The sequence below is a fragment of the Gobius niger genome (genome assembly GCF_951799975.1).
Source record: "Gobius niger genome assembly, chromosome: 6".
NCBI lineage: Eukaryota > Metazoa > Chordata > Actinopteri > Gobiiformes > Gobiidae > Gobius > Gobius niger.
This window is the reverse complement of record NC_136857.1, coordinates 8,103,278-8,173,338: the sequence shown is the minus strand read 5'-3', so window position 1 is coordinate 8,173,338 and position 70,061 is coordinate 8,103,278. Positions and strand designations below refer to the sequence as shown.

Below are 70,061 nucleotides of genomic sequence, written 5' to 3'. Positions count from 1 at the left end.
TTAGAGGCTAAATGTAATGTATGGAGACATCTGTCTTCACGTCTATTCAGGCTCATTGCACCGCGCAGGTCACCGCCATAAAGGCTGAAGATGCTACGTCCTTGTTTTGTTTGGCCTTGTGTTAAATGATTAGAAAATTATGGCCACCTCTATCACACACACCGCATCTCACACAAAAGCAAGCCCTAATATTTGAGTTTTTAACAATTTTTCTTCTAACGTGAAAGCATTGATCATGTTTTGTCAACTTATATGACTCCGTTTTATCCTGCAGCCTTGTGTGCTGCTGGTCGGGGATCATGCTGCTGTGTGCGGTGCGGGGAGAGTGGAGAAAAGCTGGGATTCACTGTCTGCCCGTTTGCAGCTTCCAGCGACCCATGCCACACACAAGATAAAGCAGGAGATATATTTTATTTGTGGATGGATAATGACAGCCGGAGGTGTAAAATCCTCTGAATATGTGTGGCGGCATCAGATTTTTCATCTCAAGGGGCTTTGCATTGATAAATTGTCACTGAAAATGTAAGTATCCCCATTAAAAACCTGGAGTCTCATTTGCACGTTTCAGATAGTACTGCGTAGGCCTATTTTGTCCATTTTTCTTCTGCACTCGAAATGCTGTTTTTGAGATATAGGGCTGTGGCAATTTACGGGTAATAACTAAACATAATATAAACCACATTCTGTAGTTTCATGATGCACACTGAAAAGCGAGTGAGTGTGTCTTAGTGTGTGTCTTAATCTTCTATACTTCTGCCATAAAAACTTGAGGGCGAGGGTTAGTTTTGAAGTGCGGCTGCAAATAGTATCAAAGGCGGAGGTTAACAGCGTGGGTCAGAGCACGGCAGAAGATCTCAAAATGGAAACTGTCACTGGTTTAAAACAAAGGAATAAAAGCCGTAACAGGAGACAAGTGATGTGCTTGAGGTTACTGACCCCGGTGAGTCGTAGGGCTGGGGAAACGATGAAAATGAGAGGAAATAACATTGAGTTGTGTAGTTGCTTATGTGATTCCTGCACAAAGCCACTGTAAGGAGACGCCTCGATATAAATGCCTGGCCCTCAAAGCCAACGTGGTGTAATTGCCTGCTAACGTAAAACGCTAGTGACTGACTACTCCTTGGGCTTATTTTGGAGTATTATTTATCAGATCTCTGGGACTTGGCGGGCATCCACTCGCAAACAACTTATGTCAGTGAAACTTTAGCCCTTTGTCGCCCTCCAGGTAAACTTTTTTGGTACATACGGCTTCCCCCAGGTGGTTTTGTTCGAGTCCTTGGGATCCATTCATTGCAAAGAGCCGTTCAAAAGACTCTCGCTCTTTTTAATATGAAATTTTAGTAACTCCAGCCAGATTAATCACAGAAACAGAGTGGCGTTAGGAAGGTTTTATTGTACATGAGTCGTAATTGAGGTTCAGACCCTGGCGGGAAGATTGCAATGATGACATGAAATACGTGGCGATGATAGAATGATAGTCTTCCTCCGGGGGCCTGGACACTGGTGGTGATCGAGGTTGAGACCCGGGGTGGGGGCGGAGGGGCGGAGGAGGGTCGTAGCACAGCTGGGAAAAGGCAGAGTGGTGGACGAGGGAGCTTACGAAGGGGATGCTGGGTGATGAATGGCTTGAGCAGCTGCGTGATTGGCTGTCGCGGAGGCGCGGCTTGAGATGGGACTGTGATTGGATGATTGGTAAGGAGGGCACGCTGGTGGGACTATGTCTCCGAGCTAGCCTGGTGTCGCCTCGGGGTCCCCCCAGAACAGCTGGAGGAGGTGTGCGTGGATCGGGAAGTTTGGGCATCTCTGCTGAGACTACTGAGACTGCTGAGACTACTGAGACTGCTGAGACTGCTGAGACTGCTGCCCCTGCGACCCGGCCCCAGATAAAGCGGAAGAAAATGGATGGATGGATGGATGGATGGATGGATGTTACCTTGAACGCTTCAGGTAGGTCTCCCAGGTTATATATGCGCTGAAGCTTTATGACACAATCGATAAAAGGCACTTTTTTCATTTCAATTATCTAACATTACAATGTTGATGATATTTACGCTTTGAAAAACGCTTTTATAATAAAATCTTTCGCCGCAACTAATAAAAAGAGGCTGCAACTGTCTGACAAATCATTTTTAGTGCATTTCGGTTTGACTAGTGCAAAAAGCTTTCACTTGTGTCGCCTGCTCCATCATTGGGCTGATTCTTGTGTTCATTCGGGAGAGTTCTGGGTAAAATTGATTGAAAAACGATCCAGCTCTTTTCAAAATTGAGATCCGGTTCGAACCGTTCACCTTAAAGCTGTTCAAAAGAGCCGCTCGGTCATGAACGTCTCATCACAACGCCATTGCCAACTGTCTGTCATCGATCCTTGTCTAATGAGACACAGTTTGTGTATGAATCACTGAGCAAAGGTGTGGTTTAATACTTTTTATTTAACTTCTAAACCCCCTCCTTAACCAAGGGCATTTTCTCCAGTTCAGCTTTACCCAAATCTAAAAGCTTACAGCCTATAGACCAGAGTAATGCCTCATTTGAATAATACAAAACCCATCTACCCATCTTTTTCCTTGCGATATTGTCACGTGGTCGTCACTTTTTTGACATTCCTTTTCATTTTCATCACTTTTTTGTTACTCTTTTGTCATGTTTTTGTTGCTCTTTTGTCATGTTTTTGTTGTTCTTTTGTCATGTTTTTGTTACTCTTTTGTCATGTTTTTGTTGCTCTTTTGCTGCATTTTTGTCACTTTTCTGTTGCTTTAGAAAAATGTTCTATGTTTCTAAATGTTTCTATTTCATTTGTGCAGTGTTTTTGTCACTTTTTTTGGAACACTATTTGTAAAAACATCAACACGGTGTCCAGATGCTTTTAAGAGAATGACGACTCCAGTATTTTACATTTTAAAATCTCCATTAGTTCAGGATCAGAAATGTTCCAGGTTTTGACAAAACAATCCTAAACCATTTGCTTTGTTGAAAACAGGTTTGATTATTTCATTATGTTTGATCAAAACATAAAAGAACTGTTCAAAAACAATTAGTCAATCTATAGACTAATTGTACACTGCTGATATCAAGCGCACACTACGTGACAACACGAAACAGTCGCACAGTCAACAAAATATAGTCTTCAAGTGTTGACAACTGCTGCAAACATGCTCTGAACCGATTGTGATTGCGTGCTTTGTTTGTGTTGTCTTTATGAACGTTTCAACCTTTTGATCAAGAGCATCACAGAAAAGAAACAAAAAAGGGCTTTTGATTTTCCCTGTTTAATGTTTAATACCAGAGTAAGCGCAGAGGAAAAACAAAGCAACCGAGATGTCAATGTTCTGACTGTACTATCATTCGGGAGCTTGATGCATTCTTTTAATGTTCTGATATTACAGGCATTAATTGCATTTTGATTCAATTCGCGGAGTTTCTCGTGAACAAGACGCATTACCTTGTGGCGGATGGGAGCGAATGCACATTATCTCTATGGCGGAGATTTATCACGTTTTTATTCCATCTTAATGGCAACATCACTTCTGAAATGGCGTCTATTAATATGTGATATTTCAAAGCCGCCTTTGACAAAAGCAGCTATTATCTCTGGGTCTTTTTTTCCATGACTTTTGGTAGATGGGCCGACTCGGTGCGATTCAAAGGGAAAAACAATGAGATGGTGGGCACAGTAGCAGACGCGCCACTTGAATAGACTGAAAAAGTCAAAACTGTCACCTCTGTACCTGTGCGCACCACTCCACTATTCAGAGCTTTAACACTGCAAAATGCCATCTTTCTCCTCTTCTTCCTCTTCTGCAAAGCTTTGTTTAAAGAGGAACGTAGTGTAGCTGTGTCCATTACATAGAGTGTTTCAAGAATGTTTGTGGTGTTCAAAAGAAGACACATAAAAGAAGATACATACACAAATATAATTGTTTCAAATGTTTAAAAAGAACTTTTGAAAAAGAAAAAGTGTAAGTCATTATTTTCAATAATGTTTTATTATGAAAGTGTTGAAATCTTACCTGTTCCCAAAATAGTCCCCGGGAGTCATCCACTCTGTACGGGAGGGGTGTCCGGGTTTTTAGCTTCATTGAATTTAGTATATCTTTAAAGAAGAAGTTCACTGCTAAAGTAATAAAGATATATTTTTTGTAGTGAAAATTGTTGTAATTGTTTTTACAGTTTTATTGTCAAGATAATAATAATAATGCATTGGTTTGATATAGCGCTTTTCTGGACACTCAAAGATGCTTTACATTGCACTATTCCTTCACTCCATACTTGGTGGTGGTAAGCTACTATTGTAGCCACAGCTGCCCTGGGCTAGACTAACGCAAGCGAGGCAACCAGTCTGCGCCATCGGCCCCTCCGACCACCACCACTCACTCACTCACTCACTACATTCGCTCGGTTTCCTGGTGTTCCCAAACGGTCTCCCATCCAAGTCCTGCCAGGCCCTTCCCTGCTTAGCTTCCAAGGTCTGACGGGATTGGGCAGAGCAAAGGCGGTATGGCCATGATAATTGTAAACTTTGTAATTGAAATATACCTGTACTTACCTGTGTTTTGTCATAGTATGTTCCAATACGAGCGATCACTGTTATTGTTGCTTCCGTATTTTCCGGCACATGACTGTTACCTCGTGTTGTTTTGCCGACCGACATATATACCGCCCGGATGTGACGATATCACAGTCGCTCGTATTAAACGTCACAAGGACATGTATCATGCATAATTTAGACTTTGAAACACTATTTAAGGTACCTTTGAAATAATGTTGATAGAAAACAAAATAAAGAGCCAGGCAGGATTCTGAATTGGCCTGGTGCGCCCTCTGCAGGTAGTGGTAGGAATGACACATGATAGACTGAAAGCAAGCTTTACCTTTCATTTTTGGCATTACTTTGAGCTCAGGGTTCCTCATACGGAGGCTGCTGGTGATGGATTATGAGCTCAACACGTGTTTTTTGTGTGCTACAAAAAAATCCCACAAAACACTGATTGGAGCACTTCAGCAGAAGAAGAAATGACTGAACCAAAAAGGAATACTCATAATGGCATGAATGAATCAAAAATACGTCTTTGATGAGGGAACGATGTTATTACATGGGTAGAAATGGGAGAAATTGGATATTGCATGACATGTCTAGTAGATTAAGGGTATGGACACGCCATTTTACATCAATATAGCAATTTCTAATAAACAATTTCACTCACAAGGACCAGACACATGTAAAGATGTTGTGACGACTGCCGTTTTGGGGCTTTCAAAGGAGACGACAAGCTCAAGGGCTTTCATCCCCCTCGACCTAAACGATAGAAGGAATGAAAAGTATGGTGAAATATGGTGGGAGGGAGGGTCACGTAATGGGAACAGTGGGGAGACGAGGTATTTACAGGAAAGAGACCGAAAAGAGGCATACATGAGGTGTGGTCCTTCTCCCGAACTTAAGACAACGCACTTACTATCTTCATGTGTCAGATAGTTTTGTTCTGTCTCTGGGCATACAGCTTCTCAAAGCCCAAGACGGGTCACGCTGCACGAACACATCAAGTATTTCTGACTATTCTGTTGTGAAAACTTAAGGGTAGTCGATGCCGAGCCGCCACCGCAGGCACCAACTCCTCAGTTTAACACCGACCATACAACATCTTGTCACATGCCAGAACAACAATGTCCTACAGTCAAGAGGCCTGGCGCTTAGATCTGTGCCTCTCCACCTAAAATATTCATGCATCACATTGTTGAGGGCGTGAGTTTCCACCGCCACTCATACATAAACCGGCGGAGCGCGAGCGGCATGCATACACCGCCTAAATAAATGTCAAAGGGAGTGTCATATTGAAAGTTTGATGAGAAAAGCCGCGGTGTAAATCACGAGGCTAAAATATTGAATTCGACGAGCCAACCAAACAAGCACTGTGAGGATCTGTGAATCACCATAAAAGCATCAGAATCAGCAAACTGGAGAGGCATAATGGCCGGGTCGCAGGCACTAAAGAGGCTCACAATGGAGCGCTTATGTGAACACAAGTCAAACGGGTCACTTGTACAGAGACGATTGTTTGTACCACTCGGTCGTGCAGCAGCGTGATGCCAATCGCTGCTGTTAATGTCCTTTTATGGACTGAGCGCCGGGCTTTTGATGGCACTTTTTAGTTGATATGTTAGCAGCGCCCCAAATAGAAAGGGATGTCAAGTCCAAAAACGGTTGGAGCTCTCTGGGTCAATAGTCATGATGTGTATCTGGATGCCGTTCTTACTCCCAGATTTGCTTACGTGGCTGTTTTCCATTTTTACAGTGAGAAACAAGAATACCTAATAGTTGCACGCCCATGGTCCACTGCAGCTCAAAAGACACAAATGTAAACCTATTACAGCTGCAATAAAACAATATGAAACAGGATTGGCCTTTAGCGCCAGAGTAAACGCATTTACACAAAGCCAGCAGTGAGCCAGCCCACCGAGTGTTTACCTCTAATAAAAGTAGGAGATAACATATTTTGCTCTTGCCGCGGGGCATTTTTTAAAGCAGCAGATTGTTGTGCGCCATATACAGCATTTGCATCTCCCCTCAGCGGTCTCCCCTTTTTACTCTCGCCTGCCTCCCCGTACGTGAACACAGCTATGAAGGTTCACTGAAGATCACATCTCAAAGGACGAGCCACCAGAGCGTACGCTATCAGCCCGCCCGCTCCACGCGTGCTCCGGGACGTGGCATTTGGGAAGAAAGACGCAAAAAGTGTTAGAAGGAGGAGAATAAATCCTGGCAGAGATGGTGATGGGGGGCAGTGGAGTGACTAAAGTGCGCGGTTTGCATCATGTGTGCCAACAAAGTGCTTACTGCTCTGTGTTTCTGTGCGTGTACGGGCTTAACAAGTCACGTGGGGACTCGATATTCAGATAGTCACTTCAGGGGACTTGTTTTCCTTATGAGAGAGACGAGGCTTAATTTTTAGAGCATCTGCCACAAGAAAACCCCAGACAGGGCCGTTTTGTATGGTAATGTTTTCCCGAGCCAAAGATATTTAGTAAAACTCTAGATAGGACATGGCCGTGGTAGTACGTTGGAAGAAATGGCAATTCTGGCGGCCATCTTGTGACTGGCCCTTCTAACCCATGTACTCAAATGGGAAACACCACTTATTTCCTTGATACTGGTTTTATCTACCACTTTCACTTCGATAGTTGTGACTGACCTTATGTCATATGGCAAGGAAATGATATTTTTGGAGCTTTTCAAATGTTATTTCAGTTACATAGGAGATTTTAACGACATTTGTTCAAAGACAAATAATTCAGTTCTATTTATATTTGTTTCCTACTTCTTTCTGTAGTTTATAACACTACATGACCAGACCAATATTTATTGAACATGGGACAGTGATGCAATGAATGCTAACCACCGGAACATGCTTTTTAAGTGATGACGCCATCGCTCCACTTCCGGGTCCAACGGAGCTTTAGCCTATTCACAATAATGGGATTGAGCTGATTGTTACCTGAGCCGAGGCTCTTTTGAAACATCTGATCGCACAGAAATATTACATTTACTCTAGATTTTCATTCATGTATGCACAATGAAGGCTCACAATATTTTACAGTTCCCTGATACATTGTACTTAACTAAATTTAGTACAATGTAATGAGCTTTGTAACAGTCCGTAATAACTTGTACCTATGGGTTAGACACACAATGGAATAACTTGTATTAGTACTTTGTATGTACATAATGTAATAGGACACCAGACCCTTAGGGTTAGGGCTTACGGTTAGGATTAGAGTTATGTCTTATTACATGATGTACCTACAAACTACAAATACATATTATTCCATTGTGTATCTAACACGTTACTACACATTGTTACAGAGCTCATTACATTGTACTAAATTTAGTTTGGTACAACGAATCAAGGGTAGTGTAACATTTTTTACCTGGAGAAAAGGTGAACTAATTAGGTGTAAAACAGTTTTTGGCCTTTCATCTGTTGTTATTTCAGCAGGACATTTAGGTAAAGTTGTGTTTTTTGCTGTTTGTCAATGGAACTAACCACAGTTTGGATCCAGATGTAGCTTATTACTGTGTGTGTGTGTGATGTCCCACTTAACAAACATATGCTAACCACGAACCCTGGGAATGAATGGAGAAAACAACACTACTAAAAAAACAAGACAAAGAAATTAAATCCTGACTGAGATACAGGGAATCACAAACACTGAGTGCATCTCACATTCTGCCGTTGGATCAATGAAAATCTTCCCCTTGGTTTTGCATTGGTTGCTATAGGAGTTCACCTTGCCGGCGAGTCACAAGATGGCCGCTACATTTGCCACATCAACGAGCCTCATGTCCTATCCAGACTTTTATTAAATACCTTTATTTAGAGGGTAAGGACGTCTCTGAAACAACTATTTAAACTCTTGTGGGACTTTCCTGGATGAAGGAGGTTTAGTTTTTGTTTGGAATCTGAAGGTCTGACATAAGTTCAAATGATGTTTCTCAGCGTGTGTCTTTGAACTCATTGCACCTTTTTTCTTTTTTTCAATATGGATTTGCAATTGTTTGATAAAGCTTAGGCTTAGTCGACTGAAAGTGAATTCTTCACGATGTAGAGTCCTCACACAAAACATAAACTTGACTTCATGTGCGTACGTGCATGGGAGGAGGATGGGGGGTAACCTGTCAGTGAGTACGAGTGGGGGTCTGAATGACTTCACATCACCCTTTCAGCTCCAGCGACTTCCCATTTATATTGTAATGCAAATCTGTGGCCCTGTCTCAGATGGTAGCTTTTCGGCGTCATGGGCGCGCGGAAGTATGATTATTTATCCTGTGCACTCCTCTCCTTGCTCTTTAATGCGCGCTCCCTCCTTCATCCTCCCTCAGTATACTGGTTTCAAAACTGGCCGTGTGCCTCTCCGTTTTCCCAAAAGTCGTCTTCCAAAACAGTGGATTTGTTTTTGCATTTTGACAATGAAAGACCTCGGAGATGCTGGGAAAACAAACCGGCAAAGTGCACAAGTCAGGAGTAAAGAGGTATGAGGAGGAGAGATAGAAAGATTTTTGACTTAAAGGAGTAAGCAGTAATTCTCATGACACGAGTGCAATTTTAATCACCTCTGTCGGGCAAAATATAGCCCAAAAGCTGGCTCTAATGCCTAACATCATCCTCACGAAAGCACACACATTATTTAGCTTGAATACATTTGCTTATGCCTGCCGGTGTGGAGCAAGGAAGCAGCTTTTTTTCTTTTACTACTCTTTAGATAAACCAACTTGCAGAGTTTGTACAATGCCGATGCATTAAAGATTAAAAGCACTGTTATAAAATAAAGTGTATGCCAAGGGAAAATGAATTACAGAAAGCTGCAATATAACAAATTATAAGTCTGTGAAGTATAGTGTAAAGTTTTGGCCTTGAATTAAAGCCAAGCAAAGAACTTTATACCTCTGCCAAGAAGTTATGCTACGGCTGTTGTTTAATGTGAGTAAGATAAGTCAAGAGGTAAACAGCTAATTGTTATTGTCTTGTTAGATTTCCTTGGCCTAGTCAGTACCTGGATGGAAACCGTGAGGGAATATCAGGTGGCTCATGTGTTTGAGTGAATGACTGAGGTGGTCGGAGGGTCCCTTGGCGCAGATGTGTGCAGCCGCTCTTCTGTCGGTCTACCCTCTTTCATCTGAAACTAAAGCGGCAATCCGCGCTGCACGTCACGCCATGTCTGTGTGAATCTGCCCTCTGTTTTATCAACCAAAACAATCATACATGTGTTTCTACTCATGCCAGACGTCATGGCGGGGCATAGAGAACGTACTGCGCAGCGAGAGTGTGGACAAGAATAGCCCTTGTTCAAAATTACAGTGGGACGTTTGAGATAGATTTGCCTCTCTGAAATGTTTCAACGGACATGTGCTCTAAGTCAGCCTCAAAGCTAGACTCACCACTGTACCCTCGGGTGAGTCTGGTCACCGCTGTGTTGATTCCATTTACCACAGCGGTACATACGCAAGCAAACTGGAAGCAGAGTCAACCAATCAGCAAAGGGCGGGCGTCTATCGCTGATGCGGTGTTATTAGCGGGTTTGCGTTAATATTATGGATCACGAAACTCACCTACTGTCGATGTGTTTTTGGTCATTTACAGCTGATTCTCTCGCACACTCCGTTCGTAGATTGTGACGCAAATAAACACATTTGTTGGGGTGTCCAGACTGATCTAGCCTGGTTTTACCATACCCTCTTACTCAGTGCATTTCGTACAAGGGTCTGGACTTTCACAATTGAGCTCCATTATCAGGTGGGAGGGGTGAACTCCTTTGAAACGATTGGATCTGATTTTCGCTAGCATTTGGTTGTGACGTATGTAATGCGCCCGAGTGAGTGAAGCAGCATCATAACTCTGTCATAACTCTGTCATAACTCTGTCATAACTCTGTCATAACTCTTGGGGACATTCCTTGCACATTCCAAGGCTCCAATTTTAATTTCTGGATATTTGGGAGCCGAGCCAGGACGGATTGAAGAACTTCCATTACTTTCGGATCCGCCGCCATTGCCAAACTACAACCCGCAAATCGGCGCAAATGCTTGACGTCTCCTACAAGGTAGGTAGAAAGTCAAGCGATGTAACGCAGCCACTGAGATCAAGCCCAGACGTACATGTAGGGAAATGATAATTGACCGAAGTTTACGGATGGCTAAGACTGATCCCCTTCTGTATAAAAAATATAGAGGGGAATCATTCTGGTCTCACCAGGCGACCTCAAAGCATAAGGAGATGCTGTAAATTCTGCCGCCTTAAAAAGGATATGAGGTTGACGCTAAGTGACACAACACCTGCTCAGAAATGGGATTGTGCTGTCTTTGCAAATACTCACATCGTCAAATGTGCCCTTTTCTTGACGACTTTATTATAAAATATGACAGCACTTTGTGAGCTGCGGTGATGGGATTATGTGACAGTGGGTTTGTGAGACAGTCAACTCCGCAGTACTGCGCTGAGGACAGTAAGACTGTGTAGTACAGTCAGCAGTGGGTACTTAAGTTATTAAAAATCTGTTCTCTGTCTGTCAATAAAACATCTTTAAAACGGCCAAAGGACCTTTTTATTTAACCAGGAACGTCCTAAAGAGATGCAGATTTATGTTCACGTATTGAGGAAGCCCAAAAATCTCAGAATGAACCATAGACTGGACAAACAGCCCATAGCTGTAGTTTCCCAGTGTCCGTGCTGTTGCACCAAAGGTCACGGTAAAAAGATGTTGTTTTTGTTTGTATCTTTTTACCATTGTTTTGTCCAGGGATCTTACTCAGCGTGAGTGAAATAACACTGTCTCCCAAGTGGTCACGGCCGTCCGCTGTGGTGCTCAAATGTTTTTGCTGATGAAATGTCTCCAGTGACCCCTAATACATGGGGAGGTTAGTGCAGTTTTGCTTTCGGCCACAAATCGTTAAATCTAAAGCTCTGCGGCAAATACTCTCGAGAAACAATGTCAGACTCATAGACGCAGTCCCGAAGACATCTCATGTCAAATGTAGAACTGCTTGATGGTCTGGATAGTGAGTGAATCGATGGTCTGAAAAGCCAGCTATGCTAATAGAGCTCGGGATCAGGGGTGAGGCAAGATCAATATAAAATACACATACACATATATACACATATATATACATACAAAACATAATCTTATGTTGCATCAATTTATTTGCAATAATAATGTAAATGTCCTTTGTAGATTTAGCTATACACATGTTTTTTTTTTTTTACAATTCCATTATTATTTATATTTAACATTTTAATCCATCGTGCATGTTCTCCCCGTGTCTGCGATGGTTTCCTCCGGGTACTCGGGTTTCCCCTACCACCAAAAACATGTACAACAGGCTAGGTGTGTCCATTAACATGGAATAGAAAATAGATTAACCCCCAGCTTAACCAAGTGCATTTTCTCCAGTTCAGCTTTACCCAAAACCATAAGGTTACAGCCAATAGGCCAGACTAACGACTCATTTGAAAGCTAAGACCTACAAAACTAATCTAAATTGATCTTTTTCCTTATCGTTGACTCTTTATTTTTAAATCGCTCTTCTTTGTTGGGTTTTCATCACATTTTTGACACATTTTCATTGCATTTTGTCTTCTTTTCTGTTGCTCCTCTTTTTGGCTTTTTTTGTTTTGCCTTGTTGTTTTCATCTCATCTTTAATGATATTTTGACACTTTTTTCAAGGAGCTTTTACCAAACTGAGGGAATATGTGCTCGGTTCAGGTGGGGGCTAACAGTTTCTCTTACAAAGCTGCTGCTGATTCAAACTGAAGTCTCCGCAGACCATGTGGTTCTGTTCAAAGCAGCTTTTAGTCAAATGAGCGTTTTTTTTTTATTTTTTAGAACAAATTGTCTCTCCTGTTCCTCTGAAATCAATACTTAAACTTCAAATCATGTTGATTTGATAGCAATTTTCACAAAGGGCTTCTTATATGCTTTATATAATAAAGTAAAAGCTCCCGCACACTTTCTCACTCTCTTTTTTTGGCATCAGATAATAAAATAATGATATAAATGTAACGTGCCTAATGTATTAAACGTAATTAAATGTAACAAATTGTCGGAGCCAGGACTCGAACCTATGACACTGAAGACAAAACAACCCCAACAAGACTCAACCACAAGACACATGCTTTAAAACATGCTTGAATTAAAATGTTTAAAGGTTCAGCAGATATTCGTAGTTTGTGTAAAGAGACTGAAAGGTACTGGTTCAGCAGCTGTCACGTCTTCGATGAGAGCAGAGTTGCATCTGCACACACTTGGCTTATCTCCATAATACATATGCTTTTAATTTTCCCCCGCTCTCCGAATAGACCTAATTAAAGGCAATTTAACTTTGAGCAAATGTAAATGGTTTAATGGAGCCATCCCCTGTAATTGCGCCACTCATTTAGGCATTTATTAAGTGCCAGGGCTGGTTGGCCATACTCACAACTCTGTATAAATAAACCAAACAGACTGTATGAGAACAACTTCTACTGTGGCGTGCCCATAGTGAACACATTGTACATGCTTTGCAAAGAACACAGAGGCACCTTGTCTGTTGACTTCGTCCTCAGTCCGGCAGATCTAGAAGTGCAGTGGAAAAAGCACGGAGCGATCCGAGACAGCCACTGACACAGGTGCTTGGTGAGATTAAGACACATTTGGCCTCAGACAGTGCTCCACAGGTTCTTAAAATAGTGCTCCCTGAAGATTGTGTGCTTATAAACTCATCAAAAGAATTGGGATGTTTGAAATGCGAGTTTGGACCAAAACTAACAATTTATTTCCGTTGTAAAAAGAATCGGAAATAGTGCTTTTAAATAGTTGTTACCACATCTTAGTCAGACTCTTCGAATGAGTCATACAAGTAAACTTAACACCACTGAGGAGAATGAATAAAGACTAACGGGTCAAGCTTGTGACGTGCAATACCAAGTTATTCATTGCATCATTTAACCCTTTATGGAGCAACTGACCATTTTTGGTAATTTACATATGGCCTCCCTGCTGCACATCAGTAAGGTAAAGAAGCATGTAGTCCTCACTCAGCCAATCAGAAGAGATCACCCGACATCACAGATCCCGCTACTGTGGTATTTGACCAATCAGCAGAGACCGGTCGCGCTCTCAACTTCCTGTTTTCTCTGAAGTCTGAAAAAGACTCAAGTCTGGCTAAGTTCATGGTACATTTCTTTACAAAAATTCAAAACTATCCATGGTAAATTGATGAAACTCACACATTTTATTGGTGAATTGATGAAAGTGATGATATATGTGTTGGTTTTGGAGGACATGGTAAAATTACGGCATGAAAAAGACAGGCACCATATTTGTTCACTTAAAGCTAAAGTTAATTAGTTTTGCCCATGTTTGGACAGGCCCGTTGCACCTATAATTCATGCTTAGAGTATTTTTTTTGACAAAAGGACCAATAAACCTTAGGACTAATGGTTTTATGTTGTCAAAGAATCACATAACAAAAACTCTTGCCTCTGACAGATGTGATCATGCAACTCAATATAAAAATAAACATCACAAAACATAATGTCTCCTGAATACCGGCCCCCCCAAGGAATCAATTAAACTCAAGTCCAAACCCAGACCTAGTTTAATTTAGTCCAAATTCATGACCATTTATAGCTACAAAGCAAACTGCATCTCTTTATCTTTAGCTCTTGTATCTCCTAGTTTGGCATCCTCAATTTGTCCTTGCGTCAGTCTGTGAAAGCCTTGAATTACTGAGAAGATATTTGATTTAAAAGGTTGGGAAAACATTGCTATAACCTAAACTAGTCTAAACAGAGAGGGAAACTCACTCTCCCTTATTCTAAAAGCTTTCCAGGCATATGACAGACTGCAGTACAAATTGCAGAATAAAACACTGGAGAAAGCTGCCACTGCAATCAAAGCCTCTGAAACAATACACATTACTTTGCACAAGGGGCTTGATGAAAACTAACATCTTTATTCCACCAGATATTGTGTCCATGATATCGCCTGGTCACTGCCCCATCACATCTCCAAACAATTTACCTGCTGCCCACTCGTGAGGGAGAGAGCCGCTCTTGGCCATAAGCCTGGGACTGTCCCTGTAGTTTCACGTGGCTTCACCATCTGTGCTCAAAGTGGAAAGCCTCGCTGCAGCCATTACAGAGCAGGCCCGATGAAAAGAGACGAGGCGGCGAGGTGATGGGGAGGTTAATGCTACGGCGACAGTGGACTGGCCGTTCACGTGATGGACGGAGGGATGAAGTCCCAGACCGAGTAAAGGCGATTTGGTAGAACAGTATCTGCAAGGATGGCACAGAAAACTGATTTTGATTTTGATCAGGCAGAACATTTGGTTCAGACTTGTATTATTATTTCCATTATGCCATATTAGCCAAGTGAACATTTTGTCCTCGAAGTTAAACTGTTACAAGATGGGAAATGAGAGTCTGCGCTGGGAAGGTTTCGTAAGAGGCAAATTGCAACAGCTAGACCTTAAATGTTCACCGCTGTGCCACCAGATGGTGCAGTGGTTAGGTCTCAGTGCACATGCAGGGTAATATGCCTTCTTCAGTTGGGCTGGATATTGTTACACTATGTGGTATTGAAAGAAGGTTTACTACTGGTATTGAAAATATGAAAGTATTGAAAGCATGTACAGAAAAAAAATTATAAATCTTTAGATCCAAGTTTTGATGCCTGTTGGGTCCGACGACAGCATTAAAGGAAGTTACGTGATTGTTTCAACAACCTAAATCTAAATTGAAACATTTAAAATCATTTAAATATTTCCGGGGAACATTAATGAGAAGTAAAAGTCATTATGCCAAAATCAAGGCCGTCAAAGTCATTAAAAAGCATTAAATCGGATTCAAACCGGCATTTAAATCAAATTTTCTTCGAAAGTATCATTTTTCCTTCGAGACAGAGCCCACAATAATGGCATTGGTTACTATTTTTTACTGCATATATTCATCAAAAACACAAAACCTATGGTCTAAAACATATTGCGCTGCATTTCTGACTGAAATGTTACACAATGTTTTGCTGAAAAGTTTCCTGTTACTGTGAACATCGGAATTTCCCCTTATTCTGTTTGAATGAATGTTTCTGAAATATTTCTTTGCATTTGTGGCATTAAAACTATAGTATTTAGGCATTAAAAACATGGATTAACTTGCATGTAGAAATGTAGAAAATCCTCTTGAAAGTAATAGTCTTGTATGGAATCAATGAACATTAATGTCCTGTTTTCTGGCTCTAGACGACAAATATTTTAGTAAAAGTATCAAAACACCAATGGTTCGGGTGTCGATATGCATTAAGTACATAACGCTACCCAGCCCTATTCTTCAGTGAGGAGTGCATTTTCTGTTTTTGTTTACTCTTCATTTAAATTTGGTAAAAGAAGCATGTGGAAACGGCGCTTGCTCGAGGAGTAGCAGTATGCTTTTCCAAAAGTGAGAACTGTCAACCTTTGCGTTCTCAGGTGAACTTCTCTTCTCATTTGAGTTACTGCAATCCTGCTTTTGAAAGAAATAGAACATACAAATGAATAAACTTCCAGAGCCATCGGGTTAAACCATTGGGCCATGTGCAGAAAAGGGTTTCCAAATTGTCACCTGTTGGGTTGTTTTAGGCAGAGGATTGATGGACAAAGACATTCTGGTCAGAGGCGAATTGTCCTCATATCAAAAACAACACAGTAATGATTTGAAAAACTGTTCCTCCAATGAAAAGTAATGGAAGTGTGAGCATATTGTTCAATGAAGTACATCAACAGACGAGCTACTGTAAGCCAAAGTGCTGAATAGGTTGCTGCTTGTTCTTGTAGAGGGCTGAGACTGCAATACAATATTAGTCATCGTCTCCTTGCTTGATCCTTGTATGCCGCATAACTACAATGGCACTTGATAGAGGCGCGGGCTCGTCTCCGCAGCTTACAAGTGAAATAATTAAACATCCGCACCAGCTTTTAACAGCACCTCAGTGTTTAAATCTCAAGTCAGGAGCGGGGGGAGAAGAGAAGAGCGCCATCGCCATCTATAGCTCAGAGCGGGAACATCACAGAGAGGGGCCGTAACCACAGATGAAGGAAACACAACCTTGGCAATCAATTACAGGCCAGCCACAGGTAACACAACACGCTATTACGGTTCAATTACCCAGCGGTGTGCAAGGCCGAGCGCATTACAGAGAAAAGTCAGGGCTGAGACAATGGCGGCCGGTTTTAATGTCACCGTAGGGAAGCAGAGAAAGAAAGGGAGATCGAATCTACAGTCGAAAGGTGTAGGGAATAAAATAATAAAAGGCTAAGAAATCGGTCCCGAAATGTAAAAGCATTAGGAGAACGGACCTCTGCCAAGGCACTATAGTCAATCCATCCATTTTCCTCGGCACAGGCATAAACAGGGATTCCCAGACTTCCTTCGCCCCAGACGTTTCTTCCAGCACCTGCAGACTTCAAGGCGTGGCCAGTGTGTCCAGTGTGTTTTAATATTTTCACTCTTCGTATTAAACCCGTGCCCTCTTTTTCCCCACATTGAACATTTCACACATAATCTTTACTGCAAAACGTAACACATAAAGCAATGCATCTTCCAGCCTCCCTTATTGTCCAATGCATTTATTTATGTCTCTATAAAATAAAATAAAATATATATATATAGTGTTTATTGCCGTCGCACCACTGTGGCCCTTTTAAGTGTACTATAAAAAGCAGTACTTTTTGACTGGTACGGTTCGTTTTAGTCATGGCTTCCCTTTGATTACATGAGAGACAGCCTGCAGTGGTGCAAGTCTCTGCCGTCGCTAATTAGGGCACACTTGACACACCTTTTCGCGTCCTTCTCCAGGCAATTATTTCAGCAGACACTTGTGGTATAAACACAAAGTTTACGCTTTCATTTCAGCACTTAAAGGTGTTTTTTTTTTTTTTTTCTTTCTATATGCCACTCTCCGCCTTCTGTCTTGATCCCTCGCGATCCTCCAGATTGCAGCGTTTGCCTGCAGAGCGCGCGGAAAAGACACGGCACTTACTTCAAGTTTCATCACATGGAGTTTAATAAGTAGGTGGCATTAAAATGGTAGGGAATGAAATGAAAAAAATTGTTTCAGGCAATAATCAGGCTCCAAGGACTGTGCACTTGCGGCTATTTTGGACAATGAATGCGTAAAAACTCACAAGGATGGCTTCACTCAGCAAAGAGGATTGTGTTTGTTTACCTGCTTTGTGTGAGAGTCAGTTGGTTCCTTGATTTATTTCGAAAATAATTTCATACAAATTTTTTTGGTATTTTGTCTGTCCACCAGCAAAATTCATTTATTTGAAGGTTTACTGAATTTGTATACAGATGACTTAGACAGAATATGTTTGTTTGGTTGTAACAAGCTTTCAGACTTCAAATTGGCCAAGGACAGAGCCACTAATATCTTGAGCAATGTTTATAGAGTAAAATTGGCCAAAAAATGACTTCAGCAATTCTGCTCGGAGGCAGACGATTTATGTTTTGGTGCAGATACTAATTCAAGCGTCGAAGTTTCAACTAATGGACCAAAACATTATGCTAACAGTTGTAAAGGATTTGAGAATAGAGCATTTACCACTGAAGTAGAAGGTCTAGCTCTACCATTGCAAGACAGAGCCAATGTTTCGATTGAGAGCTTATCTCGCAAAGGTGAACAGCATCTGCATTAAAGCGCTTTGACCGACCAGTGTAGGTGGAAAAGAGACGATTTTCAAAAGAACAGGCCGTTTTTCCATACTGAGATATCTTCTTACCTCAGCTTAGATGAGTTGATGCGTACCTGTCTGGTCTTTACACGTGCCCTCAGTCACGTAAACAGAGCACAGACGGCGTTAGCACTTAGCCTCTCCTCTATAGCCCCAAACAGGAGCTCATGTAACCGTATTTAAATAGGGAAAACGTGGAAGAGCTTGGTCGCTTCTAACTTCACCCCGTTTGGTTCCATGAGGAGAGGCTAAATGCTAACAACATGTTCGGTCTTTTTGCGTGACTGAGCGCACGCGTAAAGACTAGACAGGTACGCATCAACTCATCTAAGCTAAGGTAAGAACATATCTCAGTATGAAAAACAGTGGCCTGTTCCTTTAATGTCTATGTCTATTAAACTCATTAAACTCATTACAGCTACATTGCCATACCTCGCTTTGCTTTACATTGCAGTTACTTGAAATAGCCAAAGCCGCAGAGAGATGGACTTAAGCGCCAACAACAGTAATGATGCGTAATTAGTTCTCATTATGGCTCTTAATGCACTGGTTCTCTTTAATCTCTTCAATGTACTGCCTTCAATCCACATCAACGATGAGTGGAAATAATTGCGCAGAGAAATCATAAACATCTCTAAGTCATGAGCAGCGGATCGGGACGACCAAGTGCTACGCGTCTGATGGATGGGTAACTTTTTCTCCTGCTGTGGATAATTGTTCGCACAGAGTTTAGAGAGACGGGCAGGAGCAAAGGCACTGGCAGAGCTGCTAATAGGTCAAGTTAAAACTAACATTCCTCCAAGCTGTATCTCCAAAAACTTTTCAGAGCCTATATAAAGTCAAGCCTGGTCAGTCTTTCTACACTTTTCAGAAGCATTTCAGAAACAGAAACAGAGGCAGCAGTCTAGACCTTCCCCAAGGCGTCCTTCTATTGCAATTACAAAATTCCGGATAATTGACACTGTGCATTTGACAGGTTTTTGTTATTATTTTCAGCGGACAGCCAGTGCTAAATGTACTAGCAATTTTATGAAAACAAAAGTTGACATTTTGTTCTAAAACAGGGAAAGCAAGGTAATTTTTCAGCAAAGCCAATAGTGTTACATATTTTCTGGTGAAATGCGTAACCTGTGCACTTTAAGATCCACCATGTTAAAGAAGTTACTTAGTTTAACTTGTTAACAAGTCCTTATCGTAGTCCCTCTGGGGGTAATACAAGTGTTAATGGGATGATTGGGGGGTCTTTCATCTCCCCCTGGTGTCTCTGGCTAGAAAACCACAATTGCAACTTTCCTGCACCGGGTCGGAGTCACCAATACACACTAATGGAATCATGAAGATGAAGCTAACAGGCTAATGGGCAAAGCTAACTGCGGGCTAGCACTACTTAAACGGTATTTACAGCCAAGTTTGAGTGAAAATGATCTCCATTGTGTAATTGGATGTACAATATCCCTGTCTCCCTTTGTCTTTTCTGTCAGCGCAGTATTTACTCTCATGGACAATTAATGAGTAAAACAAATGCAACATGTTACGACCCTTGCAGTGGCGCTCATGGCCTCTATAGGCATGAGTTACTTCATTCTGCTAAGTAACTGGATCATTGCAAATGCAAAATACTCAGCTGAGGACTATTTGATTGCCTCTAAGTCCGACCACAAACTTTAAATGTTCCATGTTTCAAAGCTATTACACATATTGAGTAATGCAAATACCTCTTAAGGCTCCGTGCACAACACAAAACTTTTGAATGCCTGCCAGAGTATTTTTGATCTTGGCACTGAATCCCCTTGTGAAAGTACAGCGTGGTCTCACTCACAAAGCGCACACAAAGCAGTCTGTGACAAGAGAAAGTTGGCTGACAAGTAGCAGCTCCCCTGGCGTCTCTTTTAGCACTCCGCCAAGGCGGCCATATGCGTCTCTGAACAAATCGAACGGTTGGCTGCGTGACAAGGCCGGCTCTGTGCTGCACACATTCACCCCGCCAGCAGGGGGCACGCCGCTCTCACTGCCACTGCTGGACCTGCAACTGTGTCATTAGTCATTTGGCGGCTGTGACTTGGATTAAAACGTAAATAAATAAAGAAAATAAAGAACAACAAGCACAACATTGATTACTTGGTGAGGAGTTTTTAAGCTAAATGCGCTCTGTTTTGCAGCTCTTTCCAATTCATTAAGCAGTACTGGGACTATATTCTCAGTAATAGCCCCAAGCCAAGTCTTAAAATGAGAGAAAGTGGCATTAATCTGCAAACAGACACTAGCTGTGGAATTCACTGTTTTGCATCTTTGCTATATGAGCCTATAGCGATTAGAGCAATTACTGCATTCAAAGGCAGGGTTTTAATGATGTTGACCCATTATTAACAGTAAATAATATGAGTGACAAGTGACATATTGCGCTAATAGAAGTAGGCCTACTTTTAGACTATTGAGGGTATGCAGGTGATGTCACAGCATAGCAAAAACATGAAATCAACTAAGGGTCAATTCTTACAACGTGATTATCAGTTTGGACAATCTAGAGCAGTGGTTATCAACCTGGGGGTCGGGAGACACATTTGGGGGGTCGCCAGATCATTTAGATCAGGGGTAGGCAACCGCAGGCCCGGGGGCCAAATCCGGCCCTCCAGCACAGAACCTCTGGCCCCCAAGATGAATTTGCTCACGTACCTCAGGGAAGTGGGGGAAGATGAGCCGCTTTTTGCTTTGGTTGTTATTGTATAAAAACACTATAATATACAGTGGGGAAAAAAAGTATTTGGTCAGTTTCACATAGACATTCTATTGGATTTTGGCCAAATACTTTTTTTCCCCACTGTAAATACAAAATGTTGCTGTTTACATGTTTTTTTACCTCTTAACTCCCACCTGAACTGAGCACATTTTCCCCTGTTTGGCTTTACCCAAATCTAAAATCTTCTTGAAAAGAAAGCATCAAAATGGCATCGAAACACAACAACAAAGTGACGAAAAGGCAACATAAACGCAACAAAAGGGTGACCAAAACAGGCCAGAAAAGTAACAATAAAACAACAACAAAAAGTGACTAAAGAGCGATAAAAAGTGACTAGAAAACAGGGCAAAAATGCTTTTAAAAAACCCACCAAAAAAATCTTCAAAAATGCTTCGAAAAATTGACAAAAGAGCAGCGACAACGCAACAAAAAGTTACAATTAGTTTTGTAGGCCTTAGCTTTCAAATGAGGCACTACACTGTTGCTTGTCCAGGCAAAACATTGGCATTTGCAAAAAATTGTTCTTTACTTTGGGCTTCAGTGGTTCGGCCCTCGGTGATTTGGCGATGATGAAAATCGGCCCTTCACCACACAAACTTGCCTACCCCTGCTTTAGATAAAATATACATATTTTCAGTAGCAAATAATCAAATGTTTTATTGTAGCATGTGTTTGCTATTGTACCAGAGTGCCATTATTTGTTTGTAGTTTCGTGAATTCAGCTATTTTTCTTTGTTTTTGAAGAATTATGTAGGCTAATGTTCCTATTTCTCATGGTGTGACCCAGGCGGGGGGTCACGAACCCCTTTCCCTGTTATAATGGGGGTCGCGGCTCCAAAAGGTTGAGAACCACTGATCTAGAGCATCGCGGGTTCTGTTTAGAATGAAAACAGTGCAAACCCCTCTGTATGTCAAAACGTTGGTGCTCAAACCATTGATCTTCTAATTAAGGGGTAAATGCTCTATCTAGAAAAGGAATGGAAAGGTTTTCCCTAGTTACATGGTATTTTACTCCAGGTTATTCTTTATTCTATCAAAGTCTTTATTTTAGAGGGCCTACATATCATGTTCAGTATTGCCATTTTGAAAGAGCAATTTTATACAAGGCCGTTATTTTAATTTGCTGCATTTACAGACCAACAGCAGGTTGCGTCATCATTGTAGTGTGATATAGACTCGTGCTATGTGATTGGAAAAAGCATAATACCCCCTCTTTGTTTCATGCTGTGAGACAATGATTTGCCATGGCAACGCAAAAGAGGAAAAATAGGCCTACATTTTGTATTATAGCGCACTGGCAAACCAATTAGACAGGAAAACCGGAAGGCCATGCATGTAACTTTGTAATCACTATGATCTGATATGATTCTTCACAAACAGGTTTCTCATTGCATTTCATCGGGACAACCAATCTTCAAAGTTAGATCATTGAACACGGATTTTGTTTCCTTCATTTGAGCTCAATAAACTTACCCCCCGTCCTGCTGACTTGAGCACCATCTGCCACCGTTGCACTTTAATTTTTCATATTCACAACATTGGACTTAAGTCTTTTGTGTCACAAACTATACATTTAAGCTTAAAATCTTTTTCTTTTTAAGAGTTGCTTCCTTTCTGACCCATTTAAGTGCAATAGTTTTTTTATTCTTAAAGGAACAGGCCACCGTTTTTCCATACTGAGATATGTTCTTACCTGAGCTTAGACGAGTTGATGGGTACCTGGTCTTTGTGCGTGCGCTCAGTCACGCAAAAAGATGTTGTTAGCATTTAGCCTCTCCTCTTCTCCTCTATGGGACCAAACGGGGTGAAGTTAGAAGCGAACAAGTCTTATTTAAATACGGTTCTATGAGTAGTTACATGATAAGTATAGTTACACAAAGTCTAGTTACACAAAATTAAACATTAATTTTCTAAGCAGATAAAAAGGGGCACTATACAGGCATCTCTGGAATCACCCGTATATGGTCATGTTTGAAAACAGTTAAGGGGGAAAACAATTTGGAGAAAAATCAAAAAATTCTCTTATTATTATTCAAAAACTACTTGTGTGCAAATGCTGAATTATGAATATAGTTTTATTCACCTTATTCCGGACATTCGCGTGGGCGCCGCCATGAATTGTGCCCGCCCCTTTTCTCCTATGTGTTAACATGGGACTGGAGAAGTCCAGATAAAATCAGTCACTACACGAAAACAAAGCCGTTTTCAGGCCGCACAGAGAAACGCTCCAGTGTCGACATGTTGGTGCAAATGAGCATTTTACACAAATCAATCGACTAAACATCAGATTTGAGCGGAGAATATTTTCCCTCGTTCTCCGTTACAATGAACGGGCTTCGCGCTCGACCGGAAGTGTCTGGATAACGAGGTGCAGAGACAACGCAAAAAGTGGCAAAAGTGGGCGGGGCGGAATAAGGTGAACACTAAATAAAGATACAAAGACATGGATAGGAGCAAAGTGGTTCAACGGCCCATAAATACATAAATAACTGAGAATGCTAACATGCATTAGCATCATGCTAACGCTAGCTGTGACTGCCGTTTTTTTTTGTTTTTTTTTCGCTTCTACTGAACAATCTGCTGTGATTAAACATCCATATGGACCTGATTAAGACTTGACTTTATTTGCATGTGATAAATAAGTTTATGTTTCGCCAGAAAATGGCTAAAATTAGTGAAACATTGTATTTCCCAAAAGATTCATTTTTTCTTCCTCGGTGAGGCCACGCCCCCTTCTGTGATGCGATGCCGTCTGTATCTATTGTCTATTGTAAGTAACCTTAGGAGCACTTCGACGCACGCACAAAGACCAGACAGGTACGCATCAACTCGTCTAAGCACAGGTAAGAACATTATCTCAGCCTGTTCCTTTGAAATAGGGCTAATATAATCTACACTGATTTCCATATATACATTCTACACTATAGATTAGCACGTCATAAAGTTAGAAATGCTTACTTGATAATTGTAGTTGGTTCAGTTTTCATTTACGTCGTAACAAATGTCCCTTTTGTTTTTTGTTTTTTACAACGGTGCAGTAAAAGCAATGTCTCTGTGGCTCTCACCCACACACATATAGCCCATCACATACGTCCCCCATAAGCAGCTTTTGACACTCCATTACCGGCGTCAAAACAATGGGGCACTTTTACAGGCAAAAGAAGAAATGGTGCTAGTGTAAGAGCTATTAAACCTGTCACACCTCCAGTTAGAAGTGGCAGACGGAGAGAAAAAGCACTCCCAAACGGGGCGATAGAAGAATCGATACAAAAAAGGGGGAGAGTGAGAGAGAGAGAGAGAGTACAGGCGGAGTGAGATTAGCCACAGACAGAGCGCTGTGCTTTCAGTGAAATGCAAGCAGGCTAATTGTTCAGGGACCAACACATGCGCTGGGACAGGGCGCAGACCTCAATCGATCCGCTGGTGTTTTGCTGAGGAGCGTGCGAGGGCAGAGGGCCATGGGAAGAGGGCGGCATATGGGGGTCAAAATCAGTGAGGTGTAAAGTCGGTGACGTCAAAATCTCAAATGGAGAGCAGTTTGTTAGTGACTGGCATTGACACACACCTTTTAATACTAGTAAATAAAAAAGTAATTCTTCTTAACAGATTCTACTTTGGAGTTCTACATTCGCGCTGAAAATAAGCATGATACCTCTGGTTTAAATCCTGATTCAATTGGATTTTTATTTATTCATTCCTGCAAACTAGAGCTTTAAAGGTTTAGTAAAAAGAAATCCATATTCTTAGTATACAAAAACTACTGAAAATTTGGATGTGGCTGTTTACAGGTTAGAATTGAGATGATAAATTGGCTCTGTGGTTTATGCTGCAGACCTGTGGCCTAATGTTCAACTTTAGCCCTTGTTCTTGAATTAACTTGATTTTGTCTTCCTGTAAATGCTTGTGCAACCTAAAGCTGCATGTGTTTTGAATTTTCTTCTATGAATGTCCTTTAGTATATTGCAGGACGACAGATGGCGCTGGTAGTAGAGCAGATCGTCTCATGATCGAAAGGTTTGAGCTTCGAATCCTATTCCCTGTTTGTGTCCTTAAGCAAGACACTTCGCCCACCCTGCCTTCAGTGTCTGCCACATTGGTGAAAGATTGAGAGTGTGAATGGGTGACTGGTTCCTTGCTGTAAAGCACTTTGAAGGTATTTACCATTTTACCATTTAATAAAATGAGGTTATTCGAAGTCATATGGTCATAACTCTGGAAAAAGAAAAGTCAATGCATGTTCTCTTGTTGCTTAGTTATCATTTTGAATATCTTTTATCTCATGTTTTTTCCTATTATCCTTGAGTCGACAACACGACCAATAGAAATCACAAATACAACTTTTTAAAATAATATTTCACAATGACAAGGTCATCCATTAATACAACGTACCAGACTAAACAAAAGTGGATCTCATCATTATACTGTGCTTGACATTGACTCTTAGTCAGAAAACTGAGACAACAATCCCAAGTACGGCGCTTATAATGAAAACTTGACTTTCTGCGGCTCCTATAGAAGTAAATGAAGAAAGACAGTGTTCCTGTACATTTGACATTTCCAGGTCTGAATAATGCACTTTAACCAAAGACATGAATACGGCTTTTGATGGGGGAAAACATGTAGAAATGAAGACATAGAAAGTTGTGATATCTGAAAAAGTCTATCCAATGCTGGTGTTATATTAATCATAACAGCAGAAATAAAGCTCAAGAGCTGGAGATAGGGCCCTGCACCTGAAAGGTTTGGCTTAAATGTAACGGACAAGGCAAAGACCTTTAGCCTAATTAACTCCAATAGGTCCGATGTTCTCCAAAAATTCACACCTAGGAAAAAAAGTAAAGAAAAATTATCCCTTTTCCCCATCAGAGTCAATAGAGCTGAATCTGGTTCTAAATTACGGCTAAACCATGACTTAAAGCCCCTCCACATAACATTTTACCCAATGAATACAATACAATACAAGTATGTATTTTACTAGGCATATTTTTAAAAATGAACAAACAAACATTTGTCTTTTGTCTGATAAGACCTGTCTGTAACTTGACTGTACTTTTTTCATCTTTTAACCTTTTAGAGCAAGTCGTGCATGTGTTTATTTCAAGTCATTGGAGACCTCATCCAAATGTACTCTCTCTGCCGAAGACGTGTGAAGACGAGTGTTTTAAGTCTCGTCTTAAAACCCACTTTTATTCTGCATTCTTATTTATTTGATTTTTAATTGTTTTTTAATCTGTTTTATTTGTATTTATTGTTTCATAGTTTTGTTTCTGTTTTAATCAAATTCATTGTTTTATGTTAGTAGCTACATTGTTGTTTTAATGATTTTTTTGTGTGCAGCACTTTGGAAACGTTCTTGTTTAAATGTGCTACATAAATAAAAGGGACTGGATTGGATACTGGGAGCGTGGACGTCTCCGGCTCATCTCCATGGAGATGTTGACTATAATGACAGCCTAATATGAGATTTAAAAAGGTTAGGTCCGTATCCAAATCCATTTTTTGATCAACCACAAGGGGGAAAAAGCATTTGAAGTGTGTAGCTGGTCAACAGGAGCATGTTTCTTATTACAGGCAACAGCACAATCCAAAATGTCACACAGTGTGCCTTTAGTTTTAAACAAAGAGGCACAACATGAAAATTGCTTCTAAATTGAACAAAATCTAGACATGCAGCGAATACCACATGAAGCAGCCTATGCACCTTCGTTTGTGCATCAATTTGAGAACCACTGTCCCGACTGATTGTGGTTGGCTGCTTCAGTCACCACAGGGTGTATTGACAGATGTAGCTGATATTAACATAGTCATACTACATATTCATAGTCAAGGTGGCGACAGGGGATAGGTGGTAAGAATTCTTGAAGCAGTAGCCTATAGGGTGAATTAAATCATGTTTATTAAATCAATATTCCATGTTTTTCTCTTCGAGGGTCCCTCTTTACATTGGGCCTGTTTGAACTGTTTGCACTTCCTTCATACAGCCAAGGATCCGGCTGACAAATAGGCTCCTTTTCTATTTGAACAAAACATACTGTGCTCCAGCTGTAAATGCTTTGGCACTACAAGATTCTTGTATGTTTGGATGTGAGCCATATCGCCATCACACAAGCTGCTACCAGGTATTTTGAAACCAACGCCTTTACACGTCATTAAAGCAATGATATTATCAGTTTTATTGATTATGTGTCGACGTAGAAGAATAAAACAGGAGCCGTCTGTGTCATTTGTAAAACCATGGAGCACCAGACACAAAAACATCATTTACTCTGCCACAATGAGCAATGACTATACGCTGTTAAAGATCCCACTTGTCATTTTGAGCAAGCCAATTCCATTTTACAGCGATGGAGTCAGTGGCAGCACATCCTAATCTGAAACCATTAATGACTTTTCTGTCACAGACAAAACATTAGATTATTTTGACTTCTTTTTGGCCACGATTTATTCGCGCATGCATCAGACCAGGCGTGAGTGTCTAATTGTGATGTTGTTCTAGCCGGGCCGCAGTGTGCTCCGTCAATATTTGCGCTGCAGTGAGCAATGAGCAGTTCCCTACTATATTTCTGTAGGATGAATGTAGCTGCGCAAAAGAAGAGAAGGATCGGTGCTGTTTTACCTCAGGGGATTACGTGGTATTATACTGCCCCCTAGTGGAGGAAATTAAAACTACAGGATAACACAACTATTACTATGTGCTCTTACTGGTTAAAACCACTTACAAGATTTGATAGGGGTGCTGGGATTCTGGCAGGAAGAGTTTCTGTTTGATATATATATACATATCCTTCTGTTTTGGTTGGATAACGAGCACCCAGAAAAACTAATTAACAAACAGGGAAAGAAAAAACAAACGTTTCCATCCTGTAGCTACCTATGCGATTGTTATAAGTCGGTGGAATTTAATTTGAGCACGTTTAGTGCTTTAGTAGTTCAAGTAGGCCTACCACCAAATGAAATATGGTGGTATATGGTTATATGGTTATATGGTTAAAGGGGGGGTATTATGCAAAATCGACTTTTTCAAGCTTTATATCATGTTATTATGTCATTCCCTCATTAAAAACATGCCTGAAGTGTTGCCTTGGCACATTCACGTATTTTTGAGTAATCTGTAAAAACTCTGATGGCAGCCATTTTAGGGATAGGTTTGCCTGAGTCCTCCTAGGAACGCCCCCACCTCCTGGAGACGCCTCCGAGCTTTCGTCACCTGCCGAATAACCACTGCTCCTCAGCAGAACCCCCTCCCCACTGATGCCACAGACAGCGTGTGGAGGGGGCGTGTCGGAAAGGGTCTGAGGTTCTTAAAGAGACAGAGGCCTATTTCAAGACATTCACTACAGCCATTTTGAGAGAGCAATTTTATACAAGGCAGTTATTCTAATTTACTGCATTTACAGACCAACAGAAGGTTTGGTCATCATTGTAGTGTGATATAGACTGGTGCTATGTGATTGAAAAAAGCATAATACCCCCTCTTTAAATTCAAATTATTTGAGTTGAGTACTACCAGTGTTCCCCAATTTGAACACATGTAGGCCTAGATCAGGTGTATGAAATATTAAGAATTTACAGACCCGTTTAACCCAAAAAAAAGACATTAAAATAGAGTGTTGAAAGACAAACGACTCTACACAATTTGTAACTTCTAGAGTACACAGTATATTGAGTCAGAAACAGGCTACTCACCTACGTCAGTAACGAACATTACTATAATGCAAGAGAAACAGGAACATCAGATGGAAGATATTGGCCCACATATTATACTGTAGTTGCCAAATGTGACCTTTTGCCATGATCATACTGCCCTCATGTGGTTAAAAAGTGCAGACGCTACTATTTGTATGTCAAGAATCAGTCCAGTAGAGGGCGCACTTGTGAATAATATACAGTAGTCTAAATGTTAATCGTGTGAAGAATGAGATGGGGTTTATTTGGGGATGACTTGGGCAGATGGCTTTTCATACCCAAGGATCGTTTGTTTTCCGACCCATTAGTTTCATATCTGTGCGTAAAGTGCCTACTTCTCCAGTGGATCAACAGATGGCGCTCAGGGGCAGTTTGTCCAAGATTTTATGGCTTATTTTTTGTCCCAGACAGTGCATTGAATATAACTGGGTTAAAAAGGCAAATGAAACCTAACAGTGCAACATCACAGCAAACATACTGGATCTTAAGAATCATCCTATAGCCTGCAGTGATGCTCATGACTCATCATATGGCCATCATGAATATTAGACATAAAAATGTGCACACTTGAAGCTTTTTTATACACTTTTATTGATACAAATATGACATCAAATACACCACCTCCCTTTTGAAAAAAATGCCACCTCTTCAGCAGTTCTGGAAGTTTCCTGAAAAACCAGCTACATATACTATATTTGCGCTACATCCTAAACATTGTAAGTGATCTCTTTATAATCTCTTGTGCTGTCTTTAAGTCCATTAAGGCATCATACAGTTTAAGGAAAGCAATGACATCTTTAAAGTATGGCATGCCACTTGCAGGTAGTGGCAGCATAGTCAATAGAATCATATAATAGAAGAACTGGAGCTGTTATTAAAAGCACAATACAAAACACATACAGATTTGTAAGAATTCGTAAAAGCTTTTTGCAGTTTCACATGGCACTCATGCTTTTACATTCTGTGCCATACATTCTTAAGAGCATGCACTGCACTTTGGTGTTTACATGCGGGGGAAAACTGTAAAAGCATAAAATTCAAAGTCAAGGCAAAAGATAAAGTCGTCACTCAAGTGCAATTCAATTCCCAATCACGAAAAATGTTTTAGTCTTTGAACATTTATGTTTGCAAACATGCAAAAAAAAACATGCGATGTTTCACTGCTGACATTAAATACCCATTTCTTCAACTGTGCAAAAGCATCTAAGTTAGCAAATTATCAAAAGATATGTCAGTAGCTACTTGGAATTTAATGCCACAAAGTTGCAGCCCTAAAGGATAGTATTTGTTCCATGAAAGAGTCAGACTCTAAAGGCTAAGATGGTATACTGCTTCATTGTTCTGTTGTTAAGATTGGCTGGGAAGGTTTCAGTTTCAGGGAGCAAGTGGATGTTTTCTATTAGTATTATATTCAGTTTAACTGAAGCACAGTGGCACATGTCTCATATGTGACTTTTGTTTTACTATTGGTAAATTATATTCTAATTGAATTCTGTACCAATGCAAATGACTGAATACATTGAAACTGTTATGCAAATGTACCGGTGTCAAAGGAGAAGCAAAAAGGGAAGACACTTTGAATTGGCTGAATGTTACACCACAAATTGGTGTTGCACAAGCAATCAAAACAAAATATCAATTTGAATGGAAAGCAAATCCCAAAGGCCGCTATTATCTAGGCACTGTACAATATAAACTGAAAAGCAACAAAATAGCCCGTCTTCCTCTGGGTCTTGCAAAGTGTAAACCTAGCAAACCCAGTAGATAAGACCTTGAAAAACGTGTTCGAAAATGCATGTGATTCTTGCAATAATTTAGCAGTTCACATCGCAGTCATCTCTCAGATGTTAATACTCATGGACGTGTTTAAAATGTGCTCTAAATCTTAACTTTACCATTACAGAAATTGCAAATCTAAAGGCAACCGCAAAACTTGAATGAACATTTTCAATTAGATTTAAGCTAAAATTGCGTAGCGCTTCCACAAATCCCTTAAGATTCTCAAAGTGATTGAAAGTCGAAGATGAGACACAGCGGCCCCCATGTGGTCTTGTAGTACTAGCAGACAGAGCGCTTTAGTGAGGAAAAATGGTGGAAAGTTATTAGTGTATTTTGAAAAATGCTGTGCACTGTGCAATCCAGTATTACTCCACTGCCTCTGCCTTTTCTTTTTGTACCAATAATAGAACAATTCAGGTGTCTCAAAATAGTGTGAATTCTTATAATTGTTTTCTTTGTGCTGACTACACAGACTTTCTCCTTGAGCGTGGAAAGTCCTGAAAGCTATGCCTGGGTGACAAGTTACTCCCTGGTGAGGAGAAACCAGTGTTGTCTTTGGAATTAGGCAAGCAGCCCTCAATCTTGTAGGACACCGAGTTGTAGTACACAGAATTCAAGTGGCATCCATGGTTTTCGGTCATGAGGGGACTGTCACAAATGCCCAGCCGGTAGCACACACATGAGCAGAGGGAGCTCAGGCTGGACTGCGCCCTCTTGCCCCCAGCGATGTGGAGGTGCAGGCGGGCACAACGTGGGCTGAGCCGCCTCTTCTGGTCCTCCGCTGGGGACGAGATCAGGTTAGTCCGGCTGGTGCCCTCCTCCATTGGAAGAAAGAGAGTACTGTGTCTTCGCCGGTGCACTGTTCTCTGTCTGCGTTCCCCCAGGAAGCGAAGACCCCCGTCAAAAATCCCCCTGTTCCTCTTTAATGACGCCCGCTCCTGTGCGTCTCTCCTCTCATCTTCAGTGTTCATGGTGAGGAATCGAAGGACGACTAAATTCAGAAAAGCCCCGATAACTGTCAGCCCGACAAGAATGTACATAAAACTGAATGCTACATATGGTGTTTTCTCCTGAAGATCTTCTTTCTTCTGCAGTGCCACAAAGTCCCCGAAGCCAATAGTGGTGAGTGTGATGAAGCAGTAGTAGTATGCATGGAAGAAGCTCCATCCTTCGAAGTGGGAGAAGGCTGCAGCGCCCACACACAGCGTGCCGAAACAAGAGAGGAAGCCCACCAACACCATGTTCTCCATGGACACCTCTGGGCGTCTGCAGCCCAAGCATTGCTTCGCCTTGTGGAGGAGATAGCGCACGAACGTGTTCATCCTCTCGCCCAGGCTCTGGAACATGACCAAAGTGAGAGGGATTCCCAGGACAGCGTAGAACATGCAGAAGACCTTCCCTGCATCTGTGCCTGGAGCTGCATGTCCATATCCTTCATGCACACAGAAAGAGATGCATTAATACAACCCATGCACTGAAAAAATATTTCATTCAATGTTGATTTCATTCAACAGTGTCATCCATGAATACATAAAAAGCAAAATAATACATGAACTTACCAATTGTGGTTATAACTGTTATTGCAAAGTAAAAGGAACCGGCAAATTTCCACTGCCTTCCAGCGCGGTGTGGCTCAGCCTGAAGCACCACACGCTCGATCTCACTGTAGTCGTCCTCCGAGAAGCGGTACTTCTTCTTCATCTCGCTGCGCTTCTGCTCCAAGACGCGCCTGCGAGAGCTCTCTGTCTCGGACTCAAGTGCGTCAAACACCGCGGCGCCGACCAGCAGGTACGAGAACATGCACAGAATCAGCGACAGCGTACGCACGTTTTGCTTTTTCATCTTTGGGTTCAGAGGCGCGCGGTCACAGGTGGTTCGTGATCTCCCGCGAGCGCTGTCCACATCTGTGCTGCAGCCTGTTGCGTAAAGCGAAGGGATGGGAGCATGCAGGGGGAAGAAAACCTGGGGCAGGTACGTGGGGAGGAATGCGTGAATGTGCGCTGTGCTGACCAGCGCTCCCCACTCAACGGTATCTGTTTAAGCAGGTGCTTCTGGACTTGGCATGCGCAAAGCAAACTTGCCGCCTATCAATACAAAAAAAAAAAAAAAAAATGAACTTAAATAGCCCTCTGGTCTAGCTGTAGAGTCTTGTTGGCTAAAAGAGCAACAAGTTGAGCCCCATCTCCCCCCGGCAGATACCATCTAAAAGAAAGAGAGGGGGGTCAGCACCAGGGACAGCACCCGGTGTCTGAGCGCAGTGTTCATACTGTATCTCAGGCACAGTTCAGCGGTCAGGTCGGCTATTGGTAACTATATACGGACCTGCTGCAATGTTACATAACTGTCAAGTTTGAAGCACACTCAGAGTCTGACAGAGTAAAAATATTACACATTGTTTATGTGGCACTGGCGCTTTTTTACCCAGACATGGACCATAGTGTTAAGCAGGTCAATGTGTTGTTAAGATTAAAGGTTATTTCCGGGACTGTAGGCAACTAACTCAATAACCGGTGGCCTGCATGTTGTGCCATGTGGTAAAAGTGGTAGCCTAAATAGACTAGTACATAAAACAGCACTAGGACCACAATTTAATTTTAAATCCTCACTGTTTAGGAATGTCAAAAGTGTACAAATTTCACAACTCAGCAGTGCCATTCACGGCAGAAAATTATAAATCATCTGTGAAAAATCTTTTTTTTTTTTTTTTTTTTACTAAAATGAGGTGTAAAACCAAGTGTAGCCTGAGTACCGTGGGTTGCCATGGTTACTATCGACAGATGCCCAGTGTCAGCGAAGATGAAGATAATATTCAGTGATACAGACATTTATGAAAGAGAGCAAGCTACAGATGCACACGGCTAAACCTACAGCGACCGACAGAGATCCTGTATAAAGGGAATAATCCATGAGTGTGGCACAACGGCCACCCACTGCGTCTCACAGGTCGGCATCATAACATTGAAGGATGATAACAGAGAAAATGGGCATTCAGGTACAAATCTGAGCTACACAGACTTAACACTTTGTACAAGTATTAGATATGATTGCCTGGTGGACAAATGATTAAATCCAGGAATTAGAGTCATGTCGGGTTGCACAGGTGAACTAGCCCCTGTGTTTATTCTCCTCAGAGCAGTGACCTCGTCTAAGTGGCCTGTGCTTCTGTTAAGTGGCTAAATCAGCACACTTCCATCCCTGCTGTGAACCAAACCAGCCCTCCATAAATCAATTACATCCCCCCCCACTGATAAGAGCACAACCTGAAGCCAAAAAAAGCCAGCAGCAATCCATACAATTGCCAAATCAGGACAATAATTGGGGGCAATAATCTCTTCAGTTCAAAGAAAGGGCATATTATTATTATTATTAATAGTAGCAGTTGTATTAGTAGTAGCTAGAATTTGTGGAAGTATTATTGTGACAGTTTACTTAGGACAACTTTGCTATGTTAACAGATATACTTGACTGTAAGCATCCATATGTTAGCGTTGAAACAGAAGTCCGTAAGTATGGATAAAGGGCCTCAACTATAGAGTATATTTTGAATCATTTCATTGCAACCAACAAGTTATGATTATCAAACATCAAACACATTTAGTCTTACTCTTTTTAAGCACATCATATGCCTGAAGATGGTTGCAAAAGGGCCCAGTGTGTTATAGTATGTTTTAGAATTATTATTTTTTTCTTTTTACAAATTGCCATTTTTCTGTGGTCCCAAAATATATCCAAATAATATTCCTGTTATGAGTTTATGACAATATAATACTGTGGAACACCATATGTACGAGAGATTGATTGCATCCTTATGTTCAAGAATCCATTTTATGAAGAAGCAGGGGCGATAAATAGCAACACCAAATACTGGATGCCTGCAGAGCCCTCTGGTTTCCACAGTAACTAAGACCAAAAATAGCAACCCACACCAGCGGCCATTCAACACCCAGTCCCCTGTGATAAAGCATGCTACTATTTATATTTTGCAATGGTGAAGACGCTGCCATATAAGTTCACATCACGTCTGTCCACAAATTACTGTCAAGTGATGGACATCAAAGAAGTAATTAGATTGGTGCATCCCTCTGGTTAGTGAATAGAAAGGTGACTGATGATGCCCGGCTATGTAGTCCACCGGAAAACAGTTGTCTTCAAACAGAGTGGTAATAGGTCCTGATGAAATTAAATTTTGATCAAACCAAACCAAATTTTGACAATTTCTTCCCTTATTAGTATTATCTTTATTTTATGGTTTTAGTGCAGGGTATTCGGGTGGTAATGTAATGTCATTAGATGATGTATCTTATGTATAAAAACAGGTCTGTGTTAAGATACGACATGACATTTAAATCATCACGTTTAATATGGTGTGTATCCAGTCAGTCATAACATCTACTCAATATAATTTAGACCATAAAAATGTGTGCTGGAAAAACTCAGATTTTCTGATCTTTGCTCCCCATAGTGCGTGATGGTGAGTGCGCGTGACCAAATATGTAGAATTCAATATGCGTGGATGTAATGACGGAACAATGTTTTAAAAGCCAGTTGCGTGAATTCCCTGGTGCACCTGAAGGCAGCAGCACTGCTGCAGCCACGGCGCGCGCGCTCCTAGTGTCGTTGTCTCCGATGGAAGAACAGGGGAGCTCAGGGCCGTCCAAGTCACCCCTCAGGATGCGAGCTTAAGTCCGTACATGTCATTCATTCGAGCTAAACGCGCCTGCAGGTCTCTTTTTCTTCGTACGTTTGTAAAGACGTTTTCAGTCATGGAGGACGACTGTGTTTGCGAGTACGACTCGACGTGGGACACCGAGAGTGATGGAGAGGACCCGGCTGGAGAGAGCCAGACCCGGCGGTCAAGCCAAGACAAAAACAAGTCATCGTGGACACTGGTTTCTGTACGTGTGTAATGACATCAGGGTTTGATTCCGTGAAACATGCAGCAGTCGGCCTGGACTCTGCCACATTCAACTCAAGGAGGCGTTTTATTCCTCCGACTCCAAAGCTAATGTTAGCCTTGCCAATGCTAGCTTCCCTAGCATACATGTTAGCACACACAGTCTGGTGATCTTTGATCTCTGCCTGTCACTGTTTTCCTTCTGTGTCATAAGACAAACGGATCTTAATCATATTGTATATGCAGAGGTAGAATTATAAAAACAAGGTTAATCTAGCTCAAAACTCCCTTGTCTGATGCTGATGTGGTGGTTTTGTAGCACCATAACAAGTGTGTTAATAATATTCACTTGGGTAGAGTAACAGAAGCAAGGCAGTCAACCTGCACCATCTCAGGACTCATATATTTCTTCTTTTGTGCAGTGGCACCCCACTCCCAGAAACATGAGAGCAGCCAAGGACATGCAAAACTACAGAAGAGGATATCCTGTAAGTCTATCTTTTTATATTTAGTCTTAAATCAAACTGTCTATCAACTATACTGTATAATAAAGATCTATTGTTGCTTATCATCTCACAGAATTTAACAGATGATGAATGCCCTGAGGACAAAATGAGCAACCTGCAATTTTATCTCAATAAATCCCCCTCTTCTCCTGATGGTAAAACTACTATTTTTATAACATCATTTTATCATATTTTAGTGTAAGTGTAATTAATTGTTGCAACTTGCATTTGTTTGTTGCAGATGTCTACATTGATTCATTCCTTAAAGAATGGAAAAATGACTACAAAAGACTGGAAAGGGTCCATTCCTATATTCAATGGTATGACATGGCAATGTCCCAATCTGATTGTTTAAATGCATACAATAAATCAGGAATCATTTATAAATGCACATCATTTTATTTATCAGGCTTTTCCCACTGAGAGAACCAGGAGTCAATTACATGGCCTCAGAGCTGACCAAGAAGGAGATAGAGGTCAGCATAACACAAAGTCTTGGCAAACAAATCAGAGCCTATTTAAGCACCTTAAATAAGGTGCTTAATGGCAACACAAAGCTCTCTGGTTGACCATTGAAATATTTTCTTTTTAAGGCCTTCAAGAAGAGTGAGGATGCCCAGAAGAGGCTTGTAGAATCATATGAGCTTATGCTGGGCTTTTATGGTATCCGCTTGATCAACAAAGATACCGGTGAAGTGAAACGTGCAGAAAATTGGAAGGAGCGCTTTGGAAATCTTGAACGGTAATAAATAATCAAGTGGAAAAATTTGTACCTTTTAAAATGATTAACTGAAATGAATTATGTTCCCTCTTCAGCAATATGCACAACAATCTGCGCATCACCCGCATCCTGAAGAGCCTTGGGGAGCTTGGATTTGAGCACTATCAGGCCCCACTGGTGCGCTTCTTTCTGGAGGAAACTCTAGTGAGGAAGACTCTTAGCAGTGTTAAAAGAAGTGTGCTGGACTACTTCCTGTTTGCCGTGTTGGATAAGCAAAAACGGCAAGAGCTTGTACGCTACGCCTACCTTCACTTTGAGCCAAAGGATAAGTTTGTGTGGTGCCCTAGAAAAATACAGAGACAATTCCGAAAGGCGGAGAAGAGGTCAGAGGTAGTTGGGAATGGTGAAGGGAAAGACGACCTGCGGGCGAAGGCTAAAGATATGGACACAAAAGAAGATGCAGTGGATAATAATAAGTCTCAAAAGGGTGATAAAACAACAAGTAAAGAGAAAAATAAATCTGAAACATCTCCCGAACCAAAAGGTGAGGTTGAGGCTGTTGAGAATGGGAATGCTTCTGCAGAGAACAACAACAATGTAATAAGCAATGGAAGCAATTGTACAGATGATGAGGGAATGGACCATTCGCCCAGCGCAGAAAATATGGAAGCTAAAACTGAGAACTGCACCGAGCAGAAGGACAGCATCCTGGAAGCGGACAGCGTTATGCAAACGGATGGAGGCAGTGAGAATAAAAAAACGCCAAAGAAGAAGAGAGAGGATGACGCAGACTCTGACGGGGAGTTGCAGAAAGAAGGTAAAAACGTTTGCAATAAGTTGACCGGTCAGCAAACCCCACTCAAGACCTCCAAACCCTCTCTTCTGTCGGGAAGAGAGGAAAAAATCCCACGGACTGAATATGATCTAACAACAGAAAAGGATGAAGTAGTAGAGATGTCGCAAGAAAGTGTGCCGTCCGTAAATGGGTCAACGGTAAGCGGCAGCAAAACTACAGAGGAGCAGACAAACGGGAAAGAATCTGAGCCAATGGATACCGATTCAAGCCCCTTGAACGGAGACCGAACATCTTCAAACTTAGAGGTTTATAGTAAGAACGAAGTTGATGGAACAAATAAATCAAAATGAATTGAAAGGACAGATTTTTGAGGGACCTTCTGGCCTTATCTCTTAGATCTTTATACATTTTTTTTTTCTTTTCACTTTAAAGGACTATAAAGCTGAACTCTTTTCCTCAAGGGCCAATCAGATATAAGTTCTCAATAATACTTGATAGTGTTTTTAAATTTGCTACTCAACTTTGCACTTCAAATGAATTTAGATGAGTTTTTTGTTTTGTTTTTTTCTCAATGTGGGGAAATGCATTGTCCGAGGAAATGTGAGAAATGGCATTGTCTGATTTGCATATCTACTACTAGACCTATGTTAAAATGAACTGAAGACTGAATGTGATTTAAGATATATTTAAATAGGTAATTATGTTGCACAATCTGTTTGCTTCACTGCAGATTTGGAAAATATTTGTTAAAACTGTGCCAAAAATGTCAGACTGGTTGATTGTAAAATATTTAAGTAGATATGTCTTCTAAGCAGAACTGAAAAGACTTGGCTGACATTTTTAGCTCTGCTATATAATGAGATGAAAATAGCTAAAGAAATTAATGAAGCCAGGGCACTGTTTAAGGTTTTGAAATTTCTTGATGCATTTTTGTATCCGCACGTATTTCTTTCCATATTGTAAGCTGTAGTATTTAAATGAAAAGTTAAGAGTTTTACAAAATGCTGAATCGTTTATAAAAAGAAACTTTCTGAAGAACAACTGGCTGTTGACCAAGCAGAATAAAAGCTATATTGTTTTGTAAAAATCTTTGTCTCGATCCAGGCTTTTATTTTCCTCTAATAGGCCTCTATCTTGGTCTACTTTAGCTGTAAACTGATGCTAAATGTATTGGTGTGACTCATGCCTAAGCTGTGGAGGGTACGTCCACAGGCTACTGGCTTACTGAAGCCTGGAGAATGTGGAGGAGGAACAGCCTGTAGTGCAGTTTTAGAATAGTTCTTTCACGTTACACTTTCACAGAGATTATGCCACTGTCAGACATTTCAAAAATATTGTGATAAAGGTTTTCGACAAGGCCTTCAGACGTTCAGAAAATGCCTTTCTAATAAACACAGCTTCTTGAGTCTGAGCATCCCCCACTGAAGGCCACATGCCATAACTTTAGCTCTGCCCACTTGTGTCCGCAATGGTTCCCCTCAGCCTTGTGCATCCTTGAGCAGTCCCACTCTGACCCCCCTCGCCCCTGTGTGCGGTCACAGCCCCTTCGACTGGAGACTCGGGCTTATCTGGTACCGAGGAGGACGCCATTCAGGACCCTTTCGCTGCGACGTAAAGGGACTCCGTAACGGGCGCAGGGGGGACTGAGGACTGGGTACCGGGGATTTTACCTTATCTTTATAAATCCGTTTTGTGAGGGCGAGCGGAGAGCCATGGCGAAGTTCTCCGCGCTCTGGGTGCTTCTACTGTGCCAACTTTTGACGTGGTCATCAGCACAGGTAAGCGCAGAAGACAACGTTTGAAATGCCTCCATGTCACCAGGACTATTCCACTGTTTATATACATGGAGACTGTTCATCCACCTGCCATTGTCGGTGGTATCGTAAGACAGAAAATAATATTAACATAATATGGCATTATCATCTGATCTTTTTCGGTCCATTTAGGCTCTGCACATCATAGTTATGTGCAGGTGCTGTGTCCCTCGCACTAGTTCAATAAGACGTTTTTTCTCTCTCTCTGAACCTGTGGAATGCGCGCACTGGAGATCCGTGCGCCAGCGCACAATGCTGCTTCTGTTCATTCACCTCTGGGCCACGCACAGGCTCAGTCTAACTTTAACAAAACAAAACTTTATAAATTATCAACTAGAAACAACGTGGAAGCTATGGGTGGATTTAACACATCAGGCTGATTAGTGTCAGCTTACCTGCAGCGTTTATGCATCACAGTAATTATTCTAAATGTTTTTAAAGTTGCATTAAACTACATTTTTTTCTCAGCAGTTATTGCATATAACGATTGGTGCGGGCTTCTGTGTGCATAATAGATGAATATGCAGGAGTCTATCGCCTATAGCTTGCTTTTTTTCTTTGTCTGTGTGTGGTTTTATGTTGTTCTAGTTATTTTATATTATAGCTTTTGTTTATTTAATTTTTTTACAGAGGCCTGGCCCCAGAGGATCCCCTGGGCAGCCAGGACCCCCAGGACCTGCAGGAAAGGATGGCACAGATGTGAGTTGCACTCTCTGAGGCGCCACACAGTGCGCTGACGGTGGATGTAATACATATATGTAGTTTCATTGTAACATAAAAAAAGACTGGCAAATGTGGTCTTTTATGAATCATATCAATGATTATTTTGTTCATTTGTTTTTTGTGTGCATCTTCCCAAAAATACGTCCGCAAACATATTGCCAGACACTTGGAAACGTCTTTATGTGTTCCAATCAAATCGATCGATCTGGTGAATTGTGTAATTGGATGATCCAAAGAAGCTGTTGACAATATCATGGCTTGAATGAAATTGACCTCTGTGAAGTTGGATTTTTATGTTAGAGGCTCCTCCCATCTGCCCTCCTCTTGGTATAAAACAATAATAGTGTTGTTAGATGGGCAGGGGTTTGTCTGATGAAAGCTGTCCACAGGTAACATCCATTTGAAGTATCAAGACTCAAACTTCATTATCTGGTTTCATTTTACCAAAATAAGGTTAAATTAAATAACATTTTATGGTAAATCCAAACATTTTGTAAGACAAAGGATCTACTTTCACCCTCTGAGATCACGGAGGTGGATTTGTAAAAACAAGTTGTTGTTTTTTAAGGAAAATCTCAATTTGGCGACACACAGAAGTCCATTTATTATTTTGATTTGATTTGTTGTGCATTACCAAAATAAAACTCACATTAACTCTGAATATTTTGTTATATCAGTGATATAAGAACATTTGGACACTAACAGTGTAGTAAAACATTAGTAGATATTTTTGGTAAAGTAAGTGAAGGCACACAGAGGGCCCATTCATACATTCCCCAGCTCAGTGAGAGCATCTCAAGTTTCAGCTCACACCTTCAGCCCCTTCCCTTTTCCCAAATCAAACTTCGTCATGTGACCAGCCTGCACTGGGTCAATTTAGCAATGTTTTTTTTTCTTTAAGAGGTGCTACAGAAGCCAAACATTTTACAATTAACATGGGAAATTGGCTGAATAACATCCATATATAAGGAAGAATCAATCAAATGTATATCTTGTTCATCTGCAGGGTAAACCTGGCCCTGCTGGACTAGCAGGAAAGGCTGTAAGTATTTAAATTTGGTGAAGCTTTATGTATCTGACAGTTTGTAATGGGACGATGACTCTACTGATGTTATTTTCAGGGACCCAAAGGAAAAGCTGGAATTGCCGGAAAAGCAGGAATACCTGGCTTGCCTGGACTACCCGGAGTGGACGTAAGATTAATATTTATTAATGTGCGCTAAAAGTGAGAGATCATTTCAAATGTATGATGTCTTGTATATCTTCAGGGTTTGACTGGTCCTGATGGCCCAAGTGGAAAAGATGGACCCGCAGGAGAAGCTGTAAGTGAACAAACTCAGTCCATAATAACATTTCTGAGAGAGGTGAATTATGAGCAAGGTAAAGTCTAACTGTCAGTCCAGATTTGTCAAACTCTGCCTGTTGGTGGGAATATTTTTAATGAGGGGTCAGAATTGGATTTATTTCCTCTAATCCGGACCGGAATGCCTATTGCTGCCTGCAACATTAATCTCATGGGATAAAGTGTGTTGGTCTAATGCTGAACATACTATCCACTGAATGACAAGCACATTGAAGTTGAGAGAAGGTTGGGTTCATGTTCAACAATTTGATTACAATACTGAATTACTTTATGGATTATATTATGCATCGGGGCCCAATATATTAGGAAAAAAAATCTGTCTAAATTAAAATATTATATTCAACTTATAAATATAAAGAATTTGCTGCTTGGCACTCTGTTAATTCAAGCGTTTGATCAAAATGATGACAATCAAAATCTGGTAAAACTGTTGAAAACTATCAAGGATATTTGGAGATGGGCTGCTAGATTTCAGAAAAAATTGTATTTGCATTTTTTCTGCCAAATATTCAATTAGATTAGATTTTTTTTATTCAAGTTTTAAAGATAGAAATACAAGCTGCTAAATTATTACAAGAATCACATTCATTTCATGGCATGAGCAACACGGTGGTGCAGTGGTTAGTGCTCTTGCCTCACAGCAAGAAGGTTAAAGGTTTGATCCCCAGCCCTGCCAGGGAGCACGTTCTCCTTGTGTCAGCGTAGGTCTCTTCTCTCCTCTGGGTGCTGTTTTCCCCCACCACTAAAAACATGTACAATAGGTCAGGATGAAAGAGAGTGTGTTTGTGTTTGTGAGACAACGGATGAAACTTAGTGAATGGGTACAATCCGGTGTTGTGTGCTTACATGCATTCAAACAGACTAAGAACAATGTTAAAAGAGGTTTAAACAACGGGATTTGCAGGTTTTATACATAAAACGGAGCATATTTAGTTGTTTGTAGGAAACATTGTATTGTCTTTATGTTACTGTAGCCTTTGAGATCCACTCATTGCAACCAACTTGGAATCACTTTTTATTTCATGTGACAGGCAAAGTTAATAAATGAAGAGTAACTATTTACAGGTTCTCAGCAGATTCAACCACAGGATGCCATCTGCCCTCCATCTCAGTTTTCCTTTAGAATGATGAGACTGACTATTATGCCATCCTATTATTACTAGCAGGCTAACCTGACTACGAGTTGGTAAAAAACGTTCAGGAATTTTCACACTGCAGCAGCATATTTACTGTCAAGGCAGATAAAGCCCCGGACAATCAAACTCATTAACTGGAGTGAGTGGAAGTGTGTCTCAACTAGAGCTTCTAATTACCCCGATTATCACTGTGTTCTCTCGAGCTTACAGACCTGACAAGAATACAGAAGATCTGAGGAGCAAATGATGCAGCTCACATGACTTGTAACAGGTTTAGGTTGTTGTTTTTGTAGTAGAAGTATTCACAGTCCGACTGTAGCACAATTGGACTGTAACTGAGACTGTCAGTGTGAGAGTTTATTTGGACAACACAAATACAGCTGTGAGGAGTCAAAGCAGACTCGGGCCAGTTGAAAGGCTCAGGGCAAAGACAACACTCAGCTAAAATGCAGATATAGTGGCACTATTTACTTTTTCTACACTGAATGATGGCATCCTGGCCTCTAAGTGGTGCTGGTGGAGGGATGGACCCCTATTCATAAGCTGCTGCTTTTTGGGAGTCCATTTTTCACAATAGAACACAATTGTTTTTTCTGATCAGTGTTGGGCAAGTTACTTTAAACTGTAATAAATTGTATATTAGTAGTTACAGCCTTAAAATGTAATGTGTTTTTTTATTGCATATTACTGTTTCAAAAATGTAACTGAGTTACACTACTTTTAGTTACTTCTGAGTTACCTGTGGCAACATATGGACTGAAATGGTAGTGATGCCATCAAGCAAGGTTGCAGTCAGATTTCCTTTTCCTTCTCTTTCCCCATTCTCTTGTGTTATACTGAAAAAAGTAATATATTTTTTGAACTCGTTACTTTTGTAATATGTTACCCCCAACACTGCTTCTGAACTAAAACTAAGCTTAAGTAGTCACTTCTAAGGAGGATGACTTAAAGTGTAAAGCTATAGATCCACTGTTAAATCAAACCCACACAGATGTGGCTCTTACTTGTTCAGTGATATGTGTAATGTTGTGTCTAATGCTTCTTTATAGGGTGAAGCAGGACCTTCCGGACCGCCCGGGCCTCCGGTAAGTATAGCCTTAAACAACAACAGCCCTAATGTGGACTTTGATGTCTGTGACTTAATGCACCCATCGTGTCTTCCGTAGGGCAGAGGGAGAGCAGGAGCTCCAGTGAGTACAAAGCACTGATACCTTTAATTCATACAAGCTTTTGCACGAAACACTAAACTTGTTTGCTTTGTTTCAAGGGTTTACCTGGAACTAATGGTTTACCAGGTGGAGTTGGACCTCAGGGGGCAACTGTAAGTATTTATTTATTTTTAAATCTAAAATAATTCAAGCATCTTATTGAACCGAAAGTGTGAGATTGCAGCAGTAACTTTACACAGCTGAGTTAGAACAAAGTGATACGGAGGGAGATTCATTACTTTTAGTTTAGTTGTGTGTTCAGTGGATCAGGATCTTCATTGTTTTTTTTGTTTTTTATCAGGGTGCTGAGGGACTTCCTGGACTTCCTGGCCCTCCAGGTCCTGATGGTCTTCCTGTAAGTAACATTATATTTTTTATCAAAACCAAATATGCAAGTTTATGCAAGATAATTGTTCTGTGGGGAAGTTGCCCTTTTCTTCAGAAAAGCCCAGGTGATGTTGGCCGTTACAGTTAGGGTTTTAAGGATTTTAGATTAACTAGCTCTTTTAATATAAAGATGTAAATTAGACAACTTTGATGAGTGAAAAGTGCCGTGGTCCTTTTCCTTTCTTCTTTTATTTTATTTCATGTATAATTCAAGAATTTGGTCTTGTTAAGCTTGTGTTTGCTGCCATCTAGTGGTGGTTATTTGTCAAATTCCACTATTTTTTTGATCCAATGACAAAAGTACATTTGCTTTCTGTCGTTTTCAGGGTTTGCCAGGCACAATTCAAGATCTCAATGGTGATCTACTTGTAAGTTCAAAATATTTTAAGTCACATACAGAATATATGACACAATGTTCATGATAGCAAGACAATATGACAAAAGGGGAACATTAATATTGACAATACATTTTTTGTCTTTAGTGCCCTGCCATCTGTCCCCCTGGCCCTCCTGGTCCACCTGGAATGCCAGGATTCAAGGTAAATACAATATTGATTTGGTCAAGAGGATTTCCATAAATAGAATTGAAACGTTTAATTAGTTGTACAGCTACACACTGCTTGCTCATCTTGTTTCTATGCAGGGACATACTGGACACAAAGGAGATAAAGGAGAGGTTGGGAAGAATGGAGAGCAGGTGTGTTAAGAATGTCATATGTTATAATAATAGTGTTGTATAGAGTTTGTTCTGATGTCTGTAAACATTGTAGGGTGATGCTGGACCTCCTGGTCAACCTGGTCTGCCAGGCACCGTGGGTCTGCAGGTGAGCACAGTACTCTCACTGTACTCTACCGTTATTATATCATGAATCTCTGTTTCTTCATTAAAAATACTCCTTGTACAATGGCTCGGTTTAGGGCCCACGAGGTCTGAGAGGGCTGCAGGGGCCCATAGGACCAGTGGGAGACAGAGTAAGTACATTGTATTATTCTGCTCATTGAGACAAGACACAAGTTTGACATTGTCCTTCCTTTAGGGCCTACCTGGCTTTAGAGGAAAACCTGGCGCTGCTGGCCTCATTGGCAAGACAGTGAGTTCATGTCTGTTTGTAACTCATATGTTTCGCTATTGAGCATTAGCTCTTTTAGCCAGCAGACCATTGGTCCCATCAATGAATAGCTGTATATGTTTCATCTGATGCTTCCAGGGCGACGCTGGAGAGAAAGGACCGCAAGGGTTCAGAGGACCAAAAGGGGAGATAGTGAGTAATCAGCTTTTACGGGAATCTTTTATCACTAGTGTACAGTGCTGCACCCTCTGTCAAGGCTAACTAATACATGCATCACTTACAGGGTAAAATTGGTCCCAAAGGAGCACCAGGTGGACTAGGGCCTAAAGGGGAGCCTGTAAGTTGAAGACTGAAACACAATCACAATGTCCAGCTCACCATTGTTCTGTAACAAAGTCTCATGTTGTCAGGGTATTCCAGGGAGAGACGGCAAAGATGGCACACCAGGACTGGACGGAGAGAAGGCAAGACTTAGCTTCCTTTGAGTGTAGTGTTGACCATGTCAGCAAAGTAACAGGTCCATGAGCTGTTGTTTGTTTGTTTTCAGGGTGATGCTGGGCGCCATGGGGTAGTCGGTGAGAAGGGACCAAATGGACTTCCTGTAAGAAAAAGTTTTTAATTTGTGATAATAAAAATAATGTGTTTGATCAATAGAACTGTTGCTTGGGCACTAACCATCACCAAATTATGTGATTTTCTTTTCAGGGGCTCCAAGGAAAGGCTGGTACAAAGGGATCAAAAGGAGGAGTTGTGAGTATATACTGAGAACACGTTTTAAAAAAGACAAAAGTCTAAAACGAACTGTGATTTCATCTTCTGTTTGTTGTAAAAGGGTGACCCAGGAAAGTCCGGTGAGACAGGCCCCTCTGGAGAGCCAGGTATTCCTGTATGTATCTTGTAGAATTTGGGGAAGTGTTAATTAAACCACATCACTTTGGAGATCTAACACAACTGTCTCTTCATTTAGGGTGACATTGGTATTCCAGGAGAAAGGGGAATCGCAGGTCCCAGAGGAGTAGCTGTAAGTAACGTATCTGAAACCATAGTACATCTGTCCCAGTTGGTATGAACAAACCAAACTACAAATATGCCATTATTTCTGTTACATTATATAATATATAAAAAAAGGTTTTCCAACTTCTAAATGTGTAAAATGTTTTTTTCTAAATACATAAGCTGATAAAATTCTAGCATTGAATGTGATGATTTGTTGTAGCTGTAAGCAGAATAATTATCAATCCTAATAGCTTGTTCTGTGATAGGTGTGTGAAGTTTTAGCACTGTAGGTTTGAAGATCTTATCATAATAATATTGCTTTTGTGTACAACAGGGTGGAATCGGGCCTGTCGGAAATGCTGGGCCACAGGGAATTAAGGGATTCCAGGTCAGTCCCGACATATTAATGAATAGCAACAATTAGTCCAAGTAATTGATTCATGTATTTTACTGGTTCTGCTGCAGGGGCTGAAAGGAGCTTTAGGGGATGCTGGTCTGCCAGGGCCAACAGGAATCAGAGGAGAGTTTGGTGAAAGGGTATGTTAATTGTTGAAATGTTGAAATATGCAACAGTTTCCAATAATTCATACAAATCACACAAATATTAAGCCTGGACAAACAGTACATACAGTAGTTTTAGGTAGTTGGTCACTGCAGTTGGTGCTGTATCATCAGTGGGTATCTCCCTCCTAGTGGCTCAAAGACAGTACTGCAGTGTGACAGACAAAGGCAGTCTTTATAACTCTCATGATTTTCTTCAAATACCTCAGGTTTGCTCCCCACTGCTCTTCCACATGAACCATACAATGACTCTCTCTCTTTTTAGGGTCCAGTTGGCGCTTCTGGGGCTAAAGGAGACATGGTAAAATATAAATATATATACGTATATGAATAATTTCCACCCAATAAGGCTGAGAAAATGTATTTTCAAGGAGCTAAAAAAAACAACATCTTATATTTGACTTGGATGAATAAGTAATATGCTCTCGTATCTCAGGGCGTAGCAGGAAGTGATGGTTTGCCCGGGGAGAATGGAGAACCAGTGAGCATTGTTTTCGTAATAAAGCATAAAAAAGGACTTCTTTTTAAATGATTGTAATAAAAATGATGTCTTTGATTCTAGGGTCCATTCGGTCCAGTGGGTCAAAAGGGAGAGGTGAGTCTAAGTGTTTGTTTCGTAAAGCTGACAATAGGAGGTTGACCTACATGGTTTTAAATAGATTGATCCTGAGTGACAGTGTGTTGTGACCTGTAAGCAGAGGTGGGTAAAGTAGCCAATATATTTACTCAAGTAAGAGGAACGATACTTATCCTTACTCAAGTGAAAGTAAAAAAGTACTTGGTGAAAATGTTACTTGAGTACTGTGAGTAACTGTCTGAGAGTACATGTCAGATTTATTTTCAATGATGCCATAAATTGTGTGAAACTTAACATGAAAAATCATGTGGAAAATACATAAAAATTCCAAGAAAATGACAGAAAATACAGGAAAACTAAATAATTCTTTGTAACAACGTGCACAAGACGAACTACATCTATTTTACAGATCAAAATGAAGCAATTGCCTCAGTGGAAAAAGCAAATTACTATTATTACTCAAATAAGAGTACAGATACTGCATTACAATTTTACTCAAGTAGAAGTAAAAAGTACTGTATGATAATCAGAAAGTTACTCAAGTACATGCACTAGAGTAAATGCACCTGAGTATTACCCGCCTCTGCTTCATAATCTCCATGAATGAGCAGAGCCTATTTTAAAATGTTTATATCTGCCTATTGTATTTGTAAGCATGATTTGGGATGTGAATGATTTTTATGTTTTTGTTTTTTTCAATTGTAGTCAGGGAAGAGAGGAGAGCTTGGACCAAAGGGAGTGACGGGACCACAGGGTGAGCTTGGAGCAAGAGGAGCCCCTGGAAAACAAGGCCTAATGGGTTTCCAGGGAGAACAGGGAAACCCTGGAATTGCCGGGAAGACTGGCGTACCGGTACATCAACTCATTATAAACTTTACAGCGTAACTATACTAAAACAGCGTTTTGGGATGAAACGTAAATCTAACCTTTGGTCAATCTATGTTTAGGGTAAACTGGTGAGTGAGCAGCACATCAGAGAGTTGTGTGGTTCTATGATCGATGGTAAGTTTTGACCAGACCATCTTTAAGTATTTGAATTGCAATTGAAATAAATATTGCATTAACATCTAATTCTTTGAAACTAACCGTGTGATGTTGTCTTGTTATCAGATCAGATTGCACAGCTGGCAGCTAACCTCCGACGACCCTTAGCTCCCGGAATGGTGGGTCGTCCTGGCCCTTCAGGGTCCCCTGGCAAACCTGGCGTACTCGGCTCTATAGGACACCCAGGCTCCCGAGGGCCACCTGGATACAGTGGACTTCCGGGTGAACTGGGAGACCCCGGTCCAAGAGGTAAAAACAAAGACACAAATTTGCAGCTACAACAAACAAACTATCATCGTTCTTCTTTTAACAGGTGACGTTGGTGAGCAAGGTGACAAAGGGCCCACAGGCAAAGCTATTGACGGTCCTGTTGGAGACCAGGGATACCAAGGTATGTGATCTACAGCTTCTTGAGTCAAAGAAAGATATGAAAGAGGTCTTCGCTCACATTCGAATTGTGTCCACAGGTCTTCCAGGAGTGCCAGGTATCGTGAAAGATGGACGTGATGGGTCCCCTGGAGACCCCGGAGAGTCTGGAGAGTCAGGCAGAGTAGGAAGGACTGGGCACCAGGGAACCCCTGGAATCTGTGACACATCAGCCTGCCAGGGGGCAGCCCCTCATGGGAAATCCACAAACCCCAAAAACCATTAAACTTGGACCACCTTCAGAGCACCTGAACAAGGAGTGATGCGTGAAGACAAAAAATAAATCAATATCCAAGAAAGTAAGTATCACATTAAGGGTGGAGAAACAGCAACAAATGTGATACAGTGAGAAGAAAAAAATGCAGTAACATCAAAGGAGTAACTTTACTACCAGAACAATCAAAGGCAGGCATCTGGCAACATCAGTGAAAGAAGTGGACTAAAAAGCTGCAACTATGGTGCTCCCAATACTGTCTAATGATGACAGGACTTGACGGGAAATCAAAATGAGTTCTTTTGTGTGTACATGTTTCTATGCTTCTTGTACCGAACGTAGTCTTAAAATCATACAATACAGCTCTGAACTGAATGTGCGTGTATTATGGCCCTTTAATGTAAATTACAGGTACTGTATTACCTCAATGAGCAGAACACACCTTCCTTGTAAAATATATGAACACATTCTGGTTACAGTATTTTAAAGCAACAGAATAAAACGGTCACAAAGGTTCCAAAATGTACAGTTCTGTTTTTGTCTTGTGAACTTAAGTGTCTGGCTTTGGCATAAAACTAAACAGTTAAAAATGAAGATGGATGTAAATCTGAGCTTTGTTGTTGATCTGTTTTAGCCCTTCAATGACCACATCCACTATGTTCTAACAGTGCTGTAACTATTAAATTTACATGACTTTAAATACTATTTATTATTTTTGGATGACTGTTGTATGTACAGTAAGATTATACAGCGACATGTTGTAAGAAAAGACAAATAAAGCCACTTTTCAGTAAAACATTACTCCTTTCTACATATGAACAGTATACATATTTTAAGGAAGATGAAATAAATCAAGATATAATTATAACCTGTTGTAAACTATGAAAACTTGTAAATAACAGCATAAAGCACATTAACAATGTTGTAAAAGCATTGTGTTCAACCGGAACTCTTCTTTTCCCCGAAAATTCAATAAAAGGAATACATTTGACAAATTTGTGATATTTAAAAATAGCTGAAAAAAGAGACCAGAACAGGTAGTACAAAAAGTAAAAACAACATACATTTATCTAAATACCTGAGTAGTTCATTAATAGTTAGCATGGATCATGGCTCGACTGCCATGGGAATGTTCTCTGTGTCCTGGATGAGGTCATTCACTGCAGAAGGGTTGGGGTTTAGTCCATTTTCATCTATAAATGTCTTCTGAAACTCCTGCAACGCCAAAGTTAGTAACGTGTGAATTAAGTGAATTAAAACTTGATGACATGATGCCGTTATATCTCCTATTATCCTTATCCTAGAATGCAGAACACAGACAAACCTCTTTTATCGTGTCTCCATATACTTTATTGACATATCTGAGGTAGGTAGCAGTCCACTGCAGAGTTGTTACTTTGTCCGTGTCTCTCTGACAAAATGGCACAAGCATATTCAGCTCATCACAGCAGAAACGGATCCTCCTCCTACAAATCAGTGCATTGTCTATTATTATTCACAAGACAGACATAATACATTCTGTCAATATTCCTCTCAGTCTACATCATCTTTGATTAAAATCCTCACCTGCGCTCTCTTTCCTTACTGTTGTGTCTCTCTCTGCGCACGTTCGGGGGGACCGACTGCTGCGGCTTTTTCTTCGCACTGCCCCTCTTCTCTCCGGCTGAATCAGGTGTGTCTTTGAAAGGCTTCGATTTAGCAGCTTGATCTTTTGTGGGAGCAAGAGGTGAGGTTTTTCTATCTACAAAGAATGAAGACTTGACTTCATGCATAATGCATATGACTGCACTAAAACAAACTGTTAAACTGCAGGGCATACCTTCTGGTTGGTTGTTAGCCTTTGCAAAGGAAGTATTTGTTAGAACCTTTTCTGGGAAAAGATTCAGCGGAAATCCCTTCGGAATGATAAAGCCCTGTTGGGGGATTTAATTGAAATGCTAAGGTTAACTCAAATAAATCTACTAAAAACTTCTCATCTTACTGGTCCACAAATGTTGGTCGCAGGGTTGTAAATTCCTATGTACGGGCCAGACATCTCATTTCTTCTTTCAGGCATAATCCACTTCTGCTGGGAGGGATGACTGCTTGCATTCTGTGTTTCTAAAGACTGTTTAAGTATTGTCAGCGGTCTAAAAAAATATGCATATATACATTTATTAAAACAGCAAAACTGATGCTATTATGCGGCATGCTGCTGCTGCTTACTTGCTAAGAACAGCAGACTGAAGATCCTCTGGTCCCATGCTCGTTCCAACAATGGAGCTGAATCTTTTCTCCAAACATACCCTGGCAGTGCAGGGTCCTCTTATCTGTGAGGGGAGGCTGGAGTTGTCAGACGAAGCTGCTAAAGAGTCCTCTCCCCTGATTTTGGCCAACACGAAACCAGGTACTTCTCCATAAGAGGGTGGGGTCTTTTCTCCAGGTAAGACCACCACATGCCCATCAGATGAAGTGGACAGGTCGATGGCTTGCGTGGTGGACAGCGGGGACATCACTGAGGCGTGTTTAATCATGGCCGCATCCTGATCTGGCATGTCTGACACATTTGTCTCCATGTGCGTTTGAATGAGATGCTGAAGATGGGTGTATTCGCCTTCTGACATCTCTGCCGCTAGATTGAGCTCCGGACCCAACAACTGTCCTCGGTCAGGAGACAAAAAGTCACTTTGGTTCAGAATAGCACCTGCTGAGTAGATGCGCTCTTCCTTGGGCGCAGGTGATACGTGCAGGTGGCGCTCTTCTTTACAGGAAGACATCTTTACTGTAAAGGAAAAGTAGACAGATTATTATTACTGTTAATAATGCATTCATTTATTAATTTAAACAGCAAATAAACAAACATGAAAGGTACCATAACTGTGATTATTAATTAATGAGCCGAAATTAAAATAAATAAAACAAAACTTGCAGCTTAGTTAGCTAGCCTAATAGCTAACTAGTCATTAGCATACATGATTCAACTGACATGAAGGATACGAACACGTTTAAAGGTAAATCCACTATTATTACACAATTTATTATTAACCATCCCCAAACATGTCGTTGATTACAATAGGCTAAACGATTAATAAATGAGCAACCTTAAATGTGTCCCGGAGTCAGTCCAGCCGCCGCCGCCACTTTGACACACGACGTCATTTACGTAACGGCAGCGAGACCTTGAGAACGAGCATGCGGAGCACATACGTGAAAAACTAAATAAACACTCGACGAGTTCACGCTAATCAAAGAAGCTCTGAGGGTGAGTGTTCTTTGTTTACAATATACATGTTTTGGATAAATAGTGCTGTTTTGTTAGTATGTATCTAGTATTTTAAATGTGCCTGTGTCTTGGTAGCCTAGCTAGCCTGAGGTGTGCGGCGTGTGCGACTGAAAGTGTGTGATAACTTTTCTGTTTCCTTTTTCTCTCTTACAAATACCTGATCCCACCTTGTAATTTGTTTTGACAGTTATATACAACGTTGATAAAACTGTAGAAGAATGTACTATTTTGCTGTGAGGAAACTATGCAATTTGTAACCGCTAGAGGGCAGCACAGGTCCTGCGATACGTGTCTATGGCGCGCGGATACCCTTGATTCTATTAACCAAACTAAAACACAACCAATAAAAACGTGATTTCAACTAATAAAGAATTGTAAGGCAGCCACATGTTCTAATCACACTTTAGCCTCCTCTCTGTAACTGTTTTATTTTTAATAATCCGGAGAGGAAGTCAGGCGACTATCTCTCCGCGCGCGCCTCAGAGTATTTAGTGGGCAGAGAGGGAGAGAGCGTTGGAGAGAGTGCGCGCGCTGGAGCCAGTCTGTTCATTGGTCTCTGATGCAGCAGCCACCTCAGCATGGGCTTTTGCATCACCTCGAGCAGAAACTTATTCCGTTTAGACTCTTAACTAAACCGACGAGATGAACAGAGAAGGGGACAAAAGAGTCACGTCTCGGGGCCACAAGCAGCAGAAGACTCAACAACCGCTCGGCATTCAGAAGAAGAAGAGTGATGTGACTTCTAAAGAGGTGCGCGACTCTTCAGCCTCTCAGGGGAAAGTGTCACCCGCGGGCCCCACGGCAGGGAGCCCCAGCGGCCCCGCAGCGCACAGGAAGCTTTCGGACGCGAGCAACACCTCAGAAGACCTCTCTAAAGACTCGGGCTGTCTGTCTGCGAAGCTGTCCTCCTCTGACAGCGACACCGAGTTAAGCTGGATAGACGGGAGAGCTTATGAGAGCCCAGACAGCGAGGGGAAAGAGGAGACGGAGGCTGAAGTGGAGGCCCCCAAGCCGGGTTTGTTTCACTCCCCTGGGGGCTACTTGGAACTGATCATGGGGGAGACAAGCGAGGACCTGTCCAGAGAGGTGGAGGATCTCAGATCAGAAAATGAGTACCTCAAGGTAAGCCGATAAGATTTCATTTAACCTGAGTCTGACTTTATAAAATTCATATATATCCATATGCTGCTCTAAAGGTCAAAACCATTCACATATTACATAGAGAAAGCTTTCATGATGTTGTCTTGACATCTAGATTTTGTAGTTATATTTTCCCCCAATCTTAGTATTTTAACTGTACATTTTTAAACAACTCTTCAAACAGCTCTGTTACGGTTTAAGTAATGTGACTTCATAGGAAAATTGTAAACATTTCAGTTTACCATTCTCGATTTGTCGATTTGTTATGAGTGTATGTGTATTTAATATTTGGTCCAAATTATAGTAAGTGTTAGGTCTCATATCGCTCTGACCTTTATGCAAGAAGCTTGAGGTAGGCACTGGGTCCTCCTGACCAAGAAGGGTCTCTTCTGCAATGGGAGGCATCATACTATCTGGAGCAGCCAGTGAGTGACCACTCTCACTGCTCCAGACATTACCTCAACAGAATGAAACAATGCTTCAAAAGTCAGAGGACACATTTCACTATAGCTGTTGTAATCAGTGTTTCTCTGGTGGGACTCGGGGCCATATGAGTTTTATTCACTTTAATTCCGTAGTTTATTGCGCGCTGGTCTCACATCAAAATTAGTGACCAGTCCGTGTGTTGCTTTCAGGACGAGTTGGAGGAGCTGCGGTGTGAGATGCTGGAAATGCGGGACATGTTTCAGGAAGAGGAGGTTTTTCAGTTGCAGCAGTTACGGCTCCAGCTGGACCAGGCCAACAAGACCTGTCGCATCCTGCAGTACCGCCTCCGGAAGGCAGAGCGGCGCAGTATCCGAGTGGCGCAGACGGGACAAGTGGACGGGGAACTTGTCCGATCTCTGGAGCATGACATAAAGGTAGAGCGTTAATCAGCATTAATCTGTTTTACATTTGATTTTTGAATGACTTGGACTTGTTGTGAACGCTACTTATAGTGACAATCATGAAATAATGGAAAATGGTCAAGTGTGTGACAAATGAGGGGTTGAGTGTTAGTTATGTGTCTTCCCCAAGGACTCAGCAACATGATTCCCCTCTAGGGGCTGTAATCAAGGTCAGTGGGCGTCTGCTCCTTCAGCTGCACTACAGCTGACCCAAATCAGAATTATTTCTTCTCGTGATAATCGTGACTTTGAAATTCGACATCGTGACATTCCCTGTGAAAACCCAATAGCCTGCCAGGAAACCACTCTGAATCACTCCCATTCCGGCGGCCAACATCAAAGTCTATTGTCGTTAAGTTCTGTCTCATTTCGCACACTCCACAGTGATTGCCTTATGCTTACAAATAGCAGTAAACTCTGTAGAGTCATGGCTGTTTGCTGTGTGGAAAGTGCTGCCTGCTGTGGACCTCAAGCCGCAAGAAATTCATTAGCTCCAAATGTCTTCATCATGTGCTCTGTTTATATTTGTGCCATACAAAAGTGTAATTATGTGGTTAAGTGTTGCGCATGAGTTGCAGATCTCAAAGCACGGTAATCTTGCTCAGACCCATGTCAGGTCAGTCCACATGCCTCTGTGGTCTCAACTTAACTAGTTTTCCTGAGAATTCCCATAAGCACTGCCAAACCTTTGCCCTATCATACTCACTCCTTTTAATGTGCACTACTGAGTGTGTCACTGAGTTCTTATTCTGATTTAGCTTGCAAATATGTGCTGCTTTTTCAGACAGGAAAGTGATTCATAGAATTCGTAGCACATTTAACACCAATGCACAACTTTGTTTACAGGTTGCGAAAAGTGTTTCACTCCGACTGTATAATGAGCTGGAAGCGGTGCAGAAGAAGAATTCGCAGTTGGAGTGGGAAAATGAGGTGCTCAGTGAAAAAACCCAGGAGCTGGAGGTGGCCAAGCAAGTGTTACAGGCCGAGGCAGAGAGGGCCAGGGAGGTAAGATCTTACACCAGCTAATTCTGAACTAAGACCCGGGAGTAATTAGCCTAATCCTGCATGAAGGTATAACAACAACAGGCTTGGAGGGAAAGAAAATCAAGGACACACACAGACGTATTTTTTCTCTTCTTTAAAGAAGTTAAATAGGCATAATAGATTACGAGAGCTTTATCCACAACTCCATCCCTGAGATGGGACGCCTCGGCGCCCACAGCTGCACTCGCCCAGTTGTCCAGTGGAGCCTGATGTCATGTGACACTTGAGCTGATATGAGGCGGGGCAGCTGCCGGGCTGGTCCGGTATGTGGATGTCTCAGCCTCAGGCACAGCTGAGGGTTAAAGGAAAGGGGTTAAACCAATGGCTATGGTGCCACAGATTACAAAAATAGACTTAAGCATTCTCTCTTTCTGCTTTTATTAAGCCAGCCTAAATCTGGATCATTGCATTACATTCATTGTGCTCTGGCACACTGACCTACAAATATCAAAGAAAACACACAGAAACTTGCTCTCAGAGCAGAGAATATTCAGGACCAAGTTATTTAATTTCTTTGTACTTCATGCTGCTGTTCCTTCTTCAATTACTATTTTGTTTGGTCTGGAGACACGTGTAGGCCTAGTATTTAATCTGGGATTCAGTCTTTTGGCAGCCCAGTATGATCCACTCACCGGAGAGCTGCTAGTCCCTCTGATCCCAACAGAGCAATGGGAATCCACTTAGATTATCTAATCTAGAAGATCAGAAAATTGTGCAAATGAACTACAAAGTAACTAGCATTAAAGTCTGTGGACACAACAAAGCGACACCTCACAGGAGCATAATGACTGAAGATACAAAGGTTTGTTTCTGTTTTGTCTATATTGTACGTGTAAGATGCACAAACATCAGGACATACAGTGTTTTGCACAGTAATTCCTATGTTTCAGTTGGAATTTCTGCTCTCTTCATGGGCTATTTACGCAGCAGTATCCTGTCTTATGTGTCTTGAGCGCGAGACAATGCCATAGACAGGCGTTTACATTCCTTTCATACTCAGACTTAAGCACTGTTGTTCTCACACAACTATTATTACTGGCTTTGCATTTTACAATCATTCAGAATAGTATATTTCTTGAAAGAATTCATATTATACAAATGTTTTCTCCTAGAGCGCTGTCAAAAAGAAGAGCACGAGATCTTCCTCCGGTAGAGCTGAGAAGAGGCTCTCTCACATAGAGGTATAACGGTTTAAAACAGCACGTTTTAATGTATAATTTAAACCATACAGAAACTAATTATGTGCAATAACACGTGTCGGCGTCTCGTGCAGGATGACAGTGCGGATCTCAGGTGCCAACTCCACTTTGCCAAGGAGGAATTAGCCCTCATGTGCAAAAAGCTCACCAAGTTGGTATCGGAAAGTGAAGGCATGCAGGGCGAGCTGACCAAGTACCGCTCGGCTTATGGGGACGTCCGCCACGCCCCGCTGCCTGACAGCCATCACAGCTCCGCCCGCGCCCGAGAGGCAGAGGTCAAAAGTCACTTAAAACTGGTGGAGGAGGAGGCTACGCTGTTGAGCCGACGAATCGTTGAACTGGAGATGGAGAATCGCGGTTTGAGAGCAGAAATGAGCGACCTACGAGAGAAGACGGGAAATGGCGGAGAGGAGGATGAGGACGTAGAGGAGGCTACACCAGAGCATGACAGAGAGTCGCAAGGGCCAAGGGAGCAAGAAAAGGATGAAAACGCTAAGCTGCAAAGTGCCACCGAGTCATTAACTTCCGAAGGGCAAATCTCGACGTGTGACATCACTCGAGAGGGTCCCGTGGGTGGCGAGTGGGACCCCTCGGACAGTCTGGAAGGCGGCGAGAACAACAAAAACCAAGACGGCTATTTCAAACCACTGTCACGTAAACACAGCGAAAACCTGCTGGCGCTCCGAGACCACTCCTGCATTCTGAGCTCGGCCATCCAGCTGGTGATGATGCCTCCGAAAAACGGGCACTGTTCCTCCCCCTCGTGCACCTACGCTTCATCGACAGAGCAGGATTTGAAGAAAACGCACTGCTTTCTCCCAGGGCCTTTAAACGAAGCCTTGGAGTTGTTTCAGACCATGCTGCTGGCTTTCATCAGGAGGGTGGAGGCTCTACTGATCGGGGAAGAAGGCCATGTTTGGCAGCCGACCGCGTTCACTTTCCTCGCTGGAGAAAGTGCAGGCGACATGCAGAAGTCACTGAGTAAACAGGAGTGTGTGGAGGACCTGCGCACTGCGGAGGTGAAGGAGAGGGCCTGGCAGTCGAAACAGGCGGCTTTAGCACAGGCAGAACCCGAGCACCGCTGCAGGGATCCGAAAATGCAACAATGCCTTCAGATCCTGTGGCTTCTGCATCAGTGGTGCCAAGAAGAAAATGAGGTAGAATTTAAAGATGTTATTCAGGGTTTATGATCCAAAAGGCAGACGTCACATTCTTGTTAACTTCACAGGAAAGCTAAAATGGTTCACTTGTTTAACATACTTTTCTTATTTTTCGCTTTTGGGACAATTTGCCAAAAGTTTCAGCCCACTCTCTCTCCCATTTCAAGCTTGTTGTACAATTAAATAAAGTAATCGGTGGAAAAAAACACATACCCAAATATAGCAAAACACTTATACAAGCTCTGTTTTCCACTTAACAACATATAGTAATGTAAATTTGTGAATCATTTCAGTTAAATTGGTTTATAACCAGAATTTTCAAGCTCAGTCTCTTTATCAATAGAATTTGATGCCAGATGAAAATTAGATGGGATTAAGGCAGCTTTATTTAAAGTGCATATGACACATTAGACACAATTTATGCTGAAATATAGTTAACACAATTATAGTTAAGATTTTGCTAAAGATTGTACCCGGCTTTCTTTAATTTCGTCATTTTTGTGATGTTTATAGTTTCACTTCCATATCGGACACTGACAGGAAGTGACATAGAAGAAGGCAAATCATTTTAAACTATTGCCGTGCCAACCATGTTAAGTCAATGGGAAATGTGGGAGTTAAACTGCTGTGGAACGTCAAGTTGTCTATGTCACTTAAAGTCAGCAGCTTAAAAATACAGAAAAAACTTCAGTCCAACATTTCTTCATCAAAATGGCTCCTTCACTGAAACAAAATAATAATTGACTCTGTGCATACCTTCAAATCATGGAAACGCCGCCTAAGATGTGACTTCCTGTTTCGACCCAGCACACCAAAATAAAAGCACCATCTTATTCATTAGTTCAACTTTTTTTCTGCCTAACTATTAACAGACAAAACACCTAAAATGTGTGTATTTAATTATATTCTTGCAATGTTGCCAAGTACCTGCTGAACTAATCAATGAGATGAGCTGTGTGCTTTTATTTAGGCGTGCTGGATCAAAACAGGAAGTCACTTCTTGAGCAGCATTGTTATGATTTGAAGTTATGAACAGAGTCAATTATGCAACTGAAGAACTTGCAATTGATGTTATTCAATAAATAAGTAGCATTTTCAAAAGCATTAAAACATTGTCATATGCTTAAAAAAACAGCAACATTACATTATTTCAGAAACTATTTCAAAACTGTTTTTAGATTTGAACAAAAATCTTAAGCAATTATTTTTTTTCATCAAAATATGTCTAAACAGTAAAAGTTATATGGAAAAACATATTTTTTTGCCTCTGTTAGTCAATCCCAGTCTGATGGTAGACCTTAAGTGATATTGCAATATATTGTAGCTTCTTGTGATGTGGATATTGATGAAAAAATGAAAAAAATGAATTGGTAGATTTGACTCAGAATGTCACTTGTGCCCTGCAGATCCTCAGCCCACGTCACCATAAACCTTTCACTTGCACTAAATATTTATCCACCTCTTTTATACAGACCACAAGCCAAACTGTGTCCGAGCTCAGTGGATTGTTGCGCGACGCGGCTGCACAGCTTCAGGATGAGCCGATGAGATTTGACAGCGAGTCCAAGGCCACGCGGGGCACGGCGGCCGAGGTGAGCGTGGTGTTTACACTGGAGGCATGTGTCCCCCCCTGCTGCTGCTGTGGCCCGGCGACAAAGCGCGAGCCAAGGAGGTCCGAGTGGCGATCAGCAGCGTAGGCTTCACGAGAGCACTCAACCACGCACAGTATTTAGGCTAATCCACTGAAGGGGCTACGGCCAAACAGGACAGCCACGTTTAAGTCTATGGATGCAAATTTCAAACTGATTTTCAGCATTGGAAAATGGCAGTAGGATGGAAATAGCACGGTAATAGTGATAACAAAACTGCTCTAGTTTCATGTATTATCCAAAAAAATACTAATGTTTCTTGGTTATGTTACGCTTTATTTATCAAATCATGAAATTGAGAATTAAAGTAGAATGGCAGGCATGTGTTCTGTTTCATGAATCATTTCCATTAACCATGTTGTTTCACTCTGTTTTAAACTCAAGGTTCAGATTAAAGGGATATTTCAGGATTTTTGACATTTCCTAGTTATCCAGAGTGTTGTTGATTTATTCATGCAGTTGTTATATTTGAAGAGTTCAGTGGCGCTAGGCTAGTGCTAGGCTAGCACATGTCTATGGTAACTAGAAGCCTGCATTAAAAACCTCTTCAAAATCATCGGCTAGTCCTCCAAACGTTGCCATATCTGATTTGTAGAAAGCTCCTTTGTGAATTCCACATGTAGTAATGCTGACCTCAGGTAAACAAACTACTGTAACCTTAGCCTGATAAACCACACCCACTTCTTTTCTGCGCGAAAGAAGGTGTAGACAGGGAAAAGTATGGCAGAGCCAGGCAACTGTAGCCTAGCAGATCACTCCGCCGCTGCATAGCTTACAACCAGGAAGCTGATGCTGCTCAAATACAAGTTCTTTTAAATGCAAAATGGTTGTATTTCAAAAATGATTCAGTCAACACAGATATTTATATTGATAGTCTGGTGTTATCAGTGATTTGCCTCAGGTGCACTGTGCTTGGGTCAGACTGTTTTAAATGCAGGCTACTAGTTACCATAGACATGCACTAGCCGAGCACTAGCCTAGCGCCACAAAACTATATAAGGACAAATTATATATATCTGCAGAAATCAACAACACTCTGGATAACTAGGAAATGAGGCCCGATGTCAAAAATCCTGAAAGATCCCTCTAAAGTTGCTATTTTTTGCGACAAATCGCGCAAACCTAGCTTTTACTGTGCTACCAGATCAAGACATTTAATAAACAATACATTATCTATCTGCCTAATTGAAATATGTATTGAAAATGCACAGTGCACAAATGTACCAGACCCGAAATCAGGTCTTTTCACCGTTGTAAAACTAACATGTTTTCTTGTCCCACAGCTTGATTTTAGCAGTGTATTCGACAGTGAACCACCTCCTGCATCCTCCAGGTCAGTGCTGTTTACTTCAGCCTTTGTCCCTCGTTTAAGAATCTTCAGATGGCGCCTTATGTTTCACCACCTGTTCTTTTTTCTTTCACAGAACACATGTCTCCAAAGCGACGAGAAGTTATCTTTCTCTGTGCAACAAAAAGATAAAGAACTGGTGCTACACGAGCCAGGAGGCGGCCCAGCTGGACAGAGAGGACCGCGTGAAAACCTGGGACCACATCATCATGCCGCCCAGTTTCCCCGATCTGGACTTCGAGCAGATGGACTTCAAGAGGAGCCACACTGCCCCGGAGAAAACGTCTGTGCGGGTGTACTACAGCCCCCCGTCCCGCCGCAGAGTGCATGTGGCCCAGCTCAAGCTCAGCCCGGAGAGAGAGAGGGAGTCCGTCAGCAGCCCCTGGTTCACTCCGCCCTCGTCCTTCTCCAAACTCGCCCTGGACTCCAACCTGAGCGACGACATGAAGGAGATCACCGCCAGCTGGAGGCATCCACAGGTACAGGGGTCACATGAACATAGTGAAATCCATCATTCACTTGAATTCACACTGTTCATAAACAGAGTCATTGATTTATTGAAATAACAAGTGACTAATTTGTATTATTTAGATTTTATTTTTTTTTGACACAAAATACTCTTTAGCCCTTAATATTCTTTATTCAGAGGCCCACTTTACTTTATCCAAAACAGGACTCAAAGGTTAATAGACGACAATAATAGTTGCAGCCACAGTGTGATTAACACTACCAACCTTACAGAATATAACCAGAAATATATAACCAAAAGCTGTGGAATCAGGGCCCCAAAGTGAGACCAATTCCGGTGCATCAACATGTTATTAGTGCAACTTAATATACTTAATACTATACTTAATATTTTACTTGGTTCACCGTTGTAACCAGTTGGATCCTCACCTTGGAAGTTGTATAGTGCTCATTTTACTTGTTACATTAATATTTATATACAATATGTATGTTTAGTTATTTGTATTAAATAATAATGTTGACATATATCCTATCCTTATTTTATAAGAAGAAGAAGGCCTTTTTTTTTAATCCTATATTCGTATAATTTCTCTGTTAGTCAACCTCTTTTCAGAAGAGTAGCAAACAGCAGATGATTTTAGAGCCATTTTAAAGTGATTTGTCTAATAATGTCCTGGTGCACATAAAAAACTAAAATATCAATTAAGAATATCTATTAATGTGACATTAAGGCCTCCTCTTTGCCGTTTCATTCTCATCTCCTCCTCATATCATTTTCACAAACATCGTGCTGCATTTTCCATACTTTTACCCACTAAATGGACACCAAACTGCTTATTTAGCCCACTGTGAGTTAAAACTGTTCTGAGAGAAAGAGCATAGAGTACGTGCACTACTCCCCCCGCGATACCACCCTCCTTGCGCTGCAGTCTGGGACTAGTCTAAGTAGGAAAAATGGCTGAACTACAGGACAACTCCTTCATTTTACATGATATTCTGGACGGGCTCGGGCACAAGATCTAAACTCTACGCAGTTCACGCATAAAATTCTTTAAATTAGCCACATCGTGTGGAAAACGGTTTATGACGGTACTCTTGATCATCCTTTAACCCCTTAACTCCCACCTGAACCGAGCACATTTTCTCCAGTTTGGCTTTACCCCAGTCCAAAAGCTTCTGAAAAAAAGCTGTGAAAATAGCAACAAAACTGAGACGAAAACAATGACGGAAATGTGACAAAAAAGTGAGAAAACATTGACAAAAAAGTGACGAAAAATTGATGAAAAAGTGGCAAAAAATTGATAAAAATGTGACAAAAAAATGACAAAAATGTGACAAAAAAATGACAAAAAATGACAAAAATGTGACAAAAAACGGACGGAAAAATGTGACAAAAAATGACAAAAATGTGACAAAAAATGACAAAAATGTGACAAAAATGTGATAAAAATGTGACCCAAAAATGACAAGAAATTGACAAAAATGTGACAAAAAATGGACAAAAAATGACAAAAATTGTGACAAAAAATGACAAAAATGTGACAAAAAATGGACAAAAAAATGACAAAAAAATGACAAAAAAGTTACAATAAAACCAAAAAAAATTATGGGAAAAAAATCTGATGACGTGAGGAAAAAGATCCTCTCGGTTCAGGCGGGAGTTAAGAGGTTAAAAAATACTGCACCTATATTCTATGACTCTGCTAATCCCGCTGTCTCTTTCCACAGGAGAAATGTGTGAACACGTCCTGCTCAGGTACACAGACCCAGACGAGGCCACAGATGGTGAGTGTGGCTCTGCAGACAGACAGCACCCAAGGGCCCGCGTCGACCAGGAGCCCGTCACGTGTCCTGAGCTCCCCTCTGTGCGAGCGCACTGCCCCCCTCTCCTCCCCCTCTGTGAACGGAGTCATCGGGCGGCCCAGAGCTGCGACCATCTCTCCCAAACTCCGCAGACACTCGTCCGCACTGCACTACTCTTCATCCTCCACTTTGTCCTCGTCCTCGTCGTCGTCCAGCAGAGACAGGGCGCTGTGGAGCCTGGCCCAGCAAAACCACAACGGACTCACATGGACGCGACAAACCAGTCAAAGAGTAACCGCGGGACAGAACCACAGCTCTGCGAGCAGTGAGCAGCCCGACCGGAAGCCCCCCATGAAGCACGCAGCGGCTAACAAGTGTGGGCTGGTGACAGAGTTCCTGCGTCGGGTGAGCGGGAGGGCGGACAAACCGGGGCAAAGCGCAGGGCACAAGAGCAAGAGCGGCGGCCTGAAGAACCTGGAGCGGGTCCCGACAGCGAGGCCGTCCGGGGCGCCACTGCAGAGGAGCGACAGCGTGACCAGGATCGTCAACCAGCGCTTCATGAAGCAGAGAGAGGAGCGAGCCAGTGGCCTGAGCCAGGGAGCTCGGCCGAACCCCGTCCCAGGAGAGGTGAGGTCCCTTGGGCGGCAGGGACACGGCCACTGAGCTGGGGATAACGTGTTTGTTTTCAGATTGAGACTCTGGGTTCTGGAGGGAAAAAACTATTCAAAGTTTTCTGTACGCTTTTCAATAATTGCAAGAAGTGAGAGTTGGAAAGATTGACGGTCGATGATCATTGCACCAATATTTTTATCTCTTAACCCCCACCTGAACTGACCACTGCTTTACCCAAATCTAAAAGCTTCTAGAGAAAAAGCGTTAAAACGACAAAACAAAAAGGACAAAAGAAAATGACAGAACATGCCAAAAAAAGTGACTAAAAGTGACAATTTTTTTTTTTTTTAAATGACAAGAACATGACAATAAAATGACAAGAACATGACAATAAAATGACAAGAACATGACACAAAAAATGACTGAAAAAGACAAAAAATGACACCATTCATTCACCAACAGCACATCACACAACAAAAAGTGATCATAGATCAAAGTAAAAAAATAAGGCAACAACGCGAGGAAAAAGATCAGTTTAGAGACATTTTGTAGTTTTCAAACGAGGCGTTACACTGGCCTATGGCCTTATAGCTTTTAGATTTGGGTAAAGCTGAACTGGATTAAATGCGCTCAATCAAGGTGGAGGTTAAGAGGTTAAAGCAAAGACAAATACTTGAAATCTATGGGGAAAAATGCTGGAAACTCGGAGCTGGTTTCAAAGTGGGCAGGACATTTTGAGCTCCATATCAGTAGTTCTCTAATTGTGGTACAGGTGATACAGTAGTTATTTGTTCTTTTTAATACCATACTTAGCCCTAGTCATTCAGCCCTGATTCAGCACAAAGTTTGGACTGGTATTGTCTGATTTTATTTCTGTTCAGATCGCCCACCACTAAATTCTTTCTCTCTTTTTGCATTGTTTTCAGGAGGCAAACTATGAATGCGGCTCCGGCGGCTCTTTGACTTTCTGTTTCTCTCGTCCGTCCCGTTCAAACCCGCGGACGACTCCACACCAGAGCAAAGTGCAGCCGCGCAGATTCACCCCTCCACACTCCAGCTGCGCGTGACCCCAGTGTGTTCATAAGGAGAGGCTGTCGAAGTAGGATTACATAGGAAGAACGTGCTATTACTGTATGTTTTATGTTGTATAATGGTACTTTACATAAGCTGCCTGGTTATGTTCATTCGGTGCAATTTATAGAAATGATCATGTTGTTTTAAAGTATTTTGATCAAGTATATTGATTTATCTAGTATTGTGTTGGCAAAAACATTTTTAATAAATGAATGATTGCATACTTGCTTTTGTTATTGTATCAATACATCGAAACCTGTCAACATTACAAGTCCCACTCCCTGCACAACTCTTGGCTGTTGCGACACACGCTTAAAAAAGAAAAAGTAAGCGCTAAGAAGTTAATAGGATAAGAGCTCGTCGTCTGCAGGGAGCACGTCCTTTGTCACCTATCATGCCAGTGACTTTTGATTTTTCTGATTTAAGAACAACATAGTTCCAGCCTTAATGAAATGTTATATGAGCCTTGATTTGCATGACATGACAGTAAATTCAATGCTTTATTTTTCCCACGCTGGGATCTGTAGGAGCATCTGAAATAGCTCTGTCTCTTCTGGCAGCTGTGATCAAGGGCACAGAGTCGCGCTGTGTCACGTTTCCTCTGGCCACACGTGTTCTAGCCTCATTTCAACAACAAACACCATGATGTAGGCTACCTCCCAGTGGACAGCAGCCCAGGTTAAATGATACTCTCTCTAAATAGGTCACTGCATGTAACAGTTACAGAAGTTGTGCAATTATGATGTTGCTTTTCTTCACATTTTATATTTTTTACAACACTATAATAACAAATTACCTAAATCAAAGAGCACAGTGGTTCCCAGAGTGGAGCCCGGGGCCACTGGGTGTGTCAGAGGGGGCCTCCCAAGCCTAGTCTATGAAACAAATACATTCAAAAAAATTCTATTTTTGAATGGAATTTTTTATGTATTTGTTAAAATGTACGACTTTAAATCGTATTTAACCCACTGTGATCGCTTTTTGTTTTTATGTCATTACAAGTGGAGTGAATTCTTGTTATTAGGTGTCTCTCAATAAAGGGCCCGTGACCCTCTGTACTTTGGGAATGGCTCAAATAGCATAAGGAACAGTGTTGTGGAGTAACTAAATACATGTATTTAGAATACGTAGTTACACTTTAATTTGGCAGTATTTAGAAAACAGTTACTTTCCTAATATCAAGGGAATACATCCCAGTATTCAATTATTACATTTTAGCTCCATAATGCACATCATTATTAACCCTTTATAGGGCACTCAATGAAACACTTAGAAATAAATCATTTCTACTTAAAGCTGGGGTACCTGATTTTTCCTGTTCAAAAAATGTAATGTTTAGTTTTGGCCCAAACTCCTTTCTATCTGTCACAATCCCTCCAGCACACCCAAATTGTTCAAGCAAATGAATTATATGCACGTTTCATGCCCGTGGACAGCTTTGAGCAGTGGCAAAGTGAAGCAGGAGGGATCACCCCCTACATAAATTGCACTCATTTCAATCCAACTTCTGTCATCCATCGCTCTATAAAAATTTGGGTGAAGACATTGCAACAAGATTTGTTTTTTGCTGTGTCTACAACAAACTCTGGGTTGGCAAATAAACATTTTTATAATTTATAACAGCAAAACGTCAGGTACCCCAGCTTTAAGAAACAACTTTTAATGTTGAACTATTTTTGCTCCTAAAATAAAATAAACACATGATGCTGTGATCTGCTGTGCATTTGCCAAGAGAGTTTTTGAGTTCCTAACTAATGGTAAGTGAGTTTATAGGTGTTCCAACAATCGTGGTCTTCATTTTTGTATTTATACGCACTATTTATACACAGTGTTAATTTAGTCGACTAAAATATTTAGTCTTAATTTTAGTCAATGTGATATTTTTGCCGACTATAATTGGACTAAAACTAAATTAAAAGTTTCTCATGAGACTAAAACTATGACTAAAATGTCCAGATATTTTAGTCGACTAAAATAAGACTAAATAAAAATGAAAAGGAGAGACTAAAATCATCCAAACTTCTATTGACCGTCTGAAAGAGCCTCATCATTTAAATTCACTCCCAAATGAACAGGTCTGAGCTTTATTCATGTGGAAGCAGCTCCATGAAGTCGAGGACCACGATTAAATATGATTATAATGAATATTATAAATGAAGAGTTCATTTGCAAAAACAGATAAGTGCCATTGAAAAAACTCAACGTATGCTTCAGTGTGTTCATAAGGAGAGGCTGTCAAAGTAGGATTACATCAGATTACATAAAAGTATTTTGATCAAGTATATTGATTTATCTAGTATTGTGTTGGCAAAAACATTTTTAATAAATGAATGATTGTATACTTGCTTTTGTTATTGTTTTTTGTTATTGTATCAATAAAAACTCAACGTATGCTTCAACATTTCTCTTTACATAGCAGTGTTTTTCATTACCAGATTTGTTTCAGTGCCATAAAAATATTAAGTTACTTGTTCTTAATGAAATTCACACAACTTTAGCTTCAGAAGTGGCATCTGTTGTGTGCAATAACAAATATACAAAAGGATTTTGAAAAAAATTCAAAACAGGGATATCTGCTTTTGCAAATGAACTCTTCAAATATAAGTCGACTAAATTAGTTTTAATTTTAACGTTTTTTTTGACTAATTCTTGACTAAAATTAAATTACATTTTAGTCAAAAGACAAAGACCAAAACTAAAATAAAATATGTTGTCAAAATTAACACTGTTTATACATAAATATAATGTCAATCAATGTAAAAGTATTCTCATAGTACTCAGAATACAGTACTCTGATTAGACAAAGCAACTGAATACATTACAGAATGCATGTTAAGGCAAGTATTCAGTATTCAGAAACTAAACAGAATTTCAAAGTATTTCCCGCCCAACACTGATAATGAAAACATACAGCTAAATTAAGGTCGCAAATCCTTGACTTATCCTTGAATAAACTGAATATACTTGTTTTTGTTTTCTGATAATAATTAAAAAACCTTAAAACCTTAAAAAAAGACCTATATAATAATTAAATGATAGCATTTTCGAACAAATCACTGACAAGGGTAACGCAGTTTGGCTCCACTCCTCAAGGGGCGCTAGAGTCGCGCGCCTTTAACTCGGTTCCTTCTTGTTCGCGCTTGTTGATGTTAAACAAATCAATGGCCGCCGACAACAACAACAACAGGCCGATGGATTTACTCTAAAATGGTTTCAGCTTTCTCTTCAACGCCGTGCTCAGCTATTACTCAAAAATCTGCAAGATGGAGAGCGTTTTCGGTAGATTTGACTCGTATGATTTTGAGTCCGACGCCAGGTTTCAGGAAGGTTTGCGCAGTTTCCAAAAGTGCAGCAGCGACGAGGAGGAGGGAAGACTGGACATGAAGCTCTTCTATTACAACAGGTGTGTGCGACCCTATGCTCTCAGTACAATAAAGTGGTTTTCACTCTTTGCACTGTTTTGCTGATCGGACCGAGATCACTTTGATGACATTTCTCACTGGTTCTGAGCGTAATCTATCTTGAAAGTAAAGTGAATGGGACACGTGAAATTTTCTTACCCCATTGGCAGATAAATCAACCTGAAAGAAAGACTAAACGTATTGAATCGAGTCAGAAGCCTCTCAGAACAAGTGAAATAATCTAGATCAAATGCCCAAGTAAATCTTAACTATTCAAAACAACTCATTGAAATGATTATGCTCAATTTGAGACATTTACAGATATTCATTTTTTTGGAGAGCTGGGCATGCAAGGTACTGTAGTTTGTTTTAGGCTACTCCCTTCTATATTAAAGATAAACTAAGAATCTTTTACATTTTTGCTTTCCCCTTATTATAGACACACATCACCTGAAGCTGCAGTACATTTTTGTAAAACAGAAGAAGACACATGAGTTCATTAGTGTTCTATCATTGCAGTGTTCAAGTGTGTGACATAATCTACAAAGTCCTTCCAAATACATCAATAAGGGAAAAGGTTATTTTAATTTTTGGTACATTTGAATAAAGGTTTGAATAAACTATTGATTTACCGATCGATCTACGTTCCCACCCTCACCTATGGTCATGAGATTTGGGTAATGGCCGAAAGGACAAGATCGCGAATACAAGTGGCCGAAATGAGGTTCCTTCGCAGGGTGGCTGGGCGCACCCTTCGAGATCGGGAGCTCAGTTACCCGGGAGGAGCTCGGAGTAGAGTCGCTGCTCCTTCACGTCGAAAGGAGCCAGTTGAGGTGGCTCGGGCATCTGTTTCAAATGCCTCCTGGTTGAAATTGACTGCCTTGCCTCCTCTCTTGCAGGTTTGTGGAGCCCATTGACAGAAGTGCATACAAACAATGGCTGTCTTCAAACGGGACATCAGACCCTCCTGCCGGTGACAACCTGCCCCCAGAGGGGTCCACGTCCACAGACACTGAGGGTGCCATTTTGACCTTTGCTGAGGTCATGAAGCTGGTGCAGGAGGGGAAGGAGGTGCCTGGAGTGAAGAAACTGGACATTCAGCCGACCAATGAGAACCCAGCTCCGTCTCAGATGCAAAGACGACTAAAGCCCTGGGAGAGACCGCTACACTCGATGTGACTTTATTTTGACAGCGATGGATTTTTTTATGAACCTTTGTAGATTTGTTAATAAATCTAATTTTATTGAGTAATATATTTGTTGCTCTTTCACTGGTGATCTTTAGCCGTTAATTAGTGGCACCATGCATTGACGTGCAAAGGAGATAAAAGACCATGGTCTAACATGCTGTCACAACTAAACATACAGTGTCCCAAAAATGTACACACTTTAGTAGATGATTAAAAGTTCTGTAACGCTTCATTGAGGCTTTTACAACTACTTTACACGGCTCGCCCTTCCTCTGTTATTCGTCACTGGGAGATATCCATGATGTTCCTCTTTGTTTTACAGTCTTCTAAACACGGTCACTAAACTTGTTCTGATACTTTCTGATATAAAGTACCATCTTTCCCAGGACAAAGTCTCTTCCTCTTCCATGCGAATTGGCCTGTTAGCCGCTAGATCCTTCCTTGATGAAGTCTTTCCAAACAGCAAAAAACAACTCCATATTTTTGGTAGATTGTGTTAAATTTGGAAAAAGAAATGATTCAAATTAAAGTGTGTATACATATTTTTTGGGACACTCTATATTTACATATTGACAAAGGGAATTTGATTGCGCCCATAATGTGGTGACACTTTTCTTTTGCTCTTTATTCTTTATCTATAACCAGGGCTGCACAATATATTTAGAAGCAGCAAATATTAATGCTTGTTTAAATTTGATGGATCGCACTGTGTTGAGACTAAAGGGACTACACAGAATTAAGTATTTTCCTCCCCCTACATGTTCCAACAATGTCCTAATGTGTAGAATGAGCCCAGATCTATTCACAACTGCCTCTAAAATCCTGCACTGTCACTCAAAAAGGTGTTAATTCGGGTCCGAAGTGACGTCATGCACGAGCTTAATATAGAAGGTGCAGTTTTTTTTAAATTTTTATTTATGAACATTTTATTAGAGGATCAGCCCCAAGAG

The 70,061-nt window shown here is 41.2% G+C and overlaps 6 protein-coding genes across 6 annotated transcripts; 4 read left to right on the top strand and 2 right to left on the bottom strand.

Annotated features, from left to right (window-relative positions):
* Positions 1–30,823: 30,823 nt before the first annotated feature.
* Positions 30,824–32,681, bottom strand: kcnk15 (potassium channel, subfamily K, member 15). The gene is made up of 2 exons (XM_079558433.1): positions 31,998–32,681; positions 30,824–31,870 (listed from the first exon to the last, which is right to left on the bottom strand). Exons 1-2 carry the CDS (start codon positions 32,278–32,280, stop codon positions 30,903–30,905), a joined length of 1,251 nt encoding a protein of 416 aa, XP_079414559.1. The 5' UTR covers positions 32,281–32,681; the 3' UTR covers positions 30,824–30,902.
* A 2,334-nt stretch (positions 32,682–35,015) lies between these two features.
* On the top strand, positions 35,016–38,393 carry ogfr (opioid growth factor receptor). Its single transcript, XM_079558672.1, has 7 exons — positions 35,016–35,333; positions 35,755–35,820; positions 35,912–35,993; positions 36,080–36,158; positions 36,248–36,314; positions 36,432–36,580; positions 36,655–38,393. The coding sequence occupies exons 1-7, from the start codon at positions 35,130–35,132 to the stop codon at positions 37,703–37,705; spliced, it is 1,698 nt and encodes a 565-aa protein (XP_079414798.1). The 5' UTR covers positions 35,016–35,129; the 3' UTR covers positions 37,706–38,393.
* Positions 38,394–38,789: 396 nt separating this feature from the next.
* On the top strand, positions 38,790–49,587 carry col9a3 (collagen, type IX, alpha 3). The gene is made up of 32 exons (XM_079558678.1): positions 38,790–39,133; positions 39,800–39,868; positions 40,899–40,934; positions 41,014–41,085; positions 41,161–41,214; positions 43,441–43,476; positions 43,558–43,581; positions 43,659–43,712; positions 43,901–43,954; positions 44,313–44,354; positions 44,469–44,525; positions 44,630–44,683; positions 44,757–44,810; positions 44,905–44,958; positions 45,024–45,077; positions 45,195–45,248; positions 45,340–45,393; positions 45,467–45,520; positions 45,604–45,657; positions 45,762–45,806; positions 45,889–45,942; positions 46,024–46,077; positions 46,387–46,440; positions 46,518–46,589; positions 46,879–46,914; positions 47,050–47,094; positions 47,176–47,208; positions 47,896–48,042; positions 48,138–48,192; positions 48,301–48,483; positions 48,548–48,625; positions 48,702–49,587. Exons 1-32 carry the CDS (start codon positions 39,068–39,070, stop codon positions 48,884–48,886), a joined length of 2,037 nt encoding a protein of 678 aa, XP_079414804.1. The 5' UTR covers positions 38,790–39,067; the 3' UTR covers positions 48,887–49,587.
* A 165-nt stretch (positions 49,588–49,752) lies between these two features.
* On the bottom strand, positions 49,753–51,643 carry LOC306965054 (uncharacterized protein). Its single transcript, XM_079559276.1, has 6 exons — positions 51,080–51,643; positions 50,856–51,003; positions 50,694–50,787; positions 50,441–50,615; positions 50,199–50,340; positions 49,753–50,089 (listed from the first exon to the last, which is right to left on the bottom strand). The coding sequence occupies exons 1-6, from the start codon at positions 51,628–51,630 to the stop codon at positions 49,982–49,984; spliced, it is 1,218 nt and encodes a 405-aa protein (XP_079415402.1). The 5' UTR covers positions 51,631–51,643; the 3' UTR covers positions 49,753–49,981.
* Positions 51,644–52,650: 1,007 nt separating this feature from the next.
* On the top strand, positions 52,651–64,644 carry LOC306964803 (uncharacterized protein). The gene is made up of 10 exons (XM_079558954.1): positions 52,651–53,258; positions 53,912–54,136; positions 55,010–55,168; positions 56,320–56,388; positions 56,481–57,563; positions 59,039–59,158; positions 60,499–60,548; positions 60,640–61,042; positions 62,760–63,461; positions 64,373–64,644. The coding sequence occupies exons 1-10, from the start codon at positions 52,779–52,781 to the stop codon at positions 64,511–64,513; spliced, it is 3,432 nt and encodes a 1,143-aa protein (XP_079415080.1). The 5' UTR covers positions 52,651–52,778; the 3' UTR covers positions 64,514–64,644.
* A 3,049-nt stretch (positions 64,645–67,693) lies between these two features.
* Positions 67,694–69,173, top strand: LOC306964484 (uncharacterized protein). The gene is made up of 2 exons (XM_079558492.1): positions 67,694–67,923; positions 68,821–69,173. The coding sequence occupies exons 1-2, from the start codon at positions 67,784–67,786 to the stop codon at positions 69,098–69,100; spliced, it is 420 nt and encodes a 139-aa protein (XP_079414618.1). The 5' UTR covers positions 67,694–67,783; the 3' UTR covers positions 69,101–69,173.
* Positions 69,174–70,061: the final 888 nt, after the last annotated feature.

What these genes read in the sequence shown, in the direction of transcription:
- kcnk15 (XM_079558433.1), bottom strand. Translation starts at nt 32,280, where the DNA reads ATGAAAAAGCAAAACGTGCGTACGCTGTCGCTGATTCTGTGCATGTTC. An exon ending in AACAGTTATAACCACAATTG is followed by an intron (nt 31,871 to 31,997) that starts GTAAGTTCATGT and finishes GTGTGCATGAAG; the next exon opens with GATATGGACATGCAGCTCCA.
- LOC306964803 (XM_079558954.1), top strand. Translation starts at nt 52,779, where the DNA reads ATGAACAGAGAAGGGGACAAAAGAGTCACGTCTCGGGGCCACAAGCAG. An exon ending in CTCTGGAGCATGACATAAAG is followed by an intron (nt 54,137 to 55,009) that starts GTAGAGCGTTAA and finishes CTTTGTTTACAG; the next exon opens with GTTGCGAAAAGTGTTTCACT. An exon ending in CCAGCTGGAGGCATCCACAG is followed by an intron (nt 61,043 to 62,759) that starts GTACAGGGGTCA and finishes CTCTTTCCACAG; the next exon opens with GAGAAATGTGTGAACACGTC.
- ogfr (XM_079558672.1), top strand. Translation starts at nt 35,130, where the DNA reads ATGTCATTCATTCGAGCTAAACGCGCCTGCAGGTCTCTTTTTCTTCGT. An exon ending in TGACCAAGAAGGAGATAGAG is followed by an intron (nt 36,315 to 36,431) that starts GTCAGCATAACA and finishes TTTCTTTTTAAG; the next exon opens with GCCTTCAAGAAGAGTGAGGA. An exon ending in CGCTTTGGAAATCTTGAACG is followed by an intron (nt 36,581 to 36,654) that starts GTAATAAATAAT and finishes TTCCCTCTTCAG; the next exon opens with CAATATGCACAACAATCTGC.
- LOC306964484 (XM_079558492.1), top strand. Translation starts at nt 67,784, where the DNA reads ATGGAGAGCGTTTTCGGTAGATTTGACTCGTATGATTTTGAGTCCGAC. An exon ending in AAGCTCTTCTATTACAACAG is followed by an intron (nt 67,924 to 68,820) that starts GTGTGTGCGACC and finishes CCTCTCTTGCAG; the next exon opens with GTTTGTGGAGCCCATTGACA.
- LOC306965054 (XM_079559276.1), bottom strand. Translation starts at nt 51,630, where the DNA reads ATGTCTTCCTGTAAAGAAGAGCGCCACCTGCACGTATCACCTGCGCCC. An exon ending in CGACCAACATTTGTGGACCA is followed by an intron (nt 50,788 to 50,855) that starts GTAAGATGAGAA and finishes ATCCCCCAACAG; the next exon opens with GGCTTTATCATTCCGAAGGG. An exon ending in AGTAAGGAAAGAGAGCGCAG is followed by an intron (nt 50,341 to 50,440) that starts GTGAGGATTTTA and finishes ACTGATTTGTAG; the next exon opens with GAGGAGGATCCGTTTCTGCT.
- col9a3 (XM_079558678.1), top strand. Translation starts at nt 39,068, where the DNA reads ATGGCGAAGTTCTCCGCGCTCTGGGTGCTTCTACTGTGCCAACTTTTG. An exon ending in CAGGTCCTGATGGTCTTCCT is followed by an intron (nt 43,955 to 44,312) that starts GTAAGTAACATT and finishes TGTCGTTTTCAG; the next exon opens with GGTTTGCCAGGCACAATTCA. An exon ending in CCGGGGAGAATGGAGAACCA is followed by an intron (nt 47,095 to 47,175) that starts GTGAGCATTGTT and finishes CTTTGATTCTAG; the next exon opens with GGTCCATTCGGTCCAGTGGG.